This window comes from Helianthus annuus, chromosome 15, assembly GCF_002127325.2.
Source record: "Helianthus annuus cultivar XRQ/B chromosome 15, HanXRQr2.0-SUNRISE, whole genome shotgun sequence".
Lineage (NCBI taxonomy): Eukaryota > Viridiplantae > Streptophyta > Magnoliopsida > Asterales > Asteraceae > Helianthus > Helianthus annuus.
The window spans coordinates 116,403,311-116,475,399 of NC_035447.2; the positions used below are offsets into that span (position 1 = coordinate 116,403,311).

The 72,089-nt window shown below is 35.0% G+C and overlaps 1 protein-coding gene and 2 long non-coding RNA genes across 4 annotated transcripts; 1 reads left to right on the top strand and 2 right to left on the bottom strand.

Annotated features, from left to right (window-relative positions):
• Positions 1-19,185: 19,185 nt before the first annotated feature.
• On the bottom strand, positions 19,186-21,258 carry LOC110872576 (RING-H2 finger protein ATL46). Its single transcript, XM_022121391.2, has 2 exons — positions 19,614-21,258; positions 19,186-19,484 (listed from the first exon to the last, which is right to left on the bottom strand). The coding sequence occupies exons 1-2, from the start codon at positions 20,651-20,653 to the stop codon at positions 19,466-19,468; spliced, it is 1,059 nt and encodes a 352-aa protein (XP_021977083.1). The 5' UTR covers positions 20,654-21,258; the 3' UTR covers positions 19,186-19,465.
• Positions 21,259-33,816: 12,558 nt separating this feature from the next.
• Positions 33,817-41,270, bottom strand: LOC110871001. Of its 2 annotated transcripts, XR_004882605.1 has the most exons (4): positions 41,136-41,270; positions 40,542-40,595; positions 34,601-34,654; positions 33,817-34,081 (listed from the first exon to the last, which is right to left on the bottom strand). It is a non-coding gene; the product is annotated as an uncharacterized LOC110871001 (long non-coding RNA). The 2 variants fall into 2 exon arrangements; XR_002553417.1 differs by lacking the exons at positions 40,542-40,595; positions 41,136-41,270 and adding an exon at positions 35,196-35,322.
• Positions 41,271-68,054: 26,784 nt separating this feature from the next.
• Positions 68,055-68,828, top strand: LOC118487675. The gene is made up of 3 exons (XR_004882606.1): positions 68,055-68,135; positions 68,482-68,535; positions 68,641-68,828. It is a non-coding gene; the product is annotated as an uncharacterized LOC118487675 (long non-coding RNA).
• The last annotated feature ends 3,261 nt before the right edge of the window (positions 68,829-72,089 follow it).

Consider the following 72,089-nt stretch of genomic DNA (forward strand, 5'->3'; position numbering starts at 1 on the left):
TGTTTCGTTGAAGCTGATACCTTTTTATGCTATGGATTTTTTAGTTTTTTTTTTACTATGTTACATTTTTTTTACCCTGAGTTTTTTTGTAGATTTTTGCTGTGTTTGAATCTGAGATTTTTCTATCTTATGGATTTTTTGGTTTTGTTTATACCATGTTACATATTTTGGACGTTACATCCATCCTACGTATATAATTAGTTAGAAAATGACTCTTTTCGTTACAAAAGCCAGTAACAAAAAAAAAAATTCTAAGCACATATAGTAGTTTGTATTTTTTTTTTTGTTTGTAGTTTTTTTTTACAAAACACAAGCCGTAGATACATTTTTATAGAATACATACAACAAGATGTATCTTTTTGTTACTTTTTCCTTTTTACCTGGTGATGCATTTAATTTGTCATTTACTTTCATATCTAATCACCACCATCCACCCCCAAAGTTTATTTTTTTCATTATAAATAGTTTCAACATACCCAATGTGTATATCCCCAAAGCATTGTTACCTACTCATCACACACAAAGCATAACAATGCACAAGAGGCCATGCTTGGTTTCCAAAGTTCCGGATGTTGAGGCGATCGATCTCAAGCCTGAAAAAAATGAGTTCATTAATGTTGGGAAGAGACTTCGAAAGTATGCATCGACTCCAGGCGGCGTTGGCGATATTCCTGAAACAAGCCCTCTACCCGTTATGCCCATACATACGCTTAGGAAGATTTTTACTAGTGATGGGCACCCCCGCGGGAAGAGAAGTAGTTGTTCGACCCCAAAGGTGGAACCCGATGTGAAGCCTACGGCGCGAGCAATACCGAAAAACAAGCCTACTGTTAACCCTACAGTCAAGATGGAGCCAAGAGTAGTGCCCAAGGGTGAGCCTACAATATACCCAACAAAAAGAGATGTTGATGATCCCACAACCAGCGATTGGGTTGATGATGTCTCGTGGATGAGTGAAATTGAGTGGGATTCATATTTCCCAATAAACATATCAGTTTCCCCCGTGCCAGCAAACCCATGCAAGTGCAAAAAATGGTTCACATGAACAAGCTCAAGTAGAAATTAGGTGTTGTTGTGTTTTATTAATTATGTTGTTTTTTAAGATGTATGTATGTTTTTAGGTTAATTAGAAATTAGGTGTAGTATCATGTTAGCAACATTATCTAAGGAGTAATTTATGTGTCTAATGTTTTTGTAATTTTTTGTGGTGTAATATCTAATGGAAAAAAAAACTATCTAGTTTGTGTGTTGTTACTTCTTTGTTGGGATGTATTTTTTTTCTGTTTTTGGTTATTCAAGTAGATATGTGGTATTAAAACTTTTCCTAGGGGTAGGCCCCATGTTAAAAAAAAGTAATGAAAAGTAAAAAAAGTATGAAGTGCATGGACGTGGGTAATGACAAAAGGATATATTTATAATGGGACCCACAAATGGTTGGTTCATATCTTTATTTTAGATCCATCATTTCAACTACAGGCTTCCAACTATCTTCATCTCCATCTCCATCTACCCAAACTATATTCAAATATATGATTTTCTCATCTCTCTTTTTTCTATACATTTCATCTACCTCTCAAAAAAGATGAAAAGGTGTTCATGTGGGAGGATTGCTACTATCCGGACATCATGGACTGATGATAACCCAGGAAGAAGGTTCTTTTCATGTCCATTTAAGGTAAAAAATTCGAACCCTGATTTTAATAAGTAAATGTATGTTCTAATCGTGTTTTATGCCCATTATTTTAATGTAGCCTAGCAACTGCCCTTTCATTGTTTGGGTCGACCCACCGATGTGCTTACGGTCAACTAGGATCATACCAGGTCTTTTGAGGAACATCAACAACCTGCAAGCTGAACTGTTTACCCGCGAACAAGAAATTCGAAAGAAGAAGAGGGTTATATGGTTACTGATATTAGCGTTAGTGTTTGGCAGCTTACTTGTTAGGATTGTTTGTTGTCATTAAGAAATAGGTAGTACTTAGATGGATTATGCTTATTAGTATGTTAATGACATTTCTAGTATGTACTTGTTGATGTTTGGTTGAATCTGAGAATTTTCTATGTTATGGGTTTTTGGGTTTTGTTTTTACCATGTTACATCCCCCCCCCTAAGATTTATGTAGACTTTTGCTGTGTTGAATCTGAGAATTTTATATGTTAGTGTTTTTTTGGTTTTGTCTTTACCATGTTACATTTTTATTTTGCCTATGATTTTGTACATTTTTTGTGTATCCGAGTTACATTTTTTTTTCAGTGAGATTTTTTGTACATTTTTGTTCTATGTGTGTTTGATCATGTGCCTTTGTTTGAACGTTCCTTGAATATCTTTTTTTCCCCAACAACGTTGTATGTTTTTTTAGATTTGATCACGTGACTCTTTTTTATTTATTTATTTTTTCCTAAAGTGTGTAACCTATGTATGCCTTTTTTTTAAGATATCCATTTTTTTTAAATCATATAATAACGACACGAATTTTTGAATAACATAGATTGGAAAAACATAGATTTAACTCAATAGTTGAGTACATAATAACTTTAACACTAGATATGGTAAACAACATAGGATAAGGAAAGTAGCCCCTATATTGCATGAGAGAGGGAAAATTTGGGCACATTTTTTTTTCACACCGATACTAGCAACATGACGTAAACACCACTTTTTAGTCAAGAGACTATCTTGGAGTGCCATATTGAATTTCAGTGCTGAATGGTTCTGGGCTAAGCTCACTCTCCCACGGGTTGTGGTTGGCCCACGAGACAAGAGTGTTTGGAGAGTAACATGAGTAATCATCATCTATAGGATCATCTTCTGGATCATTGGTAGTCTTTGGATCAACTGCCGGGGGGTTCTCTTGTGTGGCATTGACTGGTTTAGCTTCGTCAGCGAGCACCACAGATGAAGAGTTTTTGACAGGGGTAACTTGTGTAGTGAAGTAAAATGATCCCCAGTCAACATCAAAAGGTGCCTCATCTAAGCACATCTCATCATGTGTTGTTCCTTCAGGTTTAGTGTTAGTAAGGAGGTCACTTATAAGCTTAGCATCGATAGCAAGATTTTCTTCAACAGTTTGCAGCGTTGTCGGAAGAGAAGGGGTGTTTGTGATTTGAGAACACTCTGGGTTGGCATCCGATTTTGGAGCTTGGAGTTCAAATGAAAGAGTTCTCCGCAATCGTTTGGTAACCCGTTTTGAGTCAGATGGTGATGCTGGACTAGACATAATAAGGTTGTTTTTTTTTCACTTCTTTTATGGGGAATAAGTGATGAAACAAATGTTTACATTTCACCCTAATTTATACAGAAGCAAATGATGTTAGGTGGATAAATTAATTAGATTGTTTACATCAGTTTAAATTAACATTAAATGTTGCCTTAAATGTAATACCCTAACCAACATAGAAGTTAAGTATTTTTTTTGTTGTTTGTTTTTGTGTTAAAGCAATTAATTGGGAAATGTAACATAAGGGCCTGTAACATAATTATATTATAGATATAAGGGTTATGGCCTTAGGCTGAAACATATAAGGCTACCCATACATATAATTATTTCAGCCTTTCAACAACTTTCTTTAAAGTTTTGTACTTTTGATTCTTCCCTCCTTTTGTTCACCCAACGTTATAGGTGTATATATATTTTATTTTATTGTTATTACACCACAAAGAGACTATTGGGATTCATTAAATACTTGTACTATAGATATCAAATCATAAGAGAGCTATTGATGCATGTGCATAAGATAGAGATAGAAGTTGACATTTTTTTCTTTTTCATTATTTTATGTTTTTTGCTTTGGTTCGTGTAAACATCATTGACATTGTACTTTATACTTGCTTTTTGTCCAATTTAGATTCCCTATACTGGGGTGATTTATATCACATTTGTACTTCTTTTTGTTTATATATATTATTATAATTTTAATCGGTACTATGATATATTTTATTGGATACGGTGTTGGTTTGTGTTTATTTTTGGTGCAGAATAGATTAGACACTTACAAGTTGGCAACATTAATTTGTAAGACTCTACTTTTTTTTTCTTTATAAAAATGCCCAAAAAAATATTTTAACTAGGAGTAATATAGGATGTGTCTGCCCTATATGCTGTTACATTTTTTATTTTGTACTGGTTTTTGTAACGAAACAGGTATTTTTTTTCTATTTTTTTTGTAACAAATTAGCTTGTAATGATAATTACGACTTTTTAACAAATTAGCTTGTTTTTGTAACAAATTAGCTTGTAACAAATTAGCTTGTAATGATAATTATTACCACAAATAACAGACATATTAGACATAATATTCTATTTAGATTTGTCAAAGTGATTAAAAAAGTTATCAAATGAAAATATTGCATTTTTACACCTTTTTTACTACATCTTTTTTGTATGCTATTCAAATGAAATTATCTTAGTCAAACTTTCCATTAGTGTGCTTATGGTTCGCCAAAAGTTAACATTAAACATACATATAAAGACATTTGTTTTGTTCCAAAGCAACGACATAGACTAATAGTGAAATACATACATAGGCAACTGGCAAAGTACGAGTTATATTGTTTAAGATCTCCACCAAAAACATAATACTAGCAGAAGCTTACACTGATAATGCAGCCTCGCGAACCTTTGCGTTCATCAAATTCACATTAGAGAGTAGCATGCGTGTAGCGAATTTTTTTCGGAGGGCAAGAATCTGTTTTTGCTTTTTCTTCCAGTGGCTGCTAAAACCACATTCAAAAGGTTCATTGATGTCGTTAAATTTCTACATGTGCTGCATAAGGAATACCGCACTATCCATTGGATGCGCAGGGGTCGCCCATTTGATATTACACCTTTCAATCTTGGCTGCTGCGATTTCATCTTTTGCCGGATGTTCGGAACGCTCCAAATAAGCGTCCATCATATGCTTCTGTTAAAAACAATATAGTAATCAGTTTTGGTATGAGTTATTTGTTCTTCATCATGAAGTTTACAAGAAAAGAGAATGACTAACCACTTTGTATGGTGTGTCTTTAATGTAGTAGTCTTGATGATCCCTAATGCCAACTAAGGGTGTGCGATCAGGCCTGTGGTCTATGACGGTTATTGCGCCGTTTTTCAGATCGAAGACAATCAAGTAATATTGATCATTCTCAGGGATTGGAAAGAAAACCATTTTCAACCCAATGAACTCATATGCGCCGGCATCCGTCACCCTTACGCTGAATGTTTTCATACGTTCATCATCATCACAAGCAGAATCTGTCAATAACTAGCTGTCCTGTATTTTTTTTTTCAAATAAGATGTGTCAATAAGCTGGTGCAAGACCCGAATTCCAATAATAAAAAAAAGTCTTTTAAATAGGCAAGCTGGTTGAAGAGCCAAAAGACTTAATAAATTCAGAATCATAGACAAAGATCAAAACAATATAAGATGAATACTCACTATCACAGTTGTTCTAAAATAAATACGCGTCAAGGAGCCGTCGTTTCTTTCTACTTCTTCATAATTCATTAAATCTACCCAAGCATCAACCACATCAGAGAACACCTTCACTTCCTCCCTCAATGTGCGCATCAGCGTCTTTGTGATTTCGGTGCCGTAAATACTCTTGAATATAATATCTCTACGCAAGATAATGTTAAATTTATAAATTAAATTCTGGATATAAAAAATCTACGAATACTATGTTTTACTTATATCTTATATAATTGAACTTACTCAGCAGATTCACCAAATTTTCTTGTTACCCCGCTAGACAAAGAGATGACCATTTTTCGTGGCCTGTATGTTGTTTATGAAAAAACGTATGCTGTTATACATTAAAAAGAAAATAGTGTAGTCGAAAAAAAAAACATTATATTTGGACCAAAACATTCCCTAATCTATCTGGAGCAAAGCCTTGCTTAATGTAACAACTAGTATTTTATAATTTAAATGGAATGTTACATTGAGTATTTGATATCGAACAGAAAATCCCATATATGCTGTTCTTCCGATGTAATTTCAATTTCCATTCCGTCATCATGGTCATCGCATGACCGGTTGAACCTACCAATTGGTTTTATTCGTTTTGATTCAAGTTCCTTTACCCAAGCGTTACTTCTGATATCATTTTCAGCCGCTCCCTTGCCTGCTTATTTTTTTTTTTTGTTTGTTAGTATTATAAAAAAATCATAAGTTTATTATAATTTTGGAATGAAGTAAAAAACATGTAGAACTTACCATTGATTTTATTCTTGGTCTCTTCTTCTTTTGATTTTTTATCTTCTTGATTCATGGCATCACTTGTTTCATCGACATCAGCACCTGCACATTTTTTTTTTGGTTTTTATAACTCTGATTATCTGTTGTGTACAGAAATAACACATGTTACGGTTTTTTTATTTTTTTTTTAATTTTTGGAATCATGACTTACCTAGGTCGGTTTCTTGTGTGAGTAGGTCAAAGGTAGGGCCATCAAGCAATTCTTGCATGTTTTGTGTTTCGTTGCTGCTGTCCTGGCAATTCTATTCATTTACATGTACACATACATGCATGTGTTAGTTTTTTCTGTATTATCGGTTCTTCTTAATTTTTGTACACATGTAACAGGTTATACGTGAGTTTTATATAATGGTTGAATGAAACAAAAAAACATGTAGAACTTACTTCTCGGTGTAGCTTTCTTCTCTTGATCTTTTGCCTGACTTTCTTCGTCGCGTGTCACTGCACATGTGCCCTTTTTTTGTGTAGTAGCTGGCGAATCTGGTATCTTCTCTTGTGTTTTGTCACCCTCACCCCCATCTACATATATTTTACGTTTAGTTTGCATTTTAGGAGATACATAAGGCGGTTAACTTTACTTTTGGCTGATTACTTTTTTACGTTATTTTTAATTAAATCATGCTACATTGTTTTTTATTTGCAGAAAAATGTAACATTATGTAGGGCTTTTTAATGGTTGTGTTATGTTTGTAAGATTAAATTGATTGAATCTAAGTAGGTATGCAAAAAAGTTCATACCATCAATGTTTGCCACCTCAGCTGCAGTTGCGGCATTATCTTGATCTTCTGCATTTGGCCCAAAAAAAAAAACTAATTAGTTACCGTTTGTAGTAAAAGTTAATACATATTTAAGGTAGTGATTTATCCGTCATTCATATTACCTTCTGTGTAATCATTTTCGGGGTTTTGCACTGTCTTCTTGAGAGACATGAGGACCCCGGCAATTTTTTTCTGTGGGGTATCAGGCACCAGCCATCCCCTTGTTTTGCTGGAGTGAACAATTTTCTCATACTGTTGTATCAATTTCTGAACTTGCACATTGCGTGGATGAGCATTAAACAAAACCTCCAATTTTTTTTGTACCGTTATCTTTTTGGCTTCCATGACATCCAAATGTTTTTTAATAGATTCAATCTCATTCTACAAAGAAAGTTTTAAAAAACATTTTTGTAAGTGATGTTGAAAGAAGATAATTATTCTGAAACTGGTTATGATTAGTAATCTTACATTAAGAACTTCATCATTAACTCGTAACTCAGTTTTTCTAGAATCCCGTTTAACCACAGCAACTTCATGTAAGTTGCCTCTTCCAAAACCACCTGTTTTTGTCTCCAATCTTTCTCTCTTTTTCAATTCGGTTTTATTCCAGAATACGATTGGGTTGATTGACCGGTCCACTTCAAGTCCGGTGCATTTAACTCGGTCGACGTACAGCAGCTGTGTAATGAAAAAAAAACAATTGAAAGTGGTAAGATAACTAAACAAATGTTGTATAGCTATACTTTTAGTAAGTTTTCTTACAGAAAACACTTACAGCCAAAAGCGTGAGTGGACCGGAAAATGGAGAATCAGGATCACACCTTTTCCATCCATCTTTACAAGATTTAATTTGCTGAATAACATAGGCACACCAATTAATTTTACTGAAATCTGTATGTCCAGTAAAACTTTTCAAAATCCACTCTTTCATTCGCCCACTTCTATTACACTCAGCCATGACGGTTAAGAATAACATTAGGAAGTCTAGTCGGAAATTGAAACTATTGTCTTCATCCCTTGTGACTATAGATTGTGCCAGTTTTGTCGGTGCCACAAATCGTGCACGGTATCGTTTTCTCCATGCCATAACAGCAACATCAAGCTTTTCAGATGGTCTTACATTTTGCATGTTTATGCCTTTGTTAGGAATTCCAAGAAGGTCATGCACAGACTCAACATCAACATTTATTGACCCACATGACATCTCGATAGCCATTTCTTCCGTGTTGAAGTGATCCACAACATAGTGTGCAAGTTTTGCAGGTATGCTACTGATGTTGAAAGATAGCATCTTACCAAACCCCATCCTCTTCACATCCTCTTGTTGATTACTGGTTAGAGACTTGATGCATTTGTACAATTGCATAGGCGCTAAATGTGTTTTTATTTTTGGCCACTTATTGCTTTTTGGTTGTTTCCCACTTCGCCTTAGCACCCGTTCATGTTTTTCTTTTTTTTGTTTCCCTCACCACAGTTGCATGCTTCTCTGGCTCGACCGCATCGCCTTTGTGACCCAAGGTGAAATCTCCAGCCATCTCTGAGTCACTGTCGACTGAAACTAAGACACCAACTTTCATATATGATTTACATAATTTATAAAGGAAGGAAACAAGTTGTGTGTACATACCTATTAATTTCCTTTTCACAATTTTCTTTGTTTTGCTATCCGCCCGTGATTGTTGACCTATAAATATAGATTTTATTAACAATTAGCATTAAAGTATTGAAACATATATTTATTTAGATTCCTAAAGATCACGTCTAAAACAGTTATGTACCTGCTCTAGTACGTGTTGCTGGCCCGCCCGCATCGACATCAGCTGGAATGTTTTTTACCAAGTTCATGTACATAAATATTAGATATATAAAAAAATGTAACGAAGAAACGTATATAGAATAAAAAAACATACCTTTTTTCATTTTCTTCATGTTTTCCCTGGGGGTGTCCAAATCAGTGTCTGGTGAAACTGAGACACCAACTTTGTTTTATTATTTATATAAAACATAATTATAAAACAAGCTAAAGAAAAAAAAAACGCTTGTACGTACTTATTAGCTTTCTTTTTTGCAACTTCTTTACCCGATCTGCTTGCTTACCTACATTCGTACGAGTTTTATATAAATCGGAAACTATTAACAACCTTTTACAAAATATATGTCTTAACAATAAAAAGAAAAAAGACTAATTTTAAAACTTTTTTACCTCCTCTTGTTCGCGTTGCTGGCCCGCCCGTGTTAGCATCCGGTGTCACTATTTAGAACACTTAATAATTAGCATTAAGGTATCGAAACATATATTTATTTAGATTCATAAAGATCACATCTAAAACAGTTTTGTATATTCTCCATGTTTTTTCCGGTTGTGCCCACTCGAATCGTTGTCAACTTAGAATGTTTTTACAAAGTGCAAGTATATAAATATTAGATTTTAAAAAAATGTAACAAAGAAACTTTTATACGTAAGAAAAAACATACCTTTTTGTATATTCTCCATGTTTTTTCTGGGTGTGTCCAAATCACTGTCTGTTGAAACTGAGACAACAAGTTTGTTTTATTATTTATTTCAAAACATAAATGTAAGACAAGTGAAAAAAAAAATGCTTGTACGTACTTATTAGCTTTCTTTTTTGCAACTTCTTATCATGATGCGCTTGCTTATCGACAACCGGCGTACGTCGAGTCTTTTTAGCTGCATTTTGTTAATTGTAAACAACATTAATAAACTAACATCTAATTTAATGCGTAAGCATAATTTATGAAAGGTTTTGTAATTATAAACACCTGGGCTCATTTTTTCCTTAGATCTTTAGTTGTAACAGCGGATGACCGCAAACTATCACGTATCCCAACAAAGCATCAGTTTAAGAGACTAACTATTTATACTTCAGTTCACTTTTTATAACCTAGAAAAATGTCCGATATGTAATAAATACCGGACCACATTCACTAATAGATCACTATGGCCCATTTCAATTTATAGCAAGCAAAGATTTTTTCACCAGACGACCATTCTTCGGACAATATTTATGCAATTTAGTTTTTATTATCCTCAGAATTCTTGATATTTTTTACTTATGATTTCTGATTATGTATTGATAAACCGCGAATAGCCGTTTTTTCTAATTACAGACTATTAATGTAATTTATTTTCTCAATCAAATAAAAGCAAGAAACATATACTACAAAAAAATGTGATGTTCAATACTTTCAAACATAAACCCCAAAAAGTCAATTCCTTTTGTACATCGTTCAGTGTTATGACATATATCCACACCATAATTAAATGTTTTTTTTCCCTTTTGTAACACCTTTAAAACCACACACAAACACTAACCCTTATAAAAAATACAGAAACAACATTAACAACAAATCATAACCCTTAAAAAAAAAACAGAAACAACAAATCTATAGTTTTATCTACAACCGTATGTTTTTTTTAAACCCAAATGTGTATGAAACAACACCCAAACATGTATATATAAAAGTCCGGATTCTACATAAACAAAGGCCTAAAAAATATTAAAAAAAACTTCTTTTTACACCCCCCCCCCAAAACAAACCAGTTTAGTCGGCACACAGGCTATGCAAATGGTAGAAATATTTTTTGGGAAGGACCCTTGTCTTTTTAAGAAAACCCAGATGTTATTTCCAGAACATAATCCCGAAAAAGTCCATTCCTTTTACATCGTTCAGTGTTATGACGAACCAGACTAAAAAACCAGGGCAAACTGTAACTCTAATTTACACTTACATAATCAAAAAGAAAGTAAAAACCTGAACCGACGCACCGGAACCCTAATTTTTCCGGCGAACGTTCTTTTCTTCGGTGATTGTCGGAAATCTGCATCGATTGTTCAATATCTTAACAGCTTTTTCACTCCATTTATGCTTTTTGTCTGCATATTGAGGGGGTTTGATGAAGATTACAAGAGACTCAGTGTTTCGGTGGTTGTTTTGAAGTTATCCGTTTGATGAAGATGATGAGAGAGAATGACTCTCCGGTGATTTTGGGGTTAATTTGAGAGGGTTTGTTGAAGACTATGAGAGAGAGAGAGTTTTAGGAAATTTTGAAGAATATGAGGGGTTGTGAGTCTCCGGTGATTTTTGGGTCTTTTGAAATTTTTGTAGACTGATATAGGTTTTTAGATTAGGGGGTAATGATGTAGTTGATGTAAAGTTCTTACAAGTTTTTACACCCATGCAGACTTTTGTTTCTTATAAGAGATTATATTACATTGGCTTTCCCATATTGCCCTTCACGTACCATTAATATATTAAAAAATAGACAAAAGGGATTCAAAATCCAGTCATGACCAAAAATAAATCTCAGTCATACATGAAGCTTAATCAATGGTCATTAATGGGTTTTCAGGGTTTAGTCAACTCAACTGGGTTTTCAATTTATCCTTGCCCTATATATATATATAGAGAGAGAGAGAGAGTTGTTGCTGTTAAAAAGTCATCTTAAATAAGTACGTGTGAGCAATCCAATAAAATAATTACAATATGTCTACTTTTTATTTCTCTCTTCCCTCATCATTTTAAAATAGAAAATGGCACCATTACCACTATTTGGGAATGTATTATAAATTTGACAAAGAAAAAGATCCACCCACCAATGCATCATTGTGATGGATGCTAAAATGCAGTTGGTTTGACTTGTGTTTTCCGACAATGATGGGAGGCAATAATGTTTGTAAATTATGATAAATCTATCATCTTGAAGTCATTCAACAATGTGGAACAACAAGATACAATATTAGTTCCCCTGTAATACAGCGCCATATCATGCCAATTCCCACTATACCGTCCTATGGCGTCCCTAAACACCATTACGGGGGCGCCATGTGCTGAAAATCTCTCCTCCTCGCAAAAATTTTCACGGCGTTGCCCTTTCTTCCCCACTCACACACATATGTATATACATACATATATAAAGCCCCATACATATATATCTCCACTACACACTCAAGTTATATAAAGCCCCATAAAGCCCCTCTCTTACGCGTTTCACCACTTGTCGCATAACGCCTCACAAAAGGCTTTATATGACTATTCATGACCTTACTATATGTCGACACTTATTTTAAGAGAGTTTGTAAATACTTTTGAATACCTTTCAAGGATCCAACAGGAGTGTTATCAATAAACATGTTAGAATTTTAAATAATTTAATCATATATAGATACAAGATAAGTCATGTTAGGATGAAACAAAGAGAACATTTACGAGTGACGCAGTTGTAAACGCTGGATTATATTTTAGTAGAATTCTTGTATTGAAATCTTGCTAGACCTTTATATAAATAAATTCCAATATTAAAATAAGTTTTCACTCTGGGTGTAATATCAAACTTGGCCCTTGAAGCTTATTGTAGAAGTCGGCTATCTATACTATTAGTGAGCTGATACACCATCCAACTAATTTGACACTAATTAAGTTTCTTTCAAACTTTACAAGATCCAAAATAAATTAAAAAAAAATTATAGCAAATTTTTTGTAATAACATTGATTATAATTTTTTAATTTTTGAAATTCAACATTGTGTACACGTCAATGTGAGACTAGCTCACTTAGTAGAGACTCATGTCTTTTAGAGAGAAAATCCTATAATCAAATCTATGCAAGAGAGGTTATTTTATTAATTTGTGTAATACGGGTAGGAGTAAGCTTTATCATTAAAAAAAATATTGTACACAACAGATTATTTAATAATATACTTTTGTTGAATTATATATTTCAAATGTTGAATATTTTTGTGATGGACAAATAGTCGATTGTTATTATTTATTATACATAATATTCTATACCTTACATTTTTAAAAAGGGTGTACAGTACCTCTTTTAATTGATTATTTTAAATAATGTATATTTTGTCTTTATTTTTCTACATGAAACTAAACTTTGACATTTTCTTTTATTTACTGTAATAATAATAATCTTGTAATAATCAAGATTATTATAATATTCATTGTAATAACATTCCGATAGGTATATTTTTAAAGAGGGTGTACAGTACCTCTTTTAATTGATTATTTTAAATAATATATATTTTGTCTTTATTTTTCTACATGAAACTAAACTTTGACATTTTCTTTTATTTACTGTAATAATAATAATCTTGTAATAATCAAGATTATTATAATATTCATTGTAATAACATTCCGATACAAAATATAGAATTCGTATTATTTTAACCATCTATTTAATTAAAATAATTTTTAAGTTATTGTTTGATTAGAAAAAAAATCCAAATTACATATATAAGTATATTATATGAGAACTTTAAATATAATAAATAGTTATAAGAGGTAAATGAGTATAAATAATTCACTCTTTACACTATAAACAACACATGTTTCATATATGTCGATAACTTATTTAAGTTTAGTAATTTCATTTTTCTCTAATAACTTAAGTGAACATAAAAATAACAAAGTACGTAGTTGTAATCTATTTGTTTTCTCAATGCTCCGATATAAATATTTTGAAAAAAATAGAGTTATGTTTGAAATAAAACGTTTTTTTCTGCTATCGAATTATCCGGATAGGTATTCATTTTTATGAATTTCAGCTCTCATACTACAAACTACATATATATTTAACCCAATTATTTTTAGTAATTTTATTTTTCTCTAACAACTTACTTTCTTTATTTTTATAAAAAAAATAATAAGCATACAATTAATTTTTTCTTAACGTTGAGATATAAATTTTATTAAGAATGGGATGTAATGCTTTTCATTTGGAACAAAACAAACTATGAAGGCATGCACCTTCTTTGATTATCGTATTGTCGTATACGTGACAGGTTGTTACAAAAATACGTTCACCATCCGTAACGCAGGTGTTTCACCTAGTTACAAAACAAATTAAAGGATTCATATCTTAACGTATGTCTTTAACCGTAAATCTAATGCTTTTATCTTTTTAGTTTTTTATATATAATATATATTGTTGATATCTAATATAGATAACAAGGGTTAATTAGAATATAATAAAAAGTTTATTTGGTTAGGAAGTAATCTTGACTATCAATTGATTTAATCAAGGGTTAAGATTAAATGAGCGAAATTGAAGGGAAGAAAAGAGGTGCATGGGTTTGTGTAAGGGCATTGTAGTCTATCCAGGACAATAGTTTCTCTCTCCTCCAATACCCCTCATTTTTTAAACGTTAATAACTTTTTCATACGACATTATTTTTTTTTTTATAAAAATTGCAACAAAAACGAGCGTTTTTTATCTTTAAAACGAGTATACTATTGGTATATTTTCAAAAAAAAAAAAAATCGAAAACCCAGTTGCGTAAAACGCAATGGAAAAAACCCAGTTTTATTAAAGCAATTTTCTGATGCAGCCCGACCCCAGCCAGGGGCTCTGCCCCTAGGACCCCGCCAGGGGCTGCCGCCCCTTGGACCCTGCTCCTAGGGGCGCTGCCCCCGAACCCCGCCAAGATCGTAAAATGCAATGACTCAATTCAAAAACCCGGATCGTAAAAATGCAATTCAAAAAATTCTTACATAGATCGAAGCCGATTTCTTCACCGATTGACGAAATTTGAATTTTAGAAACACTTATCAGCGATCGAATCGAACAAATCGAGTGATTCGCTTCAAAATCACGGGGAAAAATGAGATATTGTAAGAAATTAAACCGGGTTTCTTCAAAAAAGTTGAAGAACATGTTGATTGGTGACGAAAATCGCACTATAATGTAGTGATTAGTGTGATAGAAAGTGAAGAAAAGATTGAAGATGGTGAGTTTTGAAAATGGTGGGTTTTGAAGTTACAGAGAGAATAAGAAGGGAGAAGATAGGGTAAAATTGACTAAAATACGCTTCATCTTTATTTTAAATTTTGACACATGTCATAATTCTATTACTTCCTATCTGATCCTCTTCCCAGATAACAAAGATAGGCGCTTTATTAACAACGCGCTCGACTATGAATGAACCGGAAAATCGAAAAACAGGTAATAAGATATGAGGGCGGTTTCTCGTAATCATTTGGACAGTTGACTTGTAAGAAAGGCCCACTTTGGGTTGCTGCCCAATTTCATTGGGTCACCTGGGCCCGGATAGCATACTCATTCAATAATAGGGTCAGGATATAATAGAAACTAATCTTAACCATCTATTTATTAATCAAGAGCTAAGATTAAATGAGTTAAATTGAAGAAAAAAAAGAGGCGCGTGGGTTTGTCTAGGGGCATTCTAGTCAGTGCAAGGCAATAGTTCCTCTCTCCTCCAATTCCCCCTCATTTTTTAAACGTTAATAACTCTTTCATACGATATTATTTTTTTATAAAAATTGCACCAAAAACGAGCGTTTTTATCTTTAAAACGAGTATACTATTGCTATATTTTCGAAAAAAAAATTCAAAACCCCTGTTGCGTAAAGCGCAATGTACAAAAAGCGTAAAAAATGACTTTTTCTAAAATGCAATGGACAAAAAACACAAAAGAAATGTGTTATTTCTAAAACGCAATGACTGAAAAACACAAAGAAATGTCTTTTTTTTGTAAAACGCAATAGACTAAAAAGTAAAAACACAAAGAAATGTCTTTTTTTTCTAAAACGCAATGGCCTAAAAACAAAAAGAAATGTCTTATTTCTAAAACGCAATGGCCAGAAAACTCCAAGAAATGTCTTATTTATAAAATGCAATGGCCAGAAAACAAAAAGAAATGTGTTCTTTCTAAAACGCAATAGATTAAAAACACATAAAAATATATTTTACCTAAAACGCAATGGACTAAAAACACTTCAAAATGTGTTTTTCTAAAACGCAATGGACCAAAAAACACATAAAAAAATGTTTTTCCTAAAACGCAATAGACAAAAAACACAAAAGAAAATGTTTTTTTTTTCTAAACACAATGGACTAAAAACACATAAAAATGTGTTTTACCTAAAACGCAATGGACTAAAAACACTTCAAAATGTATTTTTCTAAAACGTATTGGACCAAAAAAACACATAAAATGTGTTTTCCTAAAACGCAATGGACAAAAACACAAAAATAATGTTTTTTTTTCTTAAACGCAATGGACTAAAAACACATAAAATGTGTTTTACCTAAAACGCAATGGACTAAAAACACAATAAAATGTGTTGTTTCTTAAACCCAATGGATTGGAAATACAAAAAAAAAAAGTTTTTTCATTCCTCTGTAAAACGCAGTGACTTAATTCAAAAACCCAGATCGTAAAAATGCAACTCAAAATTTTCTTACATAGATCGAAGCCGATTTCTTCAGATTTCTTCAACGATTGACAAAATTTGAATGCTAGAAACACTTATAAGCGATCGAATGGAACGAATCGAGTGATTCGTTTCAAAATCACGGGAAAAATGAGATATTGTATGAAATTAAACCGGGTTTCTTCAAAAAAGTTGAAGAACACGTTGATTGTGTGTTTGAATTATTGATTGGTGACGAAAATTGCATTATAATGTAGTGATTATTGAGATAGAAAGTGAAGAAAATGTTGAAGATTGTGGGTTTTGAAAATGGTGGGTTTTGAAGTTTCAGAGAGAAGAAGGGAGAAGATTGGATAAAATTGACTAAAATACACTTCCTCTTTATTTTTAAATTTTGCCACATGTCATAATCCTATTGCTTCATATCCTTCCTCGCCAAAATAAACTTCCTATTTGATCCTCTCCATTCAATAATATTCAATAATGCTTTCACAATTTATAACATTGGTAAACTGAAATTATATTTACTTGCTTAAAAATGGGAAAGAAATTGTTCGAATTGTTAAAAAAAATAGTTTTACCAAATATAAAATATAATTAGATAAAAGCTCATGGACAAGAGAGAAATTTTATACAAGAGTAAAATGCTCCGATAGTCCCTATGATTTTGTAAAGTAACACATTTAGTCCCTAGCTTTTGGAAATTACATTCCTGTTCCATGTGGTTTATCACTTTGTTTCTCGGATAGTCCCTGTGGGAAACGAACGTTAGTTCCAGACGTTAAATGGTGTCACGTGCTGTACATGTGAGGGAATTTTCGTACATTTACCCTCCTTGCACCTCGTTAATACCCTTTCAGTTGTATTCCCTCCTAATTCACACCAACACATCAACACATCACTCTCTCTCTATCACAGGCGATCATCCTCAAAATAAAAAAAGGTCAAAACCGTAACCCTAATCCAAGATGGAAGACGATCATCCTCAAAACCCACGGTATCACAAAACTTGGAGAATAAGGAGTCCTACTGAGACGTTTGTAGCACATAATGTGTATCGTAAGTATCCTAAAACCCTAAATAGATTCTGTAAAAAATCAAAATTATTGATGTTTCCTTGTTTATTGTGACATAACAGTTGGTTAGCTATGTCTTATGTTAGTTGTTACTTATTTACTTTATTGAAGTGTTAGAGCTTCTCCAATGCGGAGAAGCAAACAAACATGTGACGTCTCAAAGTAGACATCCCCATTGGAGATGGCGCCTGGAAACGGATGGGAGAGTGGGTCCCTCTCTCTCTCGCACACACTTGTAATATATAATATTAAAAATATTAAAAGGTGTTTGAAAGTGGAAGTACCATTAGAGAGAAAATAGATGTGTTTGAAATGTGGGTGGAAATTAGACGTGTCGTGTTTGTAAGCGTTTCAAAATGGATGCATTGTAAGATAATGGGTGTGTCTGAAATATGTCTATTTTGATAATATTTCCTATCCATTGCTATTATTATTGTTTATCCGTTTATAGCTTAATCATTTCTTTTACACAACATGTTTCCAGGCACCCGAGATGGCAATCAGTGGAGAGTTTTAAAAGGTTATAATAATTGAAATGAACCCTAAATCTTTAGGCTTTAGAATTTTTGTAATGATCTTGTAACTCTTTAGTGTATAAATTATTGCATGTTTCTCTTTTACCTTTTATTTGCTTATGTGAAGCAAATAAACTATCATCACTTGTAAAAGAGACTTGTCTAACATCTTGATACTACTAGACCTGACCAAAGGCCCTTTGGTATTCCATTACGTATCCATTAAAGTGAATAAATTGTTTCTCATTTTTAAATTAGTGTTGTGTTAAGCGTACTCTCACTCTATTATCTTTATTGTATGTGCCCCCTCGCCTACTAAATTAGTCACATTGTCTCTCTATTTTACTCAGTAGGGGTGGTATGCTTAACATGTAGAGGTTACATTTAGCCATCTCAAAATTTATAATAAAATTAAAAATCAATTTTTTAATTGCAACTTATTATCTATTCTATTCTCAAGATATGATTATTTTAACCCTAAAAGTCATAAATTATAATCACTTTTACCCAAATTATTCCTAACTAATCATTTGTCTTCATGTCATAATATTGGGTTTATTAAATCATCCAAACACCAACTTAGTATTTAGTCATCTTACACTACATTATATTATGCATATCTACTAAATTATAATATCATGTAAATGTTCAGTACAAAATACATATATAATGACAATTAATAGATGATTAAAATGAAGGAACAGAATCAAGGCAAACAACCAAAGCTATGATGAAAGTAAAAGATGATTTTGTAAAAGCAAAAGCAAGTTTTGGCCTTTTTTTGTCCTTGAATTATGCAATTACAGGATTCCAAATATGAATGATTAAAGGCATAAATGACAGTACCAGCATCTTCAATCTTGTAACACAAAATTTTATATCTTTAAGATCCACCCTCAAAAGTCTACAAATTTTGAGTGGTGTTCATGGGTCGGTTCAACCTCGTCCAACCCCACCCTTGGGCATTATTTGACATATCGCATATGGTGCATTATGAAATGTGAAGTAAAAAAGGGGTGTAGTGGTATAATGTCCAATAATCCCTATAACCCATTCAATCATTACCCATTTATATTCTTTAATTTCCTATTGGCCAATTGAATTAGGTTTTTGATCATCAGGCGTTTTAAATGAAACGCCCAACAAAAAAATTGCAAAAAAACGCCCAGGGGCGGTTATAATGGCGTGGACGCACAAAACCCCCTCCACTACAGATGGTCTAACTATGGTTTTGGAAAAAAAAAAAAACCGGCTGGGTTGGGTGGGACATGCCGGTTTTATTGGTTTGGCGGCTTGACAATTCATTTTAACAGTTTGAACTGATATTTTTATGTTTTTTTTTAAATAGTTTATTTTAAAACAACTTATATAACTATGTAGATGGTTCATGAATATCATACATGTACATAACTGCATATTCCAAAAATGAAAACTAAATAAGCAAAAAAGGCTAAACGATCAGTTTGGTTTACACGACTGGATCCAAATTCCAAACCATCGGCCAGACCGGTAAACTGCCAAAGCGGCAAAGCCAAACTGTGACCGAATCACTCAAATATCAAACCGTCCAAACAGAAGAAACTACAGATGATTTTGTCCTCAGGATGTTCAAGAATGAATCTGGCAGCCATGGTCAAAACATTACTAGATTTTGTCAAAGTACACAACATGATCATCTCCATGACAGAAATCTTGCATCAGAATATAAAACATTATAGTATGTAGCAAGAACATATGACTATTTAACTAACTACTAATCATTCAAGAAACGTACACGTAAACAAGATCAAAAGAACAATTCTTTATCATCAATCATGTACCTTGTAAATCTTCCAATTCGTGGTAATTCCATGTCAACCGAAGATGGATTATGCATCTGATTATCATCAGAACTAGCAAACTTCCGTTTCTTCGACCATAACCAGATCTTAGAAACCGAAAAACTATCAGTTTTTGCACCAATATTTATCTTTTTCCCTTCCATATCTTCATCAAGTGTACGATCCTCAATACGCTCATTTTGTTCAACATTTTTCACAAATTTTGCATCTTGTAAATCCCTCCGACTCCTCAGCGGGACTCGGAGATACGTGTCGCCTACCACATACTCATACGAACCCATCGAATAACATCTTCGTGCGTCTAAATTGCTACTACTCGTCTCACCGCCTGTTTCACTTTCACCTTCACTCAATTTTCTAAACTTACCAAGTCTTACCGAAAACACCCCTTTCTCAACTAGAGTCTGTTCATTTTCCACTGTTTTTATACCACTTTCATCGGGTTCCCGTGGATCATCGTACTCGAACATCGGGTTGTCAATCGAAAACCCAGGGTCGAAAAGGGTATTTCTACAAAGAGGGCAAGTGGAATTCGACAAAAGCCAAGTATCTATACAACTGATATGAAAAGCATGACTACAAGTTGGGAGTAATCTTAACTTATCATTCTCTGAAAACTCACACAAACAAACAGCACAATCGAAAGGCTCATTCGCACCCACTACTTCTTTATACATAAAAACAGGTAACGCGTCGATAAATGTTTGATCTAAACCAGAATCATGTAAATGAAAAAGCTGTTGAAGCTGTCTTTGAAGTGCAGCAGATGGAGAACCATCTGGAAACCGATTCGACCGTTGGGAATTCGACGAAGACTGGTGCTTTGTCAAAAACCTCACAAGCAAGTGAAGCAAACCAGATATGAAAAACAAGACTGCCAATATTATTATAATGAACAGAACTGCAGGGCTTATTTTAGCACCTGAAGATGATGGTGGTGATGATTGTTGGTACCCAACAACACCATCTTCTTTAACATTTGCATGCTCAAGAAACAATCTTTCTTGTACTAACATCATTGAACAAACAGATCTTTCCTGTTCTACTCTATAAAAATCAAATCTTTTTCATTAAGAACAAATACCCATCTCATAAAACTGTAAAAAGATTCATACCCAGAAGCTAAAATCCAAAAAGGTCAACTTTCCCCTTCAGATATGACCAATTTCATAAGCCGGTTATAGTGGGTCATGATTAATTAAGCTAAAAGACGATTCTAAGCACCAACCACCAATACATAAAGACAAAAATCAGATTAATTCATTTCACCAACCTTTGGACTTTGAAGAGCATACCTACATGGAATGAAGCCCTAAATCGAATAAAGATTGAAACTTTAAGAAAACCCTGAATGGGTATTTGAATCTTGAAGGGTGGCAAGTGGTAAATGTTAGTTGCAGAAGTTGAAGAAATATGAGATTGTGTGTGAATATGACACGCGGTGGGTGAGTGCGTGAGGGAATCTGAACTAGAAAAAGTGGCTCGTGATGGTGACTGTGTCTAGAAACAATAGAGTCAAAGGGTGTAAGCTGGAACCGTGAAATGTTCGATGGTCCATTGATGATGGTGGGCGAGGGTGAATGTGGACGATGGGAAGGATGATATTTGGGTCTTGACTATTAAATTAGGCATATTGCATTGTAGAGATATAAATGCTTACGGTTGCAAAGCTATAAGGTTTATGGGCATGTTTGGGTAAGCTTATTGAAACAAATTATTAACTTATTGGCTTCTTGGAAAAGTCAGGATTTTGTGACTTATTGACTTATTGGCTTTTCCCCCTCACATACACCCTCTTTGCCAAACATCATTTTAGAGCTTATGACTTTTCAAAAAGCCAATAAGTCAATAAGTTGTTTCAAAAAGCTTACCCAAACATGCCCTATATACGGGATCAACTTTTTTACCCTTTAAAATGAAAATCTTGCTGCTTTACACCCTTACGTTTTCTGATTGTATCAATGTTTACCCCTGAGGGGGTAAAACGCAATCTTCCCAAGGGCATTTTCGTAATCTTACCCATATCTATAGAGTAAACTTCAATTGTACACCTTGTGCTTTACCTCCACTGACACGTTTACACCCTGTCTCCTTAAAGTCGTCTTCTCCGGCGATATTCCAATCACCGGAGCAAAATCTGCAACTCGTCTTCTCTGGCAATATTCCGACCATCGATGAAAGAGGAGACGGAGGTGTCAACCATGGTAGTCTATTTCTGGTTGAATCAAAATAAATTTCTGATCACCTCAGGATTTCAAACCTTATATGCTAGAACTCGTGTACTTAATCACTGCTAAAAACCGATCCAAGGGATTTCTATTTATGTTGCAAAGATTTTTCTATAGTTGCACAGCTTTTGTTTGACGCCAAATGATTCATCTTGGAGTTCAAATATTCAAAAAGAAAAACTTTAAAATGCGAAATTTTCTCAATTAGCATGTTTATATGTCTTCAAATTTACGTGATTTTGATGTTTGCTGTAATTTTAGTGACTAGAGAGATTCCAGAGTATTTGAATGGCACTTACTGTGTGATTCACGAAGATCATGACATCTAGCAGTCATATTGCAAATTTATAAACTATAAAGCTTCTTGATGTAGAGCTTAGAGTCTTTGACATTAAGCTTCTTTTATCACACATAGACATTAAGGGGGTGTTTGTTTTTTATGAAAAGTACTTCTGGACTGTCACACCCCGACCGCGTATAACATGCAACCGCGGCGGAAAACGTCGGGGAGTGTTGTGGACATAATTAATTGTTATACAACCATGGAAATTAAAGTCACATTTTATTTATCAAACACGGGTGTTACATTGTCTTAAAAGGAAGTACAGAATTCAAAACATAGTTATACTAGTTCTATCTTCATTTTTAGTCTCTAAGGCACAGGTCCGCCCTAGTATCGTGATCAACATCTTATGGAACAGCTCCTGAAAACATATGTGAAAGTAGGTACGTCAGCATAAAAATGCCTGTGAGATACATAGGTTTTGTGAAAGTGGGATTCATGACTTGAGTTTTAAAGAAATGTTTAATAACAGTCAGTCATGAACCTCGTAATTTGTCTCGCTTTGTAAACCATTTGAAAAACGATAATATCAGATGATATGTATAGATAAACGTAAGGTTAAATGAATAACTTAGTAAAATGAGTTGAATAAGATAAGTTGTTTTGTAAGACAATGTTTTATGAAAAGTATGTTATTTGTATAAATGTTATATGTCTAAACTGAAATGATTTAGATAACGCTAAGATATGTAATATTATACAAACATTTATATATAAGAAGTACCAGCGGCGTATCCACCATGTTTGCATCATATTACATACTCCACGTTACTCAAACCATTTACCCAAACCATCCACCATGTAAGATTGTTCTTGTATAACTCAATTGTCAAGTGTTATTGTGTAAACCATGTCAAATGTCTATGTTCAATGTAAACCACCAAATGTGTATGTCAATGTCAACGTGTTTATGTTCAATGTAAATCATGTAATGTGTATCCCAAAATGTATCATGTACGGTAAGCGAAATGTATCAACTTAAACCATATGTAAAATGCACAAAACAAGTCGTTGAAGTCAAACGTGGTTTAAATCAACGTTATGTTCTGTGGAAAAATGCATGCTCTATTGATATTAACATTTATGCGGTATTGTGAAATATGCATACATCCAAGCCTTGAGACTGTGGCGATAAACCCTTAAACAAATTAAAGGTTTATCTAAGTTATGTATATCGAATTCGGTCATTCCTTACAATCCTATCAAACCCAGGATTTCAGGAACGGGAGTTGTCAATTCCTATGGTACCACTACCTACTAACGAACGGCGTGATCAATGTTAATGAATGTATTGTCCCATGTTAAACAAACCAAATGTCATAACCAAATGAAGGCATGTGATGTAAACAATTGTACTAAGTATGCTAAGTAAACATACGAAGCAGAAATGTTCATGTAAATCAATGTGTCCATATGCTGAGTAAACATATGCAACAGAAATGTTCATGTAAATCAATGTGTCCATATGTTGAGTAAACATATGCAACAGAAATGTTCATGTAAATCAATGTGTCCATATGCTGAGTAAACATATGCAACAGGAATGTAATGTAAACCAATGTACTAAGTACGCACACAATCGGCATACATAGCATGAAATGTAATGAAATCATGTACTATAATGTATTAACAACATAGCAGGCATATGATGTGAAAACATGGAAAGCATGAATGTAACAGATAGGCACATGTGTTTCACCCCAAAACAGTTTGGAAAACAGTAAAAGAGGGGTTCAATGTACTCACCTAAGATTGCTTTGGAGTTCTTGTGTAATAAACAAACAATGCTAGATCACGGAATATCAAACGGCACCTAATAGGTAGCTATGTTAATATACCGGACCTAAAATCGGAGGAACGGATAGTATGCGGGTTCGTAAACCAAACGAGTATGGAGACTCGTGTAATATGGTTTAACAAAGCCTACATACTAAAATGAAACTTAACCTAAGTGCTTACGGCCCATCACGACCCGTTTAGGTAGCTTATGCTACCCTAACGCGTCGTTCGCGTAGAACGCGTTCGGAACCCCTAACATCGCGACCACAAGGTATAACCTCGGAAGGTTATAGCTATGGTCACCTAATGTGTTTGGTCGGATCCTAATGATCGACCAAATGGGTCGGGTTCGAAAGTATAAGCGATGGTTTAGATCGCTTACCTTACGACCCTATATAAGCACTAAACTAAAAGTGACGAGCTAAGCATGTTAGAACATGCTTAACTAAGTTTAGAAAACAGGTTTGGCATCAAAACAAACGGCTTTGATGCTCACGAGTAGTTTGGTTACAAAATACGCAAGAATGCGCATTCTGGCCGAAACTACGACTCGTCACTGAGCCTAGATAACGTGGTAATCAGTAGGTATAGTCACTACGGACTATAACCATCGTGATCACGCTCACGTTATGAAGTTCCACGAACTTTTTGTTGACCATAGGCTGGTCAATGCAGAAAGTCAACAAAACGTTGACTTTCGGACTCGAAAAGCGAATAAAAGAACGAAAGAATACTTACGGAGGGTCCCCGAATGCTAATCTAGATCAAAGAGCTCAGGTATGAAGCAATGGCATCAACTTAGAGCATTTTGATCAGATTGTGTGAGTTTTTAGCAAAAGGGGGGGGGGGGTATTTATAGGAAAAGTAGAGCCGTTAGGATCGTTTCTTGATTTTCGTGCCACGATCCTAAGCTTCCACTTGTCAAAATGTTGTGGTTACTGAAAATGGCCCTTCGCTCTTGATTGGGTGAAAGGGCATTGCCCCTTGAACGAACGAAAGGCCAACTGCAAGTGGATTCAAACATTGAATCTGGTCTGTTAGTCCCATGCGGCCCGCCTCCATGTGCAGGCCAAACTAATGCGGGCCGCCTGGAGGTGCTGGTCAGACAACAAGTTTCAGTTTTGGCAGTTTTGGTCCCTGTTGCGTGTTTAAGCCATTTCCGACACTTCTAAGGCCCGTAAAGCCAACTTTAAGGCCCTAAAATGATGCCTAAACATTGTGGACATGAAAGATCCTCAGAAATATGCCGGATGTTGGTTCGTTTGGCCGTACGATCGCGATGTTCGTTTAATTACGACGGAATGCGCATAAGCGCGAAAAATGATCCAAATGACGCGACGAATGGATTTTTCTCATGCCAAACACTAAAGCATAATATTAGGATGCTTACATAAATTTTTGGATGTCCGGATGTGTTCAGAACGTAAGTTATGCACAAAAGTGCAAACTTGTGCACTTTTTGACACTTTTAGCCCCTGAATGATCCAAAAGTTTGTTTTAGCATACCAAACCCCTCAAAGCCTATTTCTAAGCTATGTAAAGGATATTTATGGTATGTTTAACTTATGGACATGTTCCGGAATGTTCGTTACAGTTCAAATTGGCATACTTTCGCAGTTTGTCAAGTTTAGTCCCTGTAAGTGAATTAACTTGTTTTTGCTATACCAAAGCCTTCAAAACTTATTTCTAAGTTATGTAAAGGTTATTTAAGGTATGTTGAGTATATGTTGATGTTCCGGAGTATTTTTCGCGTTAAACTGAGTACGTTTAAGCACCAGTTAGCGTATAATTCTCCAAAAAACGATGTAGAGTTTGAAATTAAACAAAAGTCAAAATATGAAAAATGTAAAACACAACCAAACAAACATTGGGATCAAATAACATTGTTTTATTGATAACTGAACTGTTCACAATGGTTACAAGCACAAATGTTACATGGACCTCTTATGTCTGCCCCACGCAGACCACGCGCAGACGTTTGAGTCTGCAGTGTGTTTGTTTTTTGAAAGTGATTTCATTAAAAAAGGTCTTTTGGACCTCTTCCCCACGCAGATCAGGACTCACCTCTTCTAGACCTCTTCTCATCCTCTTCCTCTGCTCCTTCAAAACACTTCTGAAACCCTACCCACTTGCTCCTCCCAATTTCTTTTCTTTACGCGTATAATAATATCCATACAACAGATCAAACAATTTTGATTTCTTATCTCCAATCACACATCCAGGTTAATCAATCAATTCTACTTGTTATTTCATCTTATTATCTGCACAATCGTTTACACCTTTTTTTGATTTTCATTCGTTTCATATTCTAGGGTTTCCGATCATCAATTAGGTCAAGTTTTGTCAAATGAACGGAGAATTACAGCTACAAGAAGCTAGGGCTTTCGAAAACCCTAGCGATTCCGATCCTCTGCTTTCGAATCGTCGTAACGATGATGATGATGATGATGATGATGATGAAGATGTTGAATCACCATCACCACCGCCTCATGCTGCTGTTGCGAGTTCTAGTGAGATAAAAGATGATGCGGATGCAGATGAAGATGTTGAAGGTGGTTGTATAGCTACTTGTCGTATTTGTCTTGGATGTGACGGAGAAGAAGGTGATTAATACTTTGTTTTTTTTTCAATTTGAGAGTATTATGTTACTTTTATAGTTTTATGGTTATTAGATTGTTTAGTGATGGTGTTTGTGTGTTTTTAAATGTAGTTTGGTTGTATATATTGGAATAACTAGGTGGTGATTTTAGTTATTATTGTGAGGTAGAAATCTTGATTTTTAGAACAAAAGTGATAAACCCTTTTGTTGAGTTAAGCAGTTTGCGGAAGTAAAAAAACAAACAGTCTTCTTCTTGCAGACTGCATAGGTTTGGTCCACTTCTTCTACTACAGATGTCTATAGATGTGGTCCGCAGACTGCAGACGTTTTACCTCTGAAAAAACAAACAGCACCTAAGCTTCTATATATCATTACATTTTGTGTATTTCTTTTATCATTATTTATAGGCATTTAAGGATGGAAATGTTATTTTGGTAATTCTCTGTGTTATGTTTTGTGGTGTTCGGAAAGGTAGCAGTGGGTGGTTACTGAAGAAGATGAGCTACAGGTTTTGCTCCGGTGGCTGGAATATCGCCAGAGAAGATGGTTTAAGAATACAGAGTGTAAAACTCAAGAAGGGTCAACCATAGAGTGTAAATGTGCAGTTTACTCTAATTCTTTTTTCTTATCAGGGGCAAAAACAACTTTTCACACGTAAAGGGGTGAACATTGATACAATCAGGAAACGTCAGGATGTAAAGTAGCAAAATTTTCATTGTAGGGTGTAAATCGGATCCCGCCTATAAACCTCGGGGTGTAAAATTGTATTTTACTCTAAAAAGTAACTTGTGATCCTGGGCTTGTTGGGCTTGATCAACTTCTCCACCCGTTTTGAAAATTTTGCTTTCTAAGTCCCTCCGCTTCATCTTTTGTTACACTATAAATCCCTCCCTCTAACATCGTCAGCATTTTCTGGGCTAACACCTAAATCCTGTATAAAATTATTCATATCATAGAATAATTATTATTAGTGTTACCAATGTTGGGATTCTGAGAGAATGATCATGGGGTGTCTCCAAGATCCTTGCTTGTGGAGATCCTGACAGATGAAGTTGGACCAATTGTTGTTGTTCCTAATTTCAAGGGTAGGAAGTCTCCCTGGTGGACTCCTAAGGATCTTGCACTATCAAAATTTAAGATCCTTGGTTGCAATGGTGTTGTTGTCTCCACCGGCCACCTAGACTCCCTAAGTTTTGCAAGTTCCCTGAACAGTAGTAACTGATTAGTTTCCTGTTGGTTGTTCATCTGTTGTTTCACCTGAGCAAACATTGATAGGATATCATCGTTAGAAGAAAGGACTGGTCCTCCAGTAGGCATCTCGGATCCGGAAGAGGTGATTCCAGCAGAAGTAGTCTTCCTCTGATATGGGGGAGGAGGAGGAAGAGGGTTGCCTACTCCAGAGGTTGTAGCTGTAACAGCGGACAAAGTGGAGGTTGATTTGGGTTGGGAAACCATTTTTGAAAATAACTTCGAAAGAAATTGGTTTAAAAGAAATTTGAAGAGAAATTTGATGATGAAAAGCTCCCCTCGCCCCATGGTGGGTGCCAAATGGTTTCGGTAAAAACTGACAAGATCAATTTAATAACCAAACTTAGAAAGTGAGATAGTGTGCTCTTCGAAATGGTAAGTTTAAATATGAAGATCCCTGGAATGGGTTTCAGGATCCCCGTTTAGAAGACAGGTTTGCAGATAGTAACTTTGTTGAATCGGTAAAAACTGAACACATAAGGAAAGAAAGTAGTAAACAATGATGAACACAAGAGATTTGTTATAGGGAAAAGCCCTTGATATCTCCGAGAGATGATCGCCGGCACAAAAACCCTGGGTGCTGACAACTATCTAGCTCCGATCTTATTAATAATGCAAAAAGAATACAATTGAGGAGTAGTTGGTCGAATACTAAGTGTTTAGAAAGAACTGTTTGAGTGCAAAGTGTTCAAGTGTGTCCCAAAGTCGACCAAGATGCTCTATTTATAATATAATCATGAAATAAAACCCTAACTAACTATCCCGATAAATCCAGGATCCTCAGTAGACTCAGTCAATCTTCCAGGTGACCGTTATGGACGAGTTTAATTGTCCTCCCATGTGCAAATTAATCATGAGTTCGAGTCTTCATCTTGTTACTTAGTCCTACATCCGTTACAACATCAACCTTATATCAAAACATTAACTGTGATCCCTAGAGTCCCGCAGAATATGCCACCTTAAGTTTTGACCGCCACAAGACCCATACCGCACATTCTTCAATGTATCTCCGACTAATTAGCTTAGATTAAGTCAGTAGCCATTATGATTTACCTACGAAAACAAGCCAAGAGAAAAGAACAATATTCGTTTGCATTCAGGATACCAAACGAACTTGGGTTCCCGGGAAAAGTCGAAATCCAGGATCCTAAACTAACTCAGGATTCTTAGACACTCAGGTTCATGGACTATAGAATTTCACCCGTAATATATATATATATATATATATATATATATATATATATATATATATATATATATATATATATATATAAACGGGTTCAGGAGAGAACGGTGAAAAGTGTGAGAACGGTGAGAACGGATCCTGGCCCAACACGTGGCAAGGGGCCCTAATTGTTATGCGGGGGTACGATTGTCCTTTTATACGTTCCTTCCTTGTTCGCGTTATAAATCTCTTTCAAATTAAAACTCCAAAGATTTATTGTTAGCTATTACCTCCTTTGCAAGCTTTCTCAGATCTATGGCGTTTAACGTGGATTCTGTTCGACAAAGTAAAATTCATTGGCGTTTTCTATTTTTCGATCCAGCAAATCATGCAACAGATATGGCGTTTTGTTCTTTTATCATTGTTCTATGGCGTTTTTTTGAATTATTATTTTTTAATGTGTTGTATGATTTTCCATAGCGTTATTCAATTATGCAATTTAATCGCGTTTTAATTGATATTTAATCTATTATTCCTAATTGCAATTGGATTTTTCGATATTAATTTTAATTGTCGTTTACGTTCTTGTGTATTTGTTATGTTTTTACGATCATTCGCGTTTTTCGTCTATTTGATTAGTTTTGAATTTTATTTAGTAGTATTTGTGAATATCAGTTATTACTATTTTGTTAATTTGTGTAAATGTTAGTTTTGTTAATTTTGGCGTTTTCATTATGATGTTATATTTTGTTAATTATTTATATTGTTAAGTGTTTTTAATTATTCATCTCATGGTTTTTTTATCATGTCGTTTTTAAATTATGTGTTTATTATGTCTTGTTTATTATTCAATTAATGGCGTTTTAATGTATAATGTTATTACGAGACATCACTTTGTTTTTCTGATTTTTCTGTTCCTCCCTGTGTTTTCTCAGACGAAGTCTCTTCCTCGAGTCAAAGGAATTGCCCCAAAACTGGAATACCATTTATGTAACACCTCGAAAATTCGTGTCCAATAATGTATTGACACGTGTCATAAGCTTTGAACGTGTGAAAGATTACGTATGAAGGACTAAAGTTGACAAACATGGAATCTATGTGTGTAAAAGGATTTAAAATGTCAACGATGAATAAATATGTCTTTCAATAACCCTACATGATGTAAATACCCTTAAACGAATAAATCATGGATCATACGAAGCTAATCGTGAAAGAAAGTGAGGAATTACAAACTACAGGGGCTAAATGTGTCAACATGTTTAAAGTATACCTCTGAGTGATCTTTTAGCAGACCCAAAGCTTTGTAATGATAAATTATACTCACAAGAATGTGTGATAAAAATTTCACAAGGTTTCGATAAAGTATGAGAAAGTTATGACAATATTCGTATACGAGGGGTTAAAAGCGTCAATATTGAAATTTAAGACTTTTCGGTGAACGTATGAATAACCGGGGACTAAACAAAGTTTGTTTATGACTTGGGGTCCTTAAAAGTCAAGTTTGGGGGTTTATAGTGCAAGAAATGAGCCAAAAATCAAGTTTGGAAGGACCAGGGACCGAAAATGCAAATTTTGAAACTTGTTTGGCAGGTTTTGCAGGTCCAGGCGACCCGCGTAAAGGTCCCCTATGACCTTACACGGGCCGCGTCAGAGTGCCAGTTACAGAAAATGTTGACAGCTGCCTGTTAAAGCCTTGTAACCGACTTAAAATGGTTGTTTTTGATTCTATGGGCTTGTTTGCTGGTATATTAAGGCCTAGGGACACTTGTAATGATCCCATAACATTCCTAGACTTGTTTGGCATGATCTTAATGATCCAAGAAACCTATATAAAGCCATGAACTTTGGGTTTTCATTTGCTCATTCACTTGTAACCATCACAACTAACTTCTTGGAGGTTCCTGGAGCTCAAGCATCTTTTCTAGTGATCATTAGTTGTGCTTAGGACTATTGTAAGTATGCTTAACCTCCTTTAATTCAGTTTTGCTTAGTTTATTAGCGTTTAGTCAAACCGTCGTAATTAAGGTTTGACTTCGTCATTAATCTTAATTGCTCCAGTCAAATTTCATTATGAAAGTACCTATGAGTTGGTAATTATGTGGGCATTAAACCCCTAAAAGGTCACCCTCCGATTCCCACTCTAATTAGGTCAATTGTCGAGTCAAACTTGATTATAAAAAGTCAACAGAAAGCTAATTTTCGAATAAATGCATAATTAGCAATGTAGAAGCTATGCAACCTGTTTTGACATTAATATAACTTGGTAATTAATGTAAGAACATGTCTAAACATGTTCAACTCGACAATTTTCAGTTTAAATTCGGTTCGGGACCGAAAGTCGCATAGTTTGACTTATGCTTTGACTTTCAGTTCTGACCCGTTTGAGCATGAATTAGGAATGCCTTAGAGCTTTAATAGGACCAAGTTACCTATAAGTATAACCCTCTGTGATTATACAACTTGGTTCATTGGTTATCTAATTCATATGCATGATTCTGTTAAATGCTTAAATGTTGACTATTATGCCCTTATCACCTTAAAATGTGATTTTTGAAAAAGTGAAAGGATAGAAACCTTCACTACTGATTTATAAACTTGTCCATAGAATTTGGCATCAGTTTGAGGTCTAGATTAAGAGTTATGCTCATTAGCGTAATTAAGAAGCCTTTTAATACTAAACTTATTACCCACTGATATAATATAATATTTTGGGATTTTTGAAGATTTTTATTTATTTTTAGGCTGAGCATAACTTAGGATTCTAAGCTTGATTCGGTAATTGCCGGTTTTGCCCTTTTGGGCTATAAAATGAGTTTTACAAATCCTTTTGACCCCAAACCTTTTTCTACTGATCTAATATGATAAATAAAGTATTTTGAGCCTTTTGGAATAATAAAATTATCAGCTTTCCTTTGAAAACCCGGAAATGGCTCTAAATCGCCTTTTTAAACGTTTTTAACGCATAGTATGTATTAAAACCATTTTATAAATATAAGGTTTGATACCTACTGATGTTTTAAGTAAATTTTCATACTTTAGCAGCAAGCAAAAGTTTTAAACTCAGAATCCCAGTTTTGACCTTTTAAGCCTATGTGAAATTACCAAAATGCCTTCAAGAGGCATAGTTTGGTTATAAGTGATAAATTTCACATATAAGTTATACCCTACTGATATAACTTAGTAAATTGAGTATTTTTACTGATTACATCAGACCCGAAACTCATAAAAGTATTTAAACCCTTTTATAACCTTTTAAATGACCAAAATACCCTTACGAGGCATAATTTGGGTTTAAAATCATTTTGGGCATAATAGAAGACATCCTACTGATGTCACAACATATTTAAGGCATATTAACTTGTGGAACATGTTCATGACTCTTATGGTTACCCGTTACGCATGTTTCGCGTTCGGATCGGCCTATGTGACTAGCTTGCATATATTAGCCGAAACGGGTCAAACCATATCGTCTTTGTCTCAAAATCCAGAATGTGTTTAAGTTACCCATATTAAACAAGTATGCAAGCTTGTCGGGTCAAAACCACATTCTAAGCCGGTCTTCGCTTTGTCATGCGTTTGAACCGTGCCTTCCTTTGAAAACTAACCGGTCTAAAGCTTAGGCTAAAATTAAAGACCCGTTAGAATTCTAATAGGTTATTAAAAACCTTCGTTCCAGATTAGGAGCCCAGTAAAAGCTACGTGCACTTGCTGTATTTGAATTATACTTTGCTCAGGTAAATACCCTTAACTTATTTTCCCTATACGGGCTTGGGATACGGTACTATAAAAGTACCGCTTGGTCGGGTGTATGTAGTCATTTAAATCGTATTGTGATTGATGTATTTACATAACCTGTTTGATATGTATTATTTGGTGTATGGCCCTTGGGGGTTAAATGACCATGTCCCGGATATCCTTGGCATCATTCATGAAATGGCCACGACCTAAGCACGGGGTGTAGGCGTACACCTGACAGTTGCATTATGTAAAAACTGGTATCCCACTATAAGGAATCGACCTTGTGGGCATTATACCTGTGGCGTGTCAGTTAACTTAAGTCCGGCCCTACAAACCGGCCCTAATGGACAACAAATGAGTAAAACTGTATACAAGATTATTTTGAATAATTGTCCCAAGTTATAAAATATTTTTGCCAAAGTGCATTTAAATCAATTTTCAAACTCTTTTCAAAATAAGTCAGTTAAGTCGTATTTACCAGTGAAAATTGACGTATTTTCCCAAAAAGGCTAAGTGCAGGTACTAAACGAAATAGGCTGGCTACTCCAGGCATCATTACTCAAGTCTCGCAAGCTTTAGATGTCAAAGTCTGTTGAACAGTTTTCCTTTTTATTTGATCCGCCTGTGGATCGGTTTCGACTGTTTGTGATACTTAAACATTACAATTTATTCAGTTGAAATAAATCTATATCTTTTGCTTCCGCTGTGCATTTATATGTTGTGTTGTTTGACTATGATGATATCAATTACGTCATGATACTCCCCACCGGGCCCACTGGTGACACGTGGAAAATAGGGGTGTGACAATTTATCATTCCTGACGTCAGTGAAGAATTAAAGCCCAGAAATGACATGTTATTCTCAAGCCTTGATGGTTGTTATTCAATGTATGTTAAGTATGCCAAGGAGTGTTGGTTTTCAGTCAGGAAAGGGACTACAAAGACAAACTCTAAAGGTGTTGTAAGACCCGAATTTGCATTAAATAGAATTGCCATCCAAAAGACGCTAGAAACATAAACTTTTAAAATGTACAAATCTTTCTTTCTTTAAATGGTAAAAATGTTATATCATTAATGCATGATTTCAACAAAATTTGGGCATGACCCGTCCATAAGACGAGCATATCCCTATTTTAACCATTAACAAACAAACAAGTCTACAACCCGTTCAACTAGACACGACTAAGAACCATACATCAAGTGTTAGAAAGTCTAACCACTAACAATGTTATACAAAAACAAGCATTTGACCCAAAACATTAATACGTAATAGCGGAAGCGCTTGATAACCATAAAGTGTGCATTTGCTACGCTCCAAATTGCCAAGTCGCCTAAATTGAGGATTTACCTACGTTTAACATAATAATTAGGTTAGTATTTCGCCACTAACAATCCTAGATAATAAACCCATTCGCTTCATTCTCGGATTATCATCATTCAATTACTTTGCTAACCGTTAAACGGTTCATTACATGCTTACCTCAAATAGAGCCCATACTTTACTTAACATACCCGTTAGGAACGGATACTAGCATCATTACATCGCTTTCATTCGATTTGTTCATAATGAACAATCATAGTCATTACATTCTTACTTCATACCTCGATCCGAGAAAAAAAAAACGGATCGAGTAGACTTTCGTCAATTACATACATAACTTCCCAAACCCGGTTCAACTAAAAGAACCGGATATGATGCATTATCTTTTATCACTTCTTCATTACTTACAATCCGTTATGACGGATCTTACTTTTACTTTCGAAAAATCCTAGAATCCAAATCTCACAATTTTAACATACAACACAATTCAATTGAGATTATTATGCATATAACATCATAATAGAAATAGGGCGTACACTAACGTACCTCTCTCTTGAACCTTTTGTTGCGAACCGGAACTAGCTTCTTCTTCTTTCAATCCTGCACATAATTCATTCTGATTTAGATTATGTCACTTGCACCCATAACACATACATTCAAGTACCATTCCTATTTTATATCACAATGGACAATATATCAATTTCTCACACAAAACCATTTGTTCATATCCCATTCAAAGCTACTTTGATTGTCATTGAGGCATTTCATCAAACACCTAGTGTGCGTACGACATATGAAGCATTATGTACATGGACCCTATGCATAATTTCACTAGATATCATCATAATCCATATAATCAACCATTCTTGCACAAATCATTCATCCTACACATAATAATCTATCAATATTCTAGCACACATACATTTATTCATAGAAATTATTCCACTTATTCAACTTACAAAATCATCATCCTACTAGAACAAGAGGGTTTTCCCCCAAACCTTTAATAAAATCAAATTCAAGCATGATACACCTTCTATTTGGTGATTCTAACTCATATATAAGCTCAATTTCATACTATTTCATAGATTGGTAAAAACCCACTTCATCGACTAGCATTAAAACACATAATTCGACTCACCTTATGTTCAATATGCTTAGATTAGCGAAGAACTAGTTTCATGCATTCGATTTTTGATCAACAACACCATCAATTTCTGAATTCCTTGTGCTAGGTTGAAGGAGAAGGGTTTCTCCTTCCCCTGCCTTTCTCGCGACCCACACCCACAACACAAACACTAGGTTTTTAATTTCTAAAGTGTTTTAATATTAAATTTTTACACATTCAGCCCCTTGCAATTTTCTTTGTTGTCAAATTTTGCTTATTGTTCATTCTTTTAATTACTTACACCTTACTTAGATAACTTAACCAATTTAATTAAACTTTTAGACACAAATAACCTATTAAGCATATTTGGGGTGTTACAAGTCTACCCCCCTTAAAAGAGGTTTCGTCCCCGAAACCTTTCCCATTCCAACTAAACCACTTCTACTCTTACTTTTTCATCTACTCATTCATAACGCTTAATACAGCATAGATGTATTCAGGATCGTGGCAAGAGTTTCATTCATGCATAAACGTATTTGTACGCATTGTCCCCTCGTTCTTAAATCAAGCAAATTACCTTCATAATCACATATAAGTTAGAATCTGATTCAGAGTTCTTATTAGTGTCGTTTTCACTTTATAACGCTAGTTCCTAGCATACATCATCACTAGCAGTTCGTTCATTGAAATTTATTCCAAATGGATACTATTAGTCGTACAAGCTTATACTTACAGCTTGTTTCTATCTTTCTAAATAAGCGTAACATATTCATACAGTTACTAATATAAATAAATCGATTTATTCATTTCGCACACGAATCATGCACGATATAATTCATTATTGTAGTCATGACCAGCAAACCCCATTATTCCATTACTAACGTTCTTCTAATTACTTTCTTGTTCGTATGAGGGCTTAGCATAACATTATACGTATACTATAGTCATTTAATGACTTAGCGGTACTAATACAAAGCTACCCGCTTCCTAATCACTTTTTTTTCATACTTAAAACGAGTATAAAGCATCATTCTACGATTACTACCGTAACTTAAACTAATTATAAGTTTGAGTTTAGTCACAAATTTAATCCTCCGCACACTTTATTATTAGCTCCTTGCATGAACTACTTATGATAACAACTAGGTATGTTGGGTACGAGCACCATACGAGTGTTTAACCAAATCAGCTCAAACTTTCATTTAAGGCCTTTAGATCTCCTTCTTAATGACATTCATACCTTCTCACGCTGACCATTACCGGTCGATTATTGTATACCATACCATAATTATCCTACCATTCATTTTGTTCACTCTTACAATTAAATCTACGGATTCTTAATCATTAATCAAGAACTAAACATTTTACTAACCTCGCCTTCAGTGCATAAGTCAGTTATCCGTGTACCGGATCGATCCGCTTCTTTGTATGTACCTTTCGTACCAGAATTAGTCTCATTCATTCATGAAATATGCTCCTACTCACGGGCATCCTTCCACTAGCTTTATTACTATCACCTCACTAGGAATTCCATCATATTTATCTATAAATAAATAGTTAGTACATAACCTTTCATAATTGTGTCCTACAGGGTGTTTGTTTGCCTATTGTTTCTTTCATAATTTTCTTACGTGTATGCTAAAACATATCATACATTCCATTTCTTACATACTGTTCTTTCTTTTCTTACATGGTTGAATCAATTTCTCAGATTCAAACATCTCCCTCCGAACTTTTCTTTCTTCTGGCATATCATTTCCCATGTAATTTCTTATGAAATGTTTCCGTATTAATCTTCTACATTCAACTTCAAGTGTTGGGTCCTAACACTTAATTCCATGTCCTAATTCATGTAGCGCGTTTCGACGCGACACTCTACATCCTATTTCTAGTGGTGTTCTCACCCTTCTTTCTTAAGTTTGTTTTACATTCAATCACAGGATTATACTTTTCATTCTTATCTTTCTTTCTTATATTGATCCGTTCCTTTAAGAATCATTAGACCCCCTTTTTGCTAGCTTGACCTGACATAAGTGAGATGATTCTCGTGTTTTTCTCGAGCTTCGGTCAATACATGACCATTTCTTAATATACCATTTCCATTTGTTCGTTCACCATATTTGGTGTTAATTCACCTACGTTCTCTAACATGTCTCTTACTAATGAGTATCCTACATTACACGTTGTATTCCTTACGTAATACTTCCAATATTTGTAAGTAATTATTATTTACTGACTTCTACAATATAACCTTTTAAGGTCAACCACCACCCATTACTTTTTGCATATAAGTATTGTAGTACGTGTTGTACATACCTTCAAATCGAACTTACTTACAGAACGTCCTTAGCTAACATCTGGACTAATATCCTTTCCATACCTTTCATTAACATTACCAAGTTCTCATTTATTTATACGTTCCACTTAATTTCAATTATTCAAACACGTATACATCTTCATGTAAATAAATTCGAAGTGATTGCGAATTCACCTTCTTTCTATTCATGCGTTAATCGACTTTTGTTAGTAGAATTTCCATATAAATGAGACATTTATTATTAGTTATCTCATTTCCAATCCATACAACAAAACTGTCGTCAAGCATAACACGTAAATCACTTAATACATAACACATTAACTCTTTACTTTAACATTTGTGTCTATGGGCCATTCCATGATATCCCTATATTGTTGACTTTTAGATAGTCAACTGTTTTGCTTACACACTTCAAACTTTTGAACATGTAATCATCTAAATATGATAGACCGTAATATTGATACTCTACGTATTTCATACATACAATTTACGTAATCCTCCAAACAATACACATATATACATTCACCTTCACGTACTATCACATGCTAATGCTTCATGATCCTACGAATAGTAAATATCATTCAAGTTAACTATATAACATAATTCTAACACATCCTTTACTAATAGGTTCGTATGATTCGCATTTAGCACATATTCGCCTCCTAGTCATAACAATGCAAATCATTAAATACACATAAGCATCACACCATTCAAGTACAAGGTACAAGGTACAAGCCTCTAATGCATAATTCTGATTAAAGCATACATTCATCAAAATTTTCATACGAATTCCATCTAACTCACATTCTTCAAATTATTTTCACCACTAATCTTATCATTCTTATATTCATTTATTAACAATTCCGGCTCCTTCACATATCCAAGTACTTTAGTCTATATTTACTTCCTTCATTATTCATTATCATACATTTCTAACTCCACTTTATACATTCGTCATTCATTTCATGCCATTCCATACGTTACATTCGACCTTTATAAATTTTGCTTTATCGCCAACGATCTACATAACTTTACATATCTCCTTATATCTTCTAATAACTTGATAGGAACATAAAACGAGCATTTCTGAGAAGTATGGGAACTTAAATTATAATTCACAAACTTTCCATACATCATAGTTCATTAGTCCGTATTCACTTCATTCGCATTCTTACATTTTAAACTTTACTCACTTTTTAAATTTTCAGCATTCATTCGTGTCATTCGACACTTTACTTTTGACCTTTACAAATTTCTTTCCTTTGTAACCACTAATTATGGTTACATATATCATGTTAGGCCTTACATGGACCCTAAATAAACGTTGAAGTGGCTTTCGGAAAGTACTATTGGCTAAAACATGAAAAACATGAAAATCCGGCGGACCAGCTTTGCACAACATCATGTTTTTGTTTAATACAAATCATAAGCTTTCCATATAACACATACTTCGACCTTTGTTTACTACACTTGTAATCGTGCAATTCGAAATCTTGATCAACTAATTCTCATTATTCACCTTATGTTATTCACATCGTTACTTTTAATTCTTTACGAATTCTTTTTCGTTGTGATCACGGATTGTGATCATAAGTATCTTATCCTTATGTTTATAAGGATCTTATATCATTATCTAAATGTCTTTTAGATCATACGAAAATCCTAATCATGAAAAACGAGCAAAACAACAGTTTTCAGCAGATCACATTTCTAACAGCCGTCGGCGACGGCCTTAACTTCCGTCGGCGACGGGTTCTAAAAAGTGGTCGTCGCCCATTTCGTCCGTAGACAGCGAGTTAGTGCGTCGGATCAATGGGGGCGTCGGCGACGGCATGGAAGCCCGTCGGCGACGGCTTCTTGATTTGCTAAAACGCTGCTGTGACATTATTTGGCTAATTCAACTATTTTCCGGGTTTGTCTTCAGCCATACGGTCCTTGGAACTCCCGTATGGCCCCCATAAATACTCATCCACGTGCTTAACTTATATATTACATCCCAAACATATTACACCTACTAGTATTTTACCAAAAACTTAACGTGTTACCTCATTGGCGATCTTGGAGCGAGCACACTTTTGAACGAGCCGTCGGTTTGAGTTCAAGCATCACCTCAAATGCTCGAATCCCTCAAACCTTGGCTCTGATACCAACTTGTAAGACCCGAATTTGCATTAAATAGAATTGCCATCCAAAAGACTCTAGAAACAAAAACTTTTAAAATGTACAAATCTTTCTTTCTTTAAATGGTAAAAATGTTATATCATTAATGCATGATTTCAACAAAATTTGGGCATGACCCGTCCATAAGACGAGCATATCCCTGTTTTAACCATTAACAAACAAACAAGTCTACAACCCGTTCAACTAGACACGACTAAGAACCATACATCAAGTGTTAGAAAGTGTAACCACTAACAATGTTATACAAAAACGAGCATTTGACCCAAAACATTAATACGTAATAGCGGAAGCGCTTGATAACCATAAAGTGTGCATTTGCTCGCTCCAAATTGCCAAGTCGCCTAAATTTAGGATTTACCTACATTCAACATAATAATTAGGTTAGTATTTCGCCACTAACAATCCTAGATAATAAACCCATTCGCTTCATTCTCGGATTATCATCATTCAATTACTTTGCTAACCGTTAAACGGTTCATTACATGCTTACCTCAAATAGAGGCTAAGCATACTTTACTTAACATACCCGTTAGGAACGGATACTAGCATCATTACATCGCTTTCATTCGATTTGTTCATAATGAACAATCATAGTCATTACATTCTTACTTCATACCTCGATCCGAGAAAAAAAAAACGAATCGAGTAGACTTTCGTCAATTACATACATAACTTCCCATACCCGGTTCAACTAAAAGAACCGGATATGATGCATTATCTTTTATCACTTCTTCATTACTTACAATCCGTTATGACGGATCTTACTTGTACTTTCGAAAAATCCTAGAATCCAAATCTCACAATTTTAACATACAACACAATTCGATTGAGATTATTATGCATATAACATCATAATAGAAATAGGGTGTACACTAACGTACCTCTCTCTTGAACCTTTTATTGCGAACCGGAACTAGCTTCTTCTTCTTTCAATCCTACACATAATTCATTCTTATTTAGATTATGTCACTTGCACCCATAACACATACATTCAAGTACCATTCCTATTTTATATCACAATGGACAATATATCAATTTCTCACACAAACCATTTGTTCATATCCCATTCAAAGCTACTTAGATTGTCACTGAGGCATTTCATCAAACACCTAGTGTGCGTACGACATATGAAGCATTATGTACATGTACCCTATGCATAATTTCACTAGATATCATCATAATCCATATAATCAACCATTCTTGCACAAATTATTCATCCTACACATAATAATCTATCAATATTCTAGCACACACACATTTATTCATAGAAATTATTTCACTTATTCAACTTACAAAATCATCATCCTACTAGAACAAGTGGGTTTTCCCCCAAACCTTTAATAAAATCAAATTCAAGCATGATACACCTTCTATTTGGTGATTCTAACTCATATATAAGCTCAATTTCATACTATTTCATAGATTGGTAAAAACCCACTTCATCGACTAGCATTAAAACACATAATTCGACTCACCTTATGTTCAATATGCTTAGATTAGCGAAGAACTAGTTTCATGCATTCGATTTTTGATCAACAACACCTTCAATTTCTGAATTCCTTGTGCTAGGTTGAAGGAGAAGGGTTTCTCCTTCCCCTGCCTTTCTCGCGACCCACACCCACAACACAAACACTAGGTTTTTAATTTCTAAAGTGTTTTAATATTAAATTTTTACACATTCAGCCCCTTGCAATTTTCTTTGTTGTCAAATTTTGCTTATTGTTCATTCATTTAATTACTTACACCTTACTTAGATAACTTAACCAATTTAATTAAACTTTTAGACACAAATAACCTATTAAGCATATTTGGGGTGTTACAAGTGTGTTACATATTAAGTATTTTTTGTGTACGAGAGCTGGGGTATATAAGGACAAGAAGGTTGATACGTTGGACCCCAATCAAAAGGAGCGAGTAGTGCGAACTAACTTTTCAAAGAGGACTGATTGTGGTGCACTGTTATGTGTAGAATTTGAGAATGAATTTTGGAAGGTGTATAAGTTTGTCGAGGAGCACAATCATGAACTTGTTGAACGTCCTGATAAGCATTTTCTTCCAACTGAACGACACCTCACTCAGCTCCAGAAGCATTTTATACACAACATGTCTAAGCTGAATTTGGGTCCTGTCAAGGCGTTTAATGTTATGAAGACTTGTTTTGGCGGTTTTGAAGACGTGGGCGCAAGCAAAGTTGAATTTAAGAACTATAAGAGGCAAATTAACTTGTTCATAGGGGAATATGACGCTGATATGGTTGTGAAACATTTGAATGAAAAAAACATTTCCAGCCTAATTTCTCGAATGATTACATCACAGACGAAGACAATCGTTTAAAGGGTCTTTTTTGGTGTGATGATCAAGCCAAACGTAATTACGACGTGTTTGGTGATGTGATTTCGTTTGACGCCACGTATCGTTCCAACAAGTAATTTTTTATAATTCAATTTCTTTGTTTTTTGGCGTTTTATTAATTTACATGCATGGCGTTTTTATATTTTACATGCAATGGCGTTTTATTAGCTTACATGCAATGGCATATTACTAGTTTACATTCAATGGCGTTTTATTATCGTGTCATTTCTCATGGTGTTTTCATATGCAGATACTCTATGGTGTTTGTACCGTTCACTGGTATAGACAATCATCAGTGCAATGTTACATTTGGTGCAACAATTTATAACAACCCTCGGTAAAATCGATGTCCTCCTAAATAATTTTTACACCCAAATATATCTTAAAATACCTCAACATATCTTTATATGCACCCCGTATATGAAAACCGAGCCCAAATTAGATTATAATATATATAATAATTTAAAAACATTAAAAATTAAGCTGAGGCGGGCCACGTAGGACCTCGCCTCAACTTAACGCGTGCCGCATTAGGATGTAAACAAACTCCGCTGAAATCATTAGTTGATGCGGGCCGCGTACGAGTTCGTTTAAGTTAACGCGGGCCGCGAGCGACCTAGAATGTGGCGCAGCCCGGTGATGACACGTGTCATCACCGTGTCAAGTCTAGAGGGTGACCCAGCCAAGCTACGCGTTGACCCAGCGTTGACGCGGGCCGCGTAAGCTTGGCCTGTTCTTCACGCGGGTCGCGTGGAGACGCGATTACAGCCCTATATAAAGAGGGCAACGGGCCTTCAGTCTGCTCGTTCATTTCTTTCTTTCTTTCTAAATTTCTATAGTGGCGTTATTATACCCGGGCATTATACCCCCTAAAATAGCGAGGTTCTGCTACGATGTAAGTATTATAACCCCTGGAGACGTATTAGATACGCTGCCCGATTGATCTAGGGTTCCGTAACGGCTGTCGTGGTTCTGCCCGACGTAGTCGTTGGAATACCGTCTCGGGGAGGGTATTACTAATGTTAAAATGGGTTATTATACTAACACACGTGCATTTGTGTAAATTATAGATATTCACCAGGAAACCCTAAAGAATAACCTAAGACAGCAATGTGAGTTAATCCTTCTTTTTGTGTAAATCTTTTTGTTACTGTTTTTACAAAACCTCACTTAATTAATATATACAAGGTAGTTATTGAGTATTTGTAAGAATACAATTATCGTGGGTATGTTGGGGTTTTGTATACAAAATTGGTTACAACCTGGTTAAGGAGTAACATTTCCACAAGTCGGGTTTCGACAGTACCAACGGGTGATAATTGATATAACTTGGAAACAAATGTAATTGCGGGATCGCCCTCAATACTGTTCACTGTGAATTTTATTTAAACCTGATTAAACTGGGATTCACTCACCAGTATTTCCCACTGACAAAATGTTTTTAAAACGCGTTTCAGGTAACAAAATGTGAAAGCCAAAAGAAGCCAGCTGGACAGCACTGAAGGCTTGGAAAAGTGGCAATAAAGTTACCTAAGAATAAAATGGATGTTTTTATTAAGTAAATAGGATTTATTCCTATGAAATGTGTGTATTGAAAACTTGGGTTTTACCCATATGTTTAATGTTATAAAACATGGTGGTTTACTCTGATTAAATATTTCCTAACTACGGTCCTGATGCAAATTTCCGCTGCCAAATTGGATAAATAAACGTGATACCACCGAAACTGGCTCGCGGCCGCCCGTTCCCGGGAACTAGGGATCGGGGGCTGTGACAGAAGAAGGTGGTATCAGAGCTATGCCACTGATTCAGCCACAGAAGTGTTCTGCTGACATCAAAATTCAAAGTGTTAGGAAATAAATTACGGAAATACGTGCATAATTGTATTTTCTTGCTATGTGTTATCTGACTATTTGTTAGTTTACAGTATGAGCGACCAAGGACCCTCTGACGCCTATCGTCAATTGTCTGGTTCGCCTAGGAGCGAAGGCACCTCCTCTTCTCAGCCTGCCCTCTCAGGGTATTCTGCTGACACGGAAGAAGGAATCTTTGTGTTTAAGGCTCAATCTGAAGAGCCATTTCCTCAGAAAAAGAGGGGATGGTTCAGTAGGGGAGCGCACGAGCGTAGGAAACGAATGAAAAAGTTGCAGGAACAGCGAGTGTTAGCCGCAGCAAAAAGAGAGACTGATGCTTATAATCAGGATATGCTCAATAGGGGTATCGCTAATATCCATATTTTAGCAACCACTGCTGCTGACCCAAACCTGGAACAAATGCTAGCACCCCAACCACAAAATCCTGACCAACCCATGGAAGTAGAAAACCAGATAGAAATGCCTGATTACAACCCGGAGGAGATACCTAGGGTACCTGCACCAGATCCCCTAGACCCAAACAACTACGACCCCTGGTGGGACGATGTTAGGGACTACGTGCAACAAAACCCAATACAGGAAAATGTGCCAATGCCCAACTTAGGAGTTTACCTAGGGTTAGATCCTCAAGATCCCTACAACATTAGTGATGCATATGTTACGGAAATTTTAGAGAATCCATACCCATACCAGGTCCCTATGCCTCCGTACCAGGAACCCGTACCACAGATTCCAAACCCAGTCCTAGAACCTGCACCCCCAATGAGTGCAGAAAATGTCCAAGAACTTAGGACTTTCGGTGAGGAAATTTTAGAAAGCAGTGAGAGAATGCGACAGGTGGGAGAACGCCTCGTATGGAAATACGAGGAGCGTAATATGGATTTTTGGATGAATCCATATCAGTGAATGTGATGGCAAGGACGGTAGTAGTAGTAATAATATAATATAATATAATATAATATAATAATATATGTGTGTATGTGTTAGAAAAAAAAACACTACGGATGCCTACTATTAGTATTGTAGCTTTACATTTCAGTCGGTATTGTAATTTAAATTTTAGTACTGGTGTGTAATGATGCATACTATATAAATAGAGTAAAAGTCGTAATGCTCGACGCTTTTGGCTAAAAGTGCGTGTCATGTGATTGGCTATATTCAAATATTATTTGTGATATTAATATTTGGTAAATGTTTAAAATTCAGATGGCCGACGAGGGAAATCAAGATAATCTGAATAACGATAACCAGAGTAACATTAACATGGTTAATGAGAATTCGGACAACAATAACAATGGAAACCAAATGGATAATAGTGCCGTTCAACACATAGTGGCACAAGGAATTATAGATGCAATGCCATTTATTATTGAAACGGTTCAAGAAGCGAATAATAAAAGTAAGCATAGTAGTAAATGACCAAGTGAACCGGAACACAGCGTGAACAATGGACTCGTACTTCAAGCGCCCATTCCCAAAAGAAGAAGAACCATATGGTTGTTCTTACAAGGAATTCTGGTTCTGTAAACCAATAGAATTCTCGGGCAATGAAGGACCCATTGCAGCCCTACGCTGGATAGAGAAAACTGAGGCTGTTCTAAAAATAAGCAAATGTTCTGAAGAAGATAAGATAATGTTTGCTTCAAATCTGTTTAAAAATGCAGCCCTAGAATGGTGGAACACTATCCTCCAGTCAAGAGGAAGTGATAGGGTTTATAATATGGAATGGGAGGAGTTCAAAAATATGGTAGAAAGGAAATTTTGCCCTCCCAATGAAAAAGAATAGATAGCAAATAAGTTTCTGAATCTTAGAATGACCGGGGTAGACAGTAAGGGTTACACTACCACATTCTTTGAATATGCTAGGATAGTACCAACCCTTGCATCACCTGAACCGGTATTAATCTCCCGTTACATCTGGGGATTAATTGGAGAAATTAGACATGTAGTCAAGGCAGCTAGACCCCAAACCATAGAGGAAGCTGTAGAACTAGCCAATATCTTGACTGATGAACTAGTGCGAACTAGAGAAGAAGACCAGAGGAGAAACCTAACCCAAAGGCTTACTCAAGAATTCCGTTCTGGGAATTCCAACCGTAGGTATGTAGGTTCTACCTCTGCACCATACTGCAGAAACTGCAAGAAGAAGCATTCTGGAAGATGCTCTACTTACTGCAATTACTGTAATGCGCCAAGGCACAAGGAAGAAAATTGCAGGAGAAAAACCAGTAATGGAATGTGTTACAACTGTGGAGAAAAATGTCATATTAAGACAAACTGTCCAAAACTGGCTCCAGCTGCAAATAACAAGAATCCTAAAAATGCTAGAGCATTTGTTCTAACTACAGACGAAGCTAGGATGATTCCAGACGTCATAGCTGGTACGTTTTTAGTTAATGATATTTTTGCTAAAGTATTATTTGACTCTGGTGCAAACCAAAGTTTTATTAATACTTCATTTTGCAAACTCCTAAATCAATCATTAACTAAACTACCACAAGAATGTCTAGTAGAAACAGCAAATGGAGAAACCGTTAAGATTTCTGAAGTCTTGCAAGGAGCAAGAATAGAAATTTTTAATCAAAAATTTATTGCAAACCTTTACCCAATGAATCTGGTAGGATTTGATGTCGTGTTAGGAATGGATTGGTTAATAGCCAATAAAGCCAATATCTTATGTGATCAAAAGTCAATTCAAGTAAAATCACCAAGAGGTGAAAAGATCACAATTAAAGGAGATAAACCATCTAGATCCACTAAATTCATCTCTGTGATGAAAACTGCAAGTTATATAAGGAAAGGATCTATAGTGTATTTGATTTCTATAATCACTAACGCTAAAGGAAAAGAGTTAAAAGACATTCCAGTAGTGTCCCAATTTTCAGATGTCTTTCCAGAAGAATTGCCAGGGCTACCGCCAGACAGAGAAGTTGAATTTAGAATTCACATGCTACCAGGAACAGCACCAATTGCCAAAGCACCTTACCGGTTGGCACCTGCGGAAATGCAAGAACTGAAGAAACAACTAGACGAATTGTTGGAGAAAGGATTCATACAGCCAAGCTATCGCCATGGGGAGCGCCGATTTTATTTGTTAAAAAGAAGGACGGATCAATGCGTATGTGCATTGACTACCGTGAATTGAACAAAGTCACGATTAAGAATCGGTATCCATTACCGAGGATCGATGATTTGTTCGATCAACTTCAGGGAGCTCGATTTTTCTCTAAAATCGATTTAAGATCAGGATATCATCAATTAAAGGTACAGGAAGAGGACATTCCTAAAACCGCATTCAGAACAAGGTATGGTCATTATGAATTTACTGTCATGCCATTTGGTTTGACCAATGCCCCAGCCGCATTTATGGACATGATGAACCGAATATGTAAACCATATTTGGATAAATTCATAATTGTCTTCATAGATGATATTCTAATTTACTCTAAAAGTAAAGAGGAGCATGCAAAGCACTTGCACTTACTTTTAAGTTTATTGAGAAAGGAAATGCTTTATGCTAAATTTTCAAAGTGCGAATTTTGGTTAGAACAGGTACAATTTCTCGGACATTTAGTTAATCATGAAGGAATTCATGTAGATCCAACAAAGATCGAGGCAATTACCAAATGGAAAACCCCTGAATCACCAACCGAGGTTAGGAGTTTCTTAGGATTGGCCGGATATTATAGAAGATTTATTCGAGATTTTTCTAGAATAGTCATTCCTTTAACTAAGCTGACCTGTAAATCTGTTAAGTTTGAATGGGGACCAAAACAAGAAGAAGCCTTTAGAATTCTTAAGCAAAGATTAACCCATACACCCATACTAGCGTTACCAGAAGGAACTGAAGACTTTGTAGTCTTTTGTGACGCTTCAAAGTTAGGTTATGGATGTGTATTAATGCAACGTCAAAAAGTTATAGCTTATGCATCTAGACAGCTTAAGAGTCGTGAAGAAAATTATTCAACCCATGATTTGGAATTAGGAGCTATAATTTTTGCCCTTAAGATTTGGAGACATTATCTTTATGGTAGTAAGTTTACCATATTCACAGATCATAAGAGCTTAAGGTATGTTTTTGGGCAAAAAGAGTTGAATATGAGACAAAGACGCTGGATGGAGTTACTTAGTGATTATGATTGTGATATCCAGTATCATGCAGGAAAAGCCAATGTGGTGGCTGATGCTTTAAGTCGAAAGTATCACGAAAAGCCAAAAAGGGTACATTCTCTTAAATTAAATCTACAAGTAGATTTAAACAATCAGATTAGAAAAGCACAGGAATCAGTAATCAAGGAGGATACTGAAAAATTAAAAGGAATGATTAAGGAATTAGAACAAGGAACAGATGGAATTTGGAGGTTCCATAAAAAGAGAATGTGGATACCTAAATTAGGAAATTTACATCACCATATATTAGAAGAAGCTCATAAATCTAAATATACGATGCATCCAGGAAGTGATAAAATGTACCAGGATTTAAAGAAAAATTTCTGGTGGATAGGAATGAAAAAGGATGTAGCAACCTATGTTTCTAAATGTTTAACTTGCTCACAAGTTAAATCTGAACATCAGAAACCCTCAGGTTTGTTGCAACAATTAGAAATGCCAGTTTGGAAATGGGAATTGATAACAATGGATTTTGTTACCAAATTACCCAAAACAAGAAAAGGTAAGGATACAATCTGGGTGATTGTAGATAGGTTAACCAAGTCAGCTCATTTCTTACCAATGAAAGAAACCTTTAGTATGGAACAATTAGCCAAATTGTATGTAAATGAAATCGTTTCTTTACATGGCATTCCTTTATCAATTGTTTCCGATAGAGATAGCCGTTTTACTTCTCATTTTTGGTCAAGTTTCCAAAAAGCAATGGGAACCAAGTTGAATTTAAGCACAGCCTATCATCCTCAAACAGACGGGCAAAGCAAAAGGACAATCCAGACGATGGAAGACATGCTTAGAGCTTGTGTAATTGATTTCGGAGGTAATTGGGACAAACACTTACCTTTAATAGAATTTTCTTATAATAACAGTTATCACACAAGTATCAATGCTCCACCATTCGAAGCACTTTATGGACGAAAGTGCAGAACCCTAGTCTGTTGGGCAGAAATTGGGGAAAAACAACTATCTGGACCCGAGATAGTACAAGAAACAACTGATAAAATCATTCAAGTCAAGGAACGACTGAAAGTAGCGCGTGATTGACAAAAGAGCTACGCTGATAACAGACGTAAACCATTAGAATTTCAAGTAGGAGATAAAGTATTGTTAAAAGTGTCTCCCTGGAAAGGAGTGGTAAGATTCATCAAAAGAGGAAAGTTAAGTCCCAGGTATATTGGACCTTTCAAGATTCTTAAAAGAGTAGGACCTGTAGCCTATCAGCTACAACTGCCAGAAGAAATGGCAGGAATACATGATATATTTCATGTATCTAATCTCAAAAAGTGCTTAGCTGATGAGTCACTCGTAATACCTCTTAAGGATATAGAGGTCAATGAACAACTTAAATTTGTAGAAAGACTTCTACAAATTGAAGATAGGAAAATTAAGAATCTCAAACATAAGAGATTAGTTCTGGTCAAAGTGAAATGGGACTCTAAAAGAGGACCTGAGTACACATGGGAACTAGAATCAGAAATGCAAAGGAAATATCCACACTTGTTCCAGTAGATCTTGAGGACGAGCTCTAAAACAAGGTGGGGAGGATATAACAACCCTCGGTAAAATCGATGTCCTCCTAAATAATTTTTACACCCTAATATATCTTAAAATGCCTCAACATATCTTTATATGCACCCCGTATATGAAAACCGAGCCCAAATTAGATTATAATATATATAATAAATTAAAAACACTAAAAATTAAGCTGAGGCGGGCCGCGTAGGACCTCGCCTCAACTTAACGCGGGCCGCATTAGGATGTAACCGAACTCCGCTGAAATCATTAGTTGATGCGGGCCGCGTACGAGTTCGTTTAAGTTAACGCGGGCCGCGAGCGACCTAGAATGTGGCGCAGCCCGGTGATGACACGTGTCATCACCGTGTCAAGTCTAGAGGGTGACCCAGCCAAGCTACGCGTTGACCCAGCGTTGACGCGGGCCGCGTAAGCTTGGCCTGTTCTTCACGCGGGCCGCATGGAGACGCGATTACAGCCCTATATAAAGAGGGCAACGGGCCTTCAGTCTGCTCGTTCATTTCTTTCTTTCTTTCTAAATTTCTGTAGTGGCGTTATTATACCCGGGCATTATACCCCCTAAAATAGCGAGGTTCTGCTACGATGTAAGTATTATATCCCCTGGAGACGTATTAGATACGCTGCCCGATTGATCTAGGGTTCCGTAACGGCTATCGTGGTTCTGCCTAACGTAGTCGTTGGAATGCCGTCTCGGGGAGGGTATTACTAATGTTAAAATGGGTTATTATACTAACACACGTGCATTTGTGTAAATTATAGATATTCACCAGGAAACCCTAAAGAATAACCGAAGACAGCAATGTGAGTTAATCCTTCTTTTTGTGTAAATCTTTTTGTTACTGTTTTTACAAAACCTCACTTAATTAACATATACAAGGCAGTTATTGAGTATTTGTAAGAATACAATTATCGTGGGTATGTTGGGGTTTTGTATACAAAATTGGTTACAACCTGGTTAAGGAGTAACATTTCCACAAGTCGGGTTTCGACAGTACCAACGGGTGATAATTGATATAACTTGGAAACAAATGTAATTGCGGGATCGCCCTCAATACTGTTCACTGTGAATTTTATTTAAACCTGATTAAACTGGGATTCACTCACCAGTATTTCCCACTAACAAAATGTTTTTAAAACGCGTTTCAGGTAACAAAATGTGAAAGCCAAATAGAAGCCAGCTGGACAGCACTGAAGGCTTGGAAAAGTGGCAATAAAGTTACCTAAGAATAAAATGGATGTTTTTATTAAGTAAATAGGATTTATTCCTATGAAATGTGTGTATTGAAAACTTGGGTTTTACCCATATGTTTAATGTTATAAAACATGGTGGTTTACTCTGATTAAATATTTCCTAACTACGGTCCTGATGAAAATTTCCGCTGCCAAATTGGATAAATAAACGTGATACCACCGAAACTGGCTCGCGGCCGCCCGTTCCCGGGAACTAGGGATCGGGGCTGTGACAACATTGTTGGCGTCGGAAACTACTGGTACGTATATTTGGTTGTTAAGAGTTTTTCTTAAAGCTGTTGGTTCTCAACCAAAAGTTGTTGTCACTGACCAAGATCCAACGATGAAGAAGGCTATTTCTGCTGTATTTGTTGACACGAGGCATCGGTTATGCATGTGGCATGTGATGCATAAACTTTCTCTGAAGGTTGTTATGCTTTTTTTTACCTTTGGCATTTTAGTATACAATGCGTTTTAAGATACATGGCGTTTTGTATCTTGTTACTGTTTTTTTAATTAAGTTTTATCTTTTGTTTTTTTATATATGCATGGCGTTTTCGTGTTATTTATAGGTTGGTTTAGGCTATGCAATTCCACCAATTTTAAAGAACGTATCTGTGGTGTTGTGTGGACGAATATTCTCACACCTGAAGAGTTTGAATCAGAATGGGAAATGGTTATTGCAAAATTCAATTTAGAAGATAATGACTGGCTATCTGATAATTTTGCACTTAGGGAATCTTGGATCCCTGCATACTATAGAATGGAGCATATATCTGGTCTTATGCGAACGACATCTAGGTCAGAGAGTGTGAATCATTTTTTTGGTCAAGTGTGCAATTCGAAAGCTACTCTTGTTGAGTTCATGACGCATTATGAGACTGCAATAGAAGCACAGCGTCACACACATCGTAAAAATGATCATGAATCTCGATACAAAAGACCCCAGTTGAAGAGTAGTTACAAAGTGTTGGAAGGGCAAGCTGTTGATATATACACAAAAGGTATTTTTGTGACGTTCAAGCTAAGCTTATTGGAGTTGCGGATTGCATAAATCAATGTTACGAAGATCAGCCTGGTGGGTTTGTTAAGTTTTATGTAAATGACTTCCAACAGCTTTGTACATCCTTATTTGAGGTAAATAATGGCGTTTTGGTTTTTATGGCGTTTTCTGTTAATGGCGTTTTATCATATGCTATGTGTTTTTTTTTATTTTATAGACAAACATTCTATGCATGGCGTTATAGAGATATTGTTTTTGGCGTTTTTCAGGTATTGTTCCGTAAGTCTGATTGCACATGCAGTTGCTCATGTAGACGTTTCGAACAGTTTGGTTTGCTATGTAGACATATATTCTATGTTTTGAGACTTATGGACATTAGGGAATTTCCAAAACAATACATTTTGAATAGATGGCGCAAAGAGGCCTCCCCAAACTGCTCTCCTGAATTCTTAATTAGTCGTGAATATATGACCTAGCTTGATCCTGATGTGCAAAGTATGATGCGAGATATTATTTATTCAACCGAATACACTTTGAACCGTTTATCTGGTAATAAAGAGGAGCTATCCTTATACAAGGATCATGTTCAATCTTATATGAAGAAGGTTCAAGATATGCAGATTGTTGCTCCTCCCGCTAGTTCTAGGGATAGATTTGCTGAGATAACTGGTCAATATAAAAATGACAAGAATCCGATAAGAGTCCCTGTAGGTTATAAATCCAAAGGTTCTGGTTCTTGGAAGCGCCTGAAATCTAAACGGGAGATAGCAATTGACAAAAAGAAATCAAAGTCGAAACCCGGGGCCAAAGAAAGACAATGTCAGAACTGCAAAGCCTATGGACACTAGGCATCAACATGCAAACAGGCCGTAATTAAAAGAAGATCGACAAGGTCTTCGAGAGCCAGTGAAGAGTAGTTTGGCGTTTTGTATTTGTCATTCTTACAGAACACATACAGATGGTCTTTGAGAGCCAGTGTAGAGTAGTTTAGCATTTTTTTATTTCAATGCTATAGAACACAGACATTTCTCAGTTTGGCGTTTTTTTTTTTTTGCATCTTTTTCTTTTTTCTATCTCTTTATTCATAACATGCTACTTCGAAGTTAAATAACAAAGAATATAAGATCGGGCAAGGAAATGAAACGCCAAAAAAAAACAATAACGCCACTAAATAAAACTTGTTAATCCTCAGTCAAGAAAGATGTGTAACAATGTTATCCATCCCGTTTAGCTAAACTTTATAGAGAACAAAAACAGAATCTCCATGAAATGAATTTTTTGAAGTTTTGTGGTTTGTGTATGTTTAGGCGTTTATATTGAGGATCTTGCTCATTACATAGAGTGAAAGTTTATTGAGAAAATTGTGTATATCAAAGAAACATGGATTTGAATCTTTGATATTTTGGTTTTTTTGGCGTTTATAAGATGAATGGTGTAGAGGAAAATATAGGTTTTTGTGGTTTTGGTTTGAATTTTAGTAATTATGAGAGTTTGTTTATATAGGAAGTTTTTGGCGCGTATTCTAGGCGCGATTTTTATTGCAGTAAATGCTAGTAATAAAGTTCCGTCATTTTAGTACTGTTTGTTCAGCTTTATCGGTTAAAAACAAAGTTTGGCGTTTTATATCTATGGCGTTATATTACGATGAAGTGTGGTATGTGTGTTGAGGTGGGATTTTAATAGCGTGAGTTTGGCGTTTTATTTAAAGTCAAAAGACCCTTTTAACCTTAATGAACCGCGCCAGATTAATAAAACTGATTTTATTTACGAAAATGCCACCGTGTCATCTAGTCCATAGATTGTTTTGATCTGACGATCCATAAGTGTTCTCTCCGTTCTCACACTTTTGAGTGTTTTCTCTAGATCCTGACCCTATATATATATATATATATATATATATATATATATATATATAGGGGAAGGATGTATAGAAAACCCACTTTAATTTAGAAAACCCGGGAAACTCAAAGCTCCCGATGTTTTTTTTCTTGAAAAAATTTACACATGTTATATACATGTTTTTAAGGGTTTTGGGGAAAAAAAATCAAAAAAGCGCCGAGTAGATATTTTTAAAAAAAATAAACAAGTTTTGGTGTAACACATGTTACATTCATCTGACATATTTGTAATATGTGTTACACCAAAACTTGTTTATTTTTTTTTAAATATCTACTCGGCGCTTTTTTGATTTTTTTTGCCCAAAACCCTTAAAAACATGTATATAACATGTGTAAATTTTTTCAAGAAAAAAAACATCGGGGGCTTTGAGTTTCCCGGGTTTTCTAAATTAAAGTGGGTTTTCTATAGATACTTACATTATATATATATATATATATATATATATATATATAGGAGAAGGATCCGTTAGGAACCACACTTTATTGCGAGAACCAAGTGTGAACACAACCTAAAAAAATCAAAAAACACTTAATTTTTTTTCTATCTTTTATGAAAAAATCACTATATTTCGTCACCAAAAAAAATGTGTAACAATTATCCATGCACATTTGCATATGTATCATTTCTTTGACAAATTCCGCAATACATTACTAATATCAGATAATTGCACTTTCATTTACACTACCATTCATAATACACTACTTTTTACATTAACAATATTAGAAATGCACATGTGCATCTATATGTATGAACTTGTTATAACATTAACAACACTAGAAATGCACATGTGCATCTATATGTATGAACATGTTATGACGTGTTTTGGTACACCACTTTGAATACACTTTCCCTTTCATCTATTATACCATCCATAATACACTACCATTACTTCCTACCATCCGTAATACAATACCATTGCCTCTTACCATCCATAATACAATACTATTACCAATATTTCACTTTATTACATGTACATCAACACCCTTTATACCATCCAAACAACATATTACATCATAAAGTGACATATAAAATCAAACTATCAACCACTAGATATAACTAACCAAAACACATGTATGTGGGCCTACTTCATCATTTAAAATCACAAACTTTTTGTACCAAAACACATTATATGATGGTTATACATAATGATGCACATGTGCATTCTTAATATTGGTAATGTAAAAAGTAGTGTATTGCAGATTGTAATATAAATGAAAGTGCATTTTTCTACTACTAGTAATATATTATGGAATTTGTCCAAGAAATGATACATATGCACATGTGCATCCATAACTATTACTCGAAAAAAAAATTTGGGTAATGAAATATAGCGATTTTTATTAGAAAAATATTTAAAAAAAATTATGTGTTTTTTGGATTTTTTAGGTATTTTTTTTTTGTGTTCACATTGGTTCTCGCAATAAGGGTGGTTCTCAAATGAATCTTACCCTATATATATATATATATATATATATATATATATATATATATATAGTGTAAAATTAAATATTCCTTAATGTACAAGCGTACGCGATAAAATTACGCACGTTGTAAAACTCGAAACCTAATCACCTATGTTGAAAAACCATAATCACGCATGTTGAAAAACAAGACCCATTCCGCGTATTCTTCAATGTATCTCCGGCTAATTAGCTTAGATTAAGTCAGTAGCCATTATGATTTACCAACAAAAACAAGCCAAGAAAAAAAAACAATATTCATTTGCATTCAGGATACCAAACGAACTCGGGTTCCCGTGAAAAGTCAAAATCTAGGATCCTGAACTAACTCAAGATTCTTAGACACTCAGGATCATGGACTATAGAATTTCGCCCGTAATATATATATATATATATATATAAGAGAAAGTGTAAAATAAAATATTCCTTAACGTACAGGCGTACGCGATGAAATTACGCACGTTGTAAAACTCAAAACCTAATCACATACGTTGAAAAACCATAATCACGCATGTTGAAAAACAATATATGTATGTTAGATTTCCTATTTTTTTTAGAAAAAAAATAAAAATGGTACATGGGGTTTTTACAAAGGTTTTTTGAGTTTTCTCATATATATATATATATATATATATATATATATAGACACACACACACACATAGGGTAGGGTTCATGCGAGAATGATACGCGCAAAATGCAACATATAAATTATATCAATTGTGGCATAAAACTAACCCTTTTTTAGTACTAATGTTAGAAAAAGTGTGTTTTTGTCTTCCTTTTGTATTTTCAGGATGAAATGAGCTCAAATTAACAAAAGAAGTTAAAAGAGAGCTAAATCTAACATAAATACAAGAAAAGGAACAAAAGTGGATTGCCCGACCCCTCGGCAGCATCCTCCCAAGCAAAACAAGGAAGACAGAAGGCTGAACATGCCCCGTGCTCAGCGAGCACGGGGCCGTGCCCAAGAAGCAGCAGAAAAGACAAACCTGTAGAAACTTTTATTGCTCACCACGGGGCCATGCCCAGTGAACGCGGGGGCGTGCCCAAAGTACTGCAGGCGCATTAATTGTAATTGCGAATTACAATTAATGAGGAGAGATAGTGTCAGACGGGCACGGGGCCGTGCCCAGCGGACACGGGGCCGTGCCTAGGCTTCTGTTCAGCCTATAAATAGGAGTGTTTGGGGACATTTCAACTCATCCCTTGGCACACCACCTCTCTCACACTTCATCCACCACCCACCACCATCACAACACCATCACAACACCATCATCCATTGTGCATCATAGAGTGTGTGAGTCGTCTCGGGATCCAATATTGATCGTAAGAGTTCTTGACAATCAAGGCCATGTTTGCCTAAGTCTCTTACATCACTTGGTGAAGACAAGTGTTTAGCATAATACTTTTTATTTTTAATCTTTTGCACTTCTTAATTGGTTTTGTATTAATGACTTTAGTAACTAGTTTCTTATGTTGAAGGTGATTCTTCCTTATCGTTTGTCCGTGGTGTCTTGGCATTATTTTACTGTCTATATAAAATAAAAGATTTTCACCATTCATATCTCCACGGTCTATATGGAGGTATGTTGGCTACCTGGTTGGGGGTTAAGGGAACGGTTTGGTAAGGGTCTTGCCCTTGTTCAGCGTTTAGAGGTCCTGCAAGGGACCTGGGTCAAATTTAGTAGGATCTCCTTCAATACCCAAAGGTATTGGATGGCGGGGATCCAAACTCTTTGACCCCCTCATAAGTAAACTACTATTAATACTATAACCCGGCTATTTAGGACTGTATCCCTGCTGACTCAGACTACTTAGTCGAGGGTAACGTCACCTTCAAAAGAGGGGCCTACCATAATTTGCATTAATAACTTAATTCATTATCTTTCAATAATCCGACCCTTTAGGATTGTATCCTTGCTGACTCAAACTACTGGGTTGAGGGTAACGTCGCCTTCAAAAGAGGGGCCTACTATAATAACTAAGATAATCTTTTAAACAAGTGCAAAAATGCGAAAATAATCAAAGGCTATACTAACACACGAGTCGGATCCAAGTGATTCATCTTGTCTATCTGTTTTTATTTTTATTTTATTTTTCAGCATTTAGTTAGTTTTATTTTCTTAGTTTAAAAAAATCTTTTTCTAACATTTTGATTTGATTAGACGTTGAGGATAAACCGGTACTAAAAGCTCTTGTGTCCTTGGACGACCTCGGTATCTTACCAACACTATACTACGTCCACGATGGGTGCACTTGCTCATATGTGTGTTTAGTGTTAGTAAATATCGTGTTTTATAAATTTAAAACTTGGCTAAAGTGTAAAAAGGGCTTAAAATATATACCTAAAACATATACACACAAACGCACATCAAAGAACAACCTTTATTGCGAGAACCGCGAGAACTAATGTGAACACAACAAAATAACATAAAAAACCTAACTCCCCCCCCCCCCCCAAACCTAAACCCCCACCTCCCACCCAAGCTAAATGCTAAAAACTAAACCCTCAAAAACCCTAAAAAATCTAAAAAACACACAAATTTTTTTTTTAATATTTTTTACTTTAAAGTCGCTACTTTTAGTAGCCATTTTTTTAATAACGAAATACAACGATTTTTAAGAAAAAAATATTAAAAAAAAAATTGTGTGTTTTTTAGCTCTTTTTTGGTTGTGTTCACATTGATTCTCGCAATAAAGAGTGGTTTCTAACGGATCCTTCTTCTATATATATACTAGATATCAAGTGGTTCGTGCTTTCTTTGTTGTACTCAATGCTCAAGTGTAGTACTGAATGTTTTGGTGCCTTTATTTCTGTTTCTTGTTCCTTATAAGTTGAGTATGCCTTTTGTTCCTTATAAGTTGAGTATGCCTTTTATCTCTTTCTTTGACCACTCATGCTCCAGAGTCTTTCCCAAACCCATGAAACTAACATAGTCATGGTTCTTGTATCTTTCAAAAATAAAACCATGGTTACCTTTCTTTTGTTTAGATGGTGACGCTACTAGGTGGATTGACAATTAGCTAAATTTATCCATCGTAGCACGCGGGGTGTAATAGTAGAAGTAGTGGATTCACAATAAAACAATGATGGTGGTGCTAGATTTACCCTGCCGTAACATACGGGTATAATAATAATTGTAAAGATAGATTACAAGGTGCTGACTTTTGATTTTAATTTTTTTTTGTTTTGTTGGACAAAATTTGGGTTAAATGATTTTTTTCTTGTTATCTAAATGAGATAATTGACGTTAATGAGTTTTTAATAGTTAATTGGTGGATCGATATAACTTTTGGGCAAAAGGTTCACTATAATATGTGTACTCTACGGAGAAGGGTAATATGTTGCTATCCTAACAATACTTAAAGGTTGAAAAGTTTATTCCTCTTATTATTAATCAGCTGAACAACTCATGTTTTGGAGCGAGAACAAAACGATATTTAAGTTTAACAAAATTTAATTAAAAATGTAGATAGAAGCAAACACTTCTCAACGAAAACTTTATATAAGAAAAAAACAAATAACATGTTGCAGAGCGTTAAACCGCAAAAAAAAAAAAATAATAAATAAAAACAAAATACATATTCAAATTAAAAAAAATGTAAGGAAAAAGACTTCTTTTTTAAATAAAAAATATACTGACGTCAACGGGTTTGAGGCTGACCTCAACAAGGGAATGGACCGAGTGGTGGGATTCGAACCTGGGTATGCCAAAAAACGCCAACACATGCTGTATTTATAGTGAATAAAAAAAGAAATCCGTGGTTGACACATGGATTCTAATTGATCAATCAACATCCACCGATAGGAGAAACCTACTATCTAACATGGTATTATAATAAATTTATGATAACTTTTTCTATGGATTATGTTTGAGAGGCCGAACCATTTAAATCACTATAAGACACTTTTTGTCTTTTACATTCTTATTCTTATAATTCTTGTCCGATTCTATTAAGTAGTGTTGAGATGTTGAGAAATTCACGAGTGTTTCTGAAAGCATATGAATTTTATTCAGATTTTACTCGGGTCATGTGGAATACGCTAATCTAGGCTTGTTAAACTATCCACTATCACAAACCAGTCCAACTCAATCTTTTAATAAAATACTAATTTATCTCTCTTCCACCTACACAACCCAACCCAATCCAATTTTTCACCCACATTCACAACCCAACCCAACCCAACCTAAACTAATATTTTATTATATAAATATGATTTATAATTATTGTTTAAATCATGAAAATTGAGAAAAGCAATTAAATATTGTAAAGTTAGGTTGCAAACTTTGGTTGGTGAAACAACCCGGTCGTTCACCATGGTGAATTTTTTATTAAAAAATTGCTCAAATTTTTTGTCCTATTATCCATGTGGCAACCGGTTGTGGAAATTGTTCACCATAGTAGATAGTCTTAAAGCTATAATTAAATCTAAGTACTTATCTACCTAATAATCTAACTTATAATAAAAGACTCAAAATAATGCCACATGTCATTCTCTCCTCCAACCTCATAAATTTTATTTATATTTTTTAATAAATTTCTTTTAATATTAATATTAATTAATAATCAATATATAGATATCACTTATTTTTATCTTTATCTAAAATTAATAAATAACTTCAATTCTACAATTTAGACCCTTTGTTTTTTTTTACTTTTAACCCAAAATTTTTCATCTTTTGCAATTTAATCCTAACTCTTTTTTATTTTCAATTTTGGTTCACCATACTTTTCAACTTTTCCAAGTTTTTCGTTTCGTTCTAAATTTTGTAAGTTAAAGCACCTCAACGTGCGTGTGGGGTTCAACATTTTTTCATATATTTTTTCCTGTTTGATTGCCCGTAGCGTCACATTTATTTTTCTGCGTTAGACAAGTTCGTCCAACACGCAGGTCCTGGATGGACTTAGTTATTTTTTTTTATGTTTTATGTTTCGGTTTAATTTCTCAGCAGCAAGCGTGCGTGATTCAAAGATTTTACGTCTGTCTTTCACTCGGCGTTATTTATTTCCCATTTTTATTTATTTTATTTTTACAAGTTTTTCCGATGTTGGTGGTCGCTGACAATGGTATAGTATTGTTACTACTTAACATAGTTTTATGACAACCGCTGCAACGCAGGGGCTTAATACTAGTTAATCATATAATCATATCTTTTAGGCCATGTGTAGTCATAAAGCCCTTTTGGGGGCGTTATGCGACACGTGTCGTGCCACGTCAGCAAGGGGCTTTATGGGGCGTTATGCAATTTGAGGCCGTAGTCATAAAGCCCCTACCCATCATTACCTATTTAATAATTTTAAGTTTTATTAATTAATATAAAAAAACTCTTCTATTTTTGATTGGCCAAATCAATTAACCAAACAACAATAACGCCGCGAAAAATCTGGTGCCCTCCACCCATTTTTGAAACATAGCGCCCTTGGGGGCGGTGTTCTAGACGCCATAGCGGCGCTATGGCTCTTTCTCGCGCCCCAGTACATATAACCTTAGATGTAAATGTTGTAGCTTTTAGTTCGAACAAAATGTAGCTTTAGTAAATTTTAAAAAGATAAGTATATAGTTACATTAAATTTTTATAGATGCAAATATATGTTATGTTGATTGTTACAATCGTTGGAGATATAATAAAAGAATTCTAGTACTCTAGTAGTGTCGTGAGTTTGGAAAGGTTCATTTTTAGAATTCTAAAAAATTGATAACAAATTTTGCTCACGGATTTGGTAATCATTATGTATTGTTTTGTTGTTTTTCATTTACGTTCTTACTGATTATGGCTTGTTTATATTACTTAAAAAAAGATTATGATGGGACGAAATATTTAATATTTGTATAATTAATTAAAGTTGTATGATCTGGTGGGCAAGATGGTTGCTTTCAATTGTGGGTATGGATTCTCGTAAAGAAAAGAGTGCCATGTGAATTGCTTGGTTTTAGGGTAGAGTAAATGAGAATTTTGATAACCACTTTGATTTAATTATGCACACTTGGTTAGGGTTTTTATTTTCTTTCAACTCATCTCACGTTTTATGTAACATGAACCAAGTGTTATATATGTCATGTTTGCATGCCGGACCCGGCATAAATCGATAATCGTGTTAGACTATGAACCTGACTATGAACCTAAACCTGACATGAGATTCCACACATTGATACAAAGACAGCCCCTTTAACCAGAATTCTTATTATATTTTTGTATTTTAATACCTTAAAATTACAAATTTGCAAAAAAAAAAGGGGGGAGGGGGGGATACAATTGTATAGAATAATAATATGTTTAAACCATAAGCTGATTCTCATTTCTCTTTTATTTTTTTACATAAAATGATCAATCAACTCAAGTTACGACATACACCATATACCATTATGAATTTAGTGATATCTAAGTTTTCTTAACTACATTCTCCAACACACAACAATCACTGAAACGAAAGAATAATAGAATATTTCATGAGTCTTCACACCAAAACTGGACATCGTTTCGTAATGGGCTAAAATCAGATCTTCAAATCACACTCCTAATATTTTTTATATATTATTATAGTCTAAACTAATGTTTTGAAATTGATGTTATTTATTTAAAACGAGTATTTAGGACATGCACGTTGCGACGAAACGGAAAAAGAATTAAAAAGAATTATATGTCTATCAAAATACATACGTTTATTGTATAATAAAATTGGAGATTTAATCCATATATTGAAGAGGAAATGTATAATAAAACCAGGAGTAAACTGTCATTTTGGTCCCTGTGGTTTGGCCAGTTTTGCCACTTTAGTCCAAATCTCAAACTTATTACATCTGGGTCCATGTGGTTTGAATTTTGTTGCCATTTTAGTCCAAAATCCAAAAATCCCCTTTTTTGACTGTTGAAAGCTGCTTAATTTGTCCTTTAGTGCAGGGGCATTTTGGTCATTTTTTAAATGTTTAGTTTTTTTTAATCAATAAAACCCAAATAAACCATCATCATCATCCCTAACATAATCAGACCTCTCTCTCTTCTCTCTCTCTATAGCACCACCACCACCTCCTCCCCCTCTCTCTCCTCTCTCAATATAGCACCACCACTACCGCCACCTCCTCAGCATTCGGTGACAGGTGTACCAAAAATCAAAAATTTTGTAAATTGTCTGAAATGATTGAAACTTGTATCAAAAATCAGTTTGAAAACTAATGATTCAATCAAGTCAGATTCAAATCAGAATTCACATAAAACACTAATGATTTGAATCTTTCTTTTTAGAATAACAATATAGATCAACAACTTCAACTATTCAGACACAAATCTGAACGTTTGAAGATTATCACTACGTGAAAAATGGGCTACGGCCACACTTTTGGCAAAACAGACAAGCCACACATTTGAAAAATGTGTGGCTAAAGGTCACTCATAACATTTTAAAACACCTTTTGCCACACATTTTTTTATTAATGTGACAATTGTACACCAATTCAGAACCTTTGGCCACACTTTTAGAAAATAATGTGACACTTATTAGCCACAACTCGAAATGTGTGGCCAAATGTGATCTATGGCCGCATATTTTTGTTTCATGTGACAAAAAACACATGCATTTGACACCTTAGCCACACTTTATGAACATAAATGTGACATTTATTAGCCACACTTGCAAAGTGTGGCTAAATGTGATATACGACCACATTATTTGTTTTTAGGTGACCAATAACACGTGTATTCAAAACATTTAGCCACACTTAAAAAAAAAAGTGTGACATTTATTAGCCACGCTAAAAAATGTTGCTAGATGTGATCTATGGCCATAATATTTGTTTCATGTGACTAAAACAGATGTATTCGAAACCTTTGGGCACACGTTAAGAAAAAACAGCCACATTATAGTAGTGTAGCCAATTGGGATCTATGACCACAATATATGTTTAATAATGTGACTAAAAGCAAATACATATGGCCATATATATTATTTTGTATAACCAAAGATTAGACAATGATCACACTTAAAATTACAAAATTTCATGTGAGTTTGCATAAATATTTGCCACACTATCATCACTTTGTTTATTTTATGTGACGAAATGATTTCAAATGTCATGCAAAAAATGTGTGACCAAATGTTAAACTAACTACATCTTTAAAAGTTCCCTCCAAAACATTTCATCCTAAAATTTAAACTTCCCTCCAAAATATTTCGATTCCCCCCATTCATCATAAAATTTTCCCCCAAAATATTTCATCCTAAAATTTAAATTTCCCCCCAAAATAATCTCAATAAAAGATTACCTTAATTAATATTAAAAAAACAAAAACAAATCTTACTACATATTTAAAAATTCAAACTATTAATTAATATTATATATTCTAAACCGTATTTGTTACTACTCGTTTACATTTTAAAAATATGTTAGTATATTTAATATATGCATATTAGTACCAGTACCGAATTTCTCGTATCGAAACATTTTAGGTATCGATTCAGTACCGACTTTTTAAAGTTCTTGGTACTTGTCCTTTTAGTTCGGTATGGTACCAGTATTTTACCACATTTTACATTCAAATACCGGTACTGTGCAGTACCATAATGAACATTTTCGGTACCGGTACCCATATTTTGCGATTTTCGGTGTCCGTAGGTACGGTACCAAGCGTATCTCGATCTATAATTATATACGTTTTAATGGACATATTGAGCCTTAATAGATCATGGTGACCAATAGTGAATCATATACGTTGTAATGAACCATATTGGGTGTTAATTAACCACAATAAACAGTAGTAGATCATACATTTCTTAATTTACCATATAGGGCCGTAATGGATCATGATGAACGATAGTAGATCATATGTGTGTTAATGGACCATATTGGATCTTAATGGATCACAATGACAAATAGTGGACCATATATGTGTAAATTAATCATATTGAGCCTTAATGGGTCACGATGGACAATAAGAGATCTTATATGTCTTAATAAACCATATTAGGCTTTAATGGGTCACAATAGGTAATATTAGATAATATGTGTTAAAAGACTATAGTGGGCCTAGATGGGTCACAATGTCTAGCAGTGGATCATACATGTCTTAATAGACCATATTGGGCCTTCATGGATCACAATGGACAATAGTAGATCATATATGTCTTAATGGACTATATTGGGCCTTAATGGATCACAATAAACAATGGTAGATTATATTTGTCTTAATTGGCCATATTGGGCTAAATGGATCACAATGGTAAATAGCACATTATTCATGTCATAGTAGACCATATTGGGCCTTAGTGGGTCATAATGGATAATAGTAGCTCATATACGTCTTAATCGACCATATTAAGCTTTAATGGATCACAATGGACAATAGTAGATCATATATGTCTTAACGGACCATATTGGGCCTTAATGGATCACAATAAACAATGGTAGATTATATTTGTCTTAATTGGCCATATTGGCCCTAAATGGATCACAATGGCAAATAGCACATCATTCATGTCTTAGTAGACCATATTGGGCCTTAGTAGGTCATAATGGATAATAGTAGCTCATATACGTCTTAATCGACCATATTAGGCTTTAATGGATCACAATGGACAATAATAGATGGACCATATTAGGCCTTAATAGATTACAATGGACAATAATAGATCATAGATGTCTTAATGGACTATACTAGGCCTTAATGGGTCACAGTGAACAGTATTAGATCATACATGTCTTAATGGACCATATTGGGCCTCAATAGACCACAATGAACAGTAGTAGATTATACTAGTCTTGACGAACCATCTTAGACCTTACTGGATCACAATGGTCAATCGTAGATCGTACATATGTTAATGGATCATATTGGGCCTTAATGGAACACAATGGACAATAGTAATCATTGGTAGTTTTCCGTGAGCTCGATAGGTGAAGTTCGGGCTTAGGCTCGTTTACTAAACAAACTTATTTTTAGATTCGAGCTCAGCTCATAAACAAGTTTAAACATGCTAAATAAGGGGTGAATGTTATTAAATATAAATAAAATCAGTATTACACTAAGACTCGATAAGGCTCAATGAGCTTCACATGCAAGGCACGAGTGCGAAGTCAATAAATAAATGAGCTTTGTTGCTCGAACTTGATAAGGCTCAGTCTGGTTGCATCCTTACTCATGAAGAGATATATGACTAGTAATTATAAAAATAAAATATAATTTTGAAATATATCATGGTAAGAAATAATTATATTATATACTTATTATTATTAATTATTTAATTGATTAATTATTATTAATTAATATTAATATTTAATATTACCTATATATTATAAATTATAATTCATATTATATTATATTATAATTATAAATTATAAATTATAAATATAAATTTATTTATATAGTATAAATTAGTAACTTTAGTACTTAGTAACATCCTAGTGCTTTAATATGTTGTATCTCTTGCTCTTGGGATGTTCCCTGCTATTGTTAGTTGCACCCTTTGCCATTAGGTTTCTAATCTTTGGAGAGTAGCCATCTGTCTTCCTCAAAGAAACCCCTTTTCTTTCTCTCTCTCCAAAAAAATCACTCCCACCGTTGCAATCCCTCATCAAGAATTTCCGATGAGATGAATCGGAGCTCCGATTCAGACTAAGAGAGATAAACACGTTCTCTCTACGAGGACTAAGATGACCACAACAAAGAAGCTTCATGGATATCGTCTCTATGCATCGTAGTGGATCTATATCCAACAACAAATGGTCATCATCTTCTGAACAGAACCATCCGTCACCGAAGCATCAAGAGGTCCGAAAATGGTATATAATTTGTGTTTTTCTGCGTTAATTTCGTCCATTTCATGTTTATTGATTCGTTTTTGGATTGTTTTCTGTTTTTAGGTCAAAAATGGAGGTGAATAGGAGAAATCGACGTCGAACGAGCGGTTTCGATGACGGCGGAATCCAGGTGCAAATCATATCCCCTTGCAATCGATCGAACCAACAGATGGGTTATGGGTAATGCCTTTGTCTACCATTTGATACGTGATTTAGTTTAGGTTTTCATTTTTTGAATTGGGGCCTTTTAGTATATTTTGGTTTAGTTGAGAACTTATTTTATGTTAATGGGATAGTTGAGGGAGTGGGGGACTTTTCTAAACCTCTAACCCTCACTAGGAAAGGCATAAGCATTAGTGCATGTATCGACGACTGTTGATGTATGTGAGGTTGTGATGTGAGGTTGTGAGAGATCGGAACCTATTTCGTTTGCAGTGAATAGCCTGTCGGCTTATAAATAAATATCATGAAACTAACTATCTTTGTAACCATTTATTTAGTTTAGGTATTGAATTTTTTACATCAGTGGTGAAGATTGGGTAATCCGATGGATTAAAAACGGCAATTGTAGGTGCGGTTTCTGTTTTGCTTCTTATTTTGGTTTTATATAGAATATTGATTAACATGTTTGTGATGCCTGCAATTAGTTTCATTAAATTCCAAATTGAAGTTCGATGTTACTAATTTAAAATCTAATGGTTAACTTTGCATAGTGGGCCACATAATATTAGTGTACAGATTGGTTATTAATCAATGGTGGATGCTTAAAGCTGATACTATTGAATTATAGTTGGTTTGGAGTTGTGTCCAACGGGTATACCCGATACCCGCGGGTAAACCTGATACCCGACGGGTATTGGGTCGGGTATGGGACACGATTTTACAAGCGGATATGGGTATGGGATTACCAATACCCGACTTGAACCCGACCCGTTGTCATCCCTAGGGTGGAAACATTGCGGTTACTGTGACACGATCACCATCGCTTTCCACCTGGGTACCAACAAGTGTTTGTTCAAGGTGATTTTCGTTCCTACTTAAAAAATAATCAAGTCTTTCCCGTTGGGGTTAAGGAGGGGGTGTTTGGTTTAGTCAAACGTTATTAATCGGGTTTATTGCACAGTAACAGGTTAATTCACTAATCCTGATGCTGAAAGTTATTGTTCTACATAAACAAAAAAGTGATTTACTGAAGCATTGGCTAATAGTCATATATTTTATCTTAATTATTTTATTATCGCAAGTAGTTATCTATAACATTCCATATCACCGTGGTAACTTCAATTTTGACTTGTTTAAGGTTGACTAGATTGTTCTAAATGAGTAACTTTTTCATTTCAGGATTTTGATGTTCGCTCTATGTATGCATAACCCAATTTTCATGGGTGCACTAACAAAAATTCGAACTTGTATGACAAATGATAACTCATCTGCTTTTGATATTAACAAGAACGGGTTGTTGATGATTATCGCCATTTCTGCATTATTAGCCGTTGAAGTCAGTTCTGTGATTCTGTTTTTTACAAAAATCCCATCAAAGTATTACACCATTCTGAAGTTTTTTGCTATCTTCTTGGCGAGCATTTCTCCTTTCCTGCTTTAATCTAGACCTGGCAAAACGGCCGGGTCGGGTGGCGGGTCAAAACGGGTTCGGGTCAGAACAGGTCGATCAAAAAAAGGGTTGTTTTGGTTTGGGTCGAAATGGGTTCGGGTCGGAACGGGTTCGGGTCGGAATGGGTCCAGGTCAGAATGGGTTTCAGGTCGGGTCGGGTTGGCTTGTTAAAAATTTTAACCATGTTTAAGCCAAGATTACGTCGACATGTTCACTCAGATGCACACAATAATTAGTATTTAATATTTTATTTTAAAATTAAATTATTCATATATACACATACTAAATTACATTTTACATTGTATGTATATATACACTCTTCAGCCTTCAGAGATTAGGTTTTCACAGGCGTCAAACGCAAACAACTTTCTTCTCCGGTAGCCTGACCACAAGATATGTTGTTTGTTCCTAGCTTTTGTTGTATGCATAGTAATGTCTTTTTTTAGATAGAAAGCCAATTTTGTCATTTCAGGTGCTGGTTAGCAAGCAATAATACCGAGGTTTGCTCTGTGTTAGCTCAACTCTATCCGGTGTTGGTTGTCTTTATGTGAAGTAAACATCCTGACCCAACACAATATTTATTACCATTTTCATTAGATTGTGCAAGTTTGGGTTTTGGGTGCGATTACAGATTGTAACTGTTCTAGGTAGGTTCTACCTTTGCACGTATTGTTGCTGCGGCAAAGTAGAAAAAAGTGTTTTGACGTTTGTTAGATCCAGCTTCCATAAATCCATATTTACATCTTGAAATGGTTTAAAGCAGATTCTATTTTGTTGACCATATTCGAAATAGGCGTATCATGTTGTAGAGTTCGCTCTTTGGTTTTGTATATTGATTGAGAAACCTACAAGATTTTGATCTCTATCTTTTATGCTTATTTTGTTAATTATTTTACAGGCAACAGAGGATTTAATGGATGTATGCAATAGAATGCAGCAAGAACCAGAGATTGTAATGAAGACATGCACTAATCTCATACTCAAATTCACTTATTTTGATTTTTGTTCTCTTGTGCTTATTTTGTTGATTGTTTTTTATTTGGTTTGTTTCTTAAAGTCCTCGAGATTATAGTTGATGCTGGCCCAGATACCCAACTCTCAGATAATGAGATCGCAACTCTCTTGTCGATCTCAGGTGATGCCGCGATGGTGCCATTTGCACGAACCAGAAATTTCTGATTCACCTTAAATTGTTACATTGCATCCAGAAACTGATCTGTAGATTTCCTTTCTTAGAGCTTGATCCCCCAGGTTAGTAGCAAACATTTAATTCAGATTAGCCTAAAAAGTGTAGACTATGTTTTGTGATACACAAGGACATGACAATTACATTTTAAAGATTGATCCTGAAACTTAAACAACGTAAATGTGCAGATTTTGCAAAACCAGAGGGTTGCCATCTTGTCCATACACTCCACAAATGGTTGTGTAATGCTCTCTTCGCCCACTTGTTTGATGACCATGAACGCAATGTTGTCATATCTCATAAAGAGCGTAGAGGTTCATGAATGCAAGTGGGTTTGCTGTTGTTGCAAGTGTTGTGCTGCTCGGAGTGATGCAGGTTTTGTTGCAATTGCTACATCATTTGTAGATAGCTTTTGTTTAGAAGTTTTGTAGCTTTAGTACTCTAATTGAGAACTTATGTATGAATTTTGGTATGTTATTGTTAATATCATTTGGGTTGTAAGTTTTTTCATGTTTAATGTTTTTATTTAACCAAAAAAAAAATAAAAAAAAATGGATTATTGCACAAAAATAGTCGCACAATACCACAATAGATATGTGTGACCAAAGATAAGACATAGTCACACTTAAAATTCTAAAATTTCATGTAGCTTTAAATAACCATTAGCCACACCATCACCACTTTTTTGTGTGACGGAATGATACCAGATGTCATGGGAAACAAATTATGTGTGACCAAAGATTAGAGAATAGTCACACAATCGTTACTTTGTTTTCTTTTTGTGACCAAATGATAGCAAATGTCCTGGAAGAAAAAAAACTATGTGACCAAAGATTAAAAATAGGCACACTTAAAATTACAAGCTCATGTGTGTATACATAACCATTAGCCACGCAATCCTTCGTTTGTTTTATTTTATGTGACGAAATGATAACAAATATCATGGAAGAAAAAAATACGTGTGACAAAAGTGAGAGTATAGCCACACATAAAGTTACAAAATTTCATGTGACTATATATAACCATTAGCCACACAATCGTCGCTTTGTTATGTTTTGTGTGACAGAATGATAGCAAATGTCATGGAAGAAAAAAAAATGTGTAACCAAAGGTTAGACAATAACCACAATAATAAAATATGTGTGACCAAATGATATACATAACCATTAGACAATGGTTTTTAGCCACACTTACAGTACATACATGTGACTATATAATATAAACAAGCACACATGTAGTAACTTCATGTGGCTGTTGCTACCCTTTAGCCACGCTTACCGAACATAATGCTTGATTACAACAACCTTTTTTGCCACACTTTTTTAACAGATGTGGCTAAAACAAGCTTTATAGTAAATTCGTGTGACTATATAACAAAAATTGTCACACATAAACTTAATTCATGTGTCTGTTGCTACCCTTTAGCCACACTTAATAGAGGGAATATTTACTTCCAGCAAGAAATGTTGATACCCTTTAGCCACACTTTTAATACCCTTTAGCCACTAAAAAGTGTGTGTGGCCGTATGATACCTATGATGACTGGACCTTTGGTCACACTTGACCGGAAAAAAATTGGTGTGGCGAAAGGTATACGGTCACACTTTTTTGGTGTGGCTGTATCCTATATTTGGCGTAGTGTATGCTGATCTAAAACTCAATCTCGGATTCAAATCAATCCTTCTACAAATCCTATTTTTATTGTAAATCGTAACAACAACCTAAACAGATTTGTTTAAAAACTAACAAAAATTTGTTCATCAGTATTGGGGAAACTTCGAACCTCCTTCATCAGCATCAATCAATCAGCCGTACACCCTCCACCACCGTCTCCCCACCACCACCACCACCCTCCACCCCCGTACACCCTCACAACCACCGCTTGCTCTTGCTCCAACCCATATTTAAACTGCCATTGCTGAATCATTCAAAAACCCCATCAGAGAAAACGCGAGAAGAATACCTGACGGAGACGATGAATGACGGCGGAAGTGTTTCAGAGGTGTGCGGCGAGGGTTGGTGGTGTGTGGTGGTTCCCGAATGGTGATAGTGGCGAACGATGGGTGAAGGGGTGACGAGTGAGGTGAGCGGTAGTGGTTCAGCTAGAGAGAGGATTGTGTTTGGTGATGGAGAACGGCGAAGCTGATGCTGGTTTTGTGATGGTGGTGAGAAAGGGGAGGAGGTGGCGGTGGTGGTGGTGGTGCTAGAGAGAGAGAGAAGAGAGAGTGAGTTGATCTGGGGAAGATGATGATGTTGGGATTGAACCCTAACAGAGGAACAGATAATGTAAAGCCAAAACCGGATCCCATCAGTGGACTCCTAATAAGCAGCAGTTTACTCTAATCTCTCCCCTTGACAGTGGTTATCTAACAGCTGATAAATGTTAAGTGCTGCTCAACTACAACAACTGATAAACCAAACTCTGATGATTACCTAACAACTGCTGAAGACAAACTCTGTTGCTCTATCTACTGCTGTTTCCTAAGTACTGCTGAAGATTCAAGCACTGCCCTCTCAAAGACTGATCACCTTTGAAGAAAGCACTGAAGACTCAACATCTGTGCTAAGGCTACAACAGTGGAACGTGAAACAGTAGTTTTCCTTATGTTTTGTATGTTAGTGAATATCAGATGTTACATAACAGTAGTTTGTATAGGACAGTATTTGTAGTTTGTTAGGTCGTTAGATGTCACTATCATGGTGACGTCAGCAGAAGTATATCAGTAGTTTGGTTTGCCTATAAGTATGACAGTACTCTGTACTGTTACACTTGATCGTTTTGAGTGAGTTCTTCTCCTCAATTCATCCTTTCATCTTGTGCAACCAACTCTGGTGTATCAGGCTGAGGGGGAGTTTAGATTGTAAGCTTTTACTGTAATCATTTGCTTTGTATTTCAATCATTTGACTCAATGAAAAGCAATTGTTTATCAATCTATACTTTCCTTTGTTTGTGTTTACTTTGTTTGCAACTCATTTCCGCTGCACTTATTAGTTTTATGCAAACAAACACGAATCATGACAGCCTCAGATCCTAACAATTGGTATCAGAGCCTGGACAGTCAAATTCGATCTTACAATCAATTTGACATAACAGTTCAGCTCAAAATTCATTGATACTAAGGTTGGTTGTATCCAGTTGAAAAACAGAGTAACGAGTGAATCATGGTCAAAATGGTTATTCAAAAACTCTGTAAATCAACCAAGATGTCATATGACACACAAATCTCACACAACAAGTGTTTTCATGCATATGTCACTCATAGTTTTCAGATCTGTAAAATATCTGATAAATTATGGGATCATTCAATGCTTTCAAAAT

Excerpts from the sequence above, each read along its gene's own strand:
- LOC110872576 (XM_022121391.2), bottom strand. The coding sequence starts at position 20,653 with ATGATGTTAGTACAAGAAAGATTGTTTCTTGAGCATGCAAATGTTAAA.